The 71,898-nt window shown below is 38.6% G+C and overlaps 6 protein-coding genes and 1 long non-coding RNA gene across 9 annotated transcripts; 3 read left to right on the top strand and 4 right to left on the bottom strand.

Moving 5' to 3' along the window:
• The first annotated feature begins 29,759 nt into the window (after positions 1 to 29,759).
• On the top strand, positions 29,760 to 30,569 carry LOC132612466 (uncharacterized). Its single transcript, XM_060326652.1, has 2 exons — positions 29,760 to 30,127; positions 30,224 to 30,569. The coding sequence occupies exons 1-2, from the start codon at positions 29,760 to 29,762 to the stop codon at positions 30,567 to 30,569; spliced, it is 714 nt and encodes a 237-aa protein (XP_060182635.1).
• A 1,517-nt stretch (positions 30,570 to 32,086) lies between these two features.
• Positions 32,087 to 33,940, bottom strand: LOC132612450 (putative expansin-B2). Its single transcript, XM_060326651.1, has 3 exons — positions 33,632 to 33,940; positions 32,551 to 32,570; positions 32,087 to 32,411 (listed from the first exon to the last, which is right to left on the bottom strand). Exons 1-3 carry the CDS (start codon positions 33,938 to 33,940, stop codon positions 32,087 to 32,089), a joined length of 654 nt encoding a protein of 217 aa, XP_060182634.1.
• Positions 33,941 to 34,599: 659 nt separating this feature from the next.
• LOC132612434 (uncharacterized) lies at positions 34,600 to 35,805 on the bottom strand. Its single transcript, XM_060326649.1, has 2 exons — positions 35,656 to 35,805; positions 34,600 to 35,607 (listed from the first exon to the last, which is right to left on the bottom strand). The coding sequence occupies exons 1-2, from the start codon at positions 35,803 to 35,805 to the stop codon at positions 34,600 to 34,602; spliced, it is 1,158 nt and encodes a 385-aa protein (XP_060182632.1).
• An 87-nt stretch (positions 35,806 to 35,892) lies between these two features.
• Positions 35,893 to 37,438, bottom strand: LOC132612418 (uncharacterized). The gene is made up of 3 exons (XM_060326648.1): positions 36,908 to 37,438; positions 36,639 to 36,857; positions 35,893 to 36,483 (listed from the first exon to the last, which is right to left on the bottom strand). Exons 1-3 carry the CDS (start codon positions 37,436 to 37,438, stop codon positions 35,893 to 35,895), a joined length of 1,341 nt encoding a protein of 446 aa, XP_060182631.1.
• Positions 37,439 to 37,725: 287 nt separating this feature from the next.
• LOC132636047 (uncharacterized) lies at positions 37,726 to 40,650 on the top strand. The gene is made up of 2 exons (XR_009580926.1): positions 37,726 to 39,310; positions 40,236 to 40,650. It is a non-coding gene; the product is annotated as an uncharacterized LOC132636047 (long non-coding RNA).
• Positions 40,651 to 40,871: 221 nt separating this feature from the next.
• LOC132636031 (uncharacterized) lies at positions 40,872 to 45,823 on the top strand. Of its 3 annotated transcripts, XM_060352702.1 has the most exons (3): positions 40,872 to 42,467; positions 44,431 to 44,483; positions 45,409 to 45,823. In XM_060352702.1, the coding sequence occupies exons 1-2, from the start codon at positions 41,024 to 41,026 to the stop codon at positions 44,433 to 44,435; spliced, it is 1,449 nt and encodes a 482-aa protein (XP_060208685.1). In that variant the 5' UTR covers positions 40,872 to 41,023; the 3' UTR covers positions 44,436 to 44,483; positions 45,409 to 45,823. The 3 variants fall into 3 exon arrangements, with proteins under 3 accessions (XP_060208685.1, XP_060208670.1, XP_060208677.1); XM_060352687.1 differs by lacking the exon at positions 44,431 to 44,483; XM_060352694.1 differs by having other exon boundaries at positions 44,431 to 45,823.
• Positions 45,824 to 60,865: 15,042 nt separating this feature from the next.
• Positions 60,866 to 66,557, bottom strand: LOC132612402 (uncharacterized). Its single transcript, XM_060326647.1, has 2 exons — positions 66,090 to 66,557; positions 60,866 to 60,970 (listed from the first exon to the last, which is right to left on the bottom strand). The coding sequence occupies exons 1-2, from the start codon at positions 66,555 to 66,557 to the stop codon at positions 60,866 to 60,868; spliced, it is 573 nt and encodes a 190-aa protein (XP_060182630.1).
• Positions 66,558 to 71,898: the final 5,341 nt, after the last annotated feature.

Raw genomic sequence — 71,898 nt, 5'->3', positions numbered from 1 at the left:
CCCTGTGGAAGGTGTTAGGCACCCCGGTATTAAAAATCCGTAAAATGCGGTTGACCTACGGGGTCTAATAGAATGCTTTTGTTGATATGAATTGTTTATGGGGAAAAATTGCTTCAGTTTATATTTCCACAACAAAAGATTTTAGTCATTCATGCGAAATATATCATGTTTCAAGGAACAAAAGTGGTAAAATTTTGCCCAAAATTGGGCGTTTAGGGTGTCGAACTAGAACACTTAGGCTAATACCCGAAGGCTCTTAACCTAAGTAGGACTCTACGTAAGTCCACCCAAAAATAGTTTAAAAAATATTTTTTAAGTATAGAAAATAGTGTTAGGCATAGTATTGTACTCCGTCTATTAATCGTGTTTTTTATATTATATATATATTTTAGTCCTTTAGCCCAGTATCAGTTCAAGGTCATTTTGAGTCCATTTGTCCCAATTGTCCATAGGTACGGTCCAAATTTGTCTCAATGTCCATAAATTTCCAAGTCCTTTTTGGCCCAAAATTTATATTTTTAAGTTTAAGAAATGTCCATTTTTACCCACAAGTTCGTTTCTATCTCAAAAAAAAAAAACAGCTTTTTACCCGCCAATTACTATCAAAAATAGTTTTTGTTACTTGGAGACGTTTTTAGAAACTCTAAATTTGTGACAATCAGTAAAGGGTCCCAATAAGCATATAATAACAAATAACAATGTAAAGTGGAGAGTTGGGCCTACCAAGCCCAAAAGATAAAATAAAATAATTCAATTGACTCATTCCACTCCAAGTTATGCTCCAATGCATGTGCTCGTCCATGGTTGAGGTTGATTCGATCTACATGAAAAGTTTGTGGGCCTCGTTGAGGCCCACCAACGTTTTTGGGTAGACAAAAATGCAAACGGGTATGCAAGACAGTAGTACATGCCCACAAATTAAACTAAACACAAAATTAAAAGGCCATAATAATTATTTACAATGCAAAAAATGAATTACAACTCTATTTGGGCCAAACCCGTATGAATACAATTCAAAACTGTCACAAATATCGCAAAGGAAGTCCCAAAATAGTGATCACAGCTCAAGAATGAAAATCGCAAGTAACAGGCCCAAGCAACAGGCCCAACCTCATTTTTTTCCCTCAAATTTTACTGTCAAAGTGTGATATACATGATACACCAGTGATATACTGCTCGATTTCTTCTTAATTTTTTTTTGTAAGTGTCAAAACTATGATATACATGATATACTATCAGTATACCATTGAAGAGCAAAACCCTTTAAAGGGTATACCTTCCATATACACTTGATATGCGCTACATATTCCATTAACATTAACTCTAAACCACCACATTCAGGTCACTTAACAAGTTCAAAACTCTTAAGAGAAATTCTACTCCTTTTAAAAGCTAAGTACTTAACTTTCAAAGATAACAAACAAGAATTCTATAACATACAACTTCAATGCCAAATCTCAACACATATAAGGCAGGAGAAGTCACAGAAAAGATTCAACTAATCCCAGAAACAAGGAAATCAAGCTGTCTTAGGCAATGCAAAGGTTTGGTAATGCAAGGCACATCAAGTGTCAAAATTCAAAAAGCAGTCATAGCATAATCAAAGTGAGCATGACACACTTTTAGGTGATAAGGCAAGCAACAATGATAATGGGGGGGAGGGGGGAGGCAAGGAAGCAAAGCAACACAGATTTACAAGGTGTAGAAGAAAAAAACAGGTTAAGACTATAATCACACACTCATGACCTTAGCTCTTAAATGTTTTGGAGGGGAATCAAGCAATTAAGAGAGACAGTGTTGAACTACCTAATCAAGAGCTTATTTCAGTTAATGGGAAGCTAAACTAATGCTAAAAACCCAATTTTTGAACCTATTTACTACTGATCAAAGGATCACAAAAGCAAATTTAAGACCCGAAGTGATTTTGCACCAATTTCAAGCTTAAGCAAGTCCAAATAATCAGTGTTACAGGGTGTAACTTTCCCATAATCCCTCAAGTCTCTATATCCTAATTTAAGTTCATTCATAGGTCATAAAGTCTCAGCTAATTAAAAATATTGTCTCTGCACACAAACAGTCTTATAGAGAACATTAAGAGGGCCTTAAGCTGCTATAGGATCAAAATAGAGTTCAGCTGAGATATAAGAGATGGTCAAGTCAGAACCAGCAAATCCACAAGAATAGGATGGAACATGAAACTAACCTTAGGAGTAAACATGAGCCAAATAAGATTAGAGCAAGTCACAAGTGATGGAAAATTCATATGGAAAGAAATTACAAGTCCCAAAGAAGGTTCATGTCACTGTCCTAGGTCATAAAACAGTATGCTCAAGAGTATTACAGTCAATAGTGTATAAAGGATAGCATATGCAAGTAGCAGGATCAAACATAAGAAAATAATGAAAGGAAGTCATGAACTATCACTATACTCAGTTTTCAGAATCCTATTGTTTAGGGTGAAATTCTAGTCTTCCTTAGCTTCAACATGGTTTGGCAAGAAAAAAGGGTATTTAGAACTTATCTAATCAAAGCAAACTTAGGAGAATATAATAATACTGACTTAAATAAATGATTGGCACACACACAAGGCCCAAATAGACTCAAGTCATTCTGATGGACCAACCAGACAAGTCATGGACTTATCCAATTCCTATTCTTAGACAAATTCCTCTATTTTTAGAGTCTTTAATCCACATTTAACCATTTCAATGTTCCTAAAGCAAGTAGACAGAATCAATTCCACCTCTCAGATATCTAGCCAAGTTTAAAAATGACAAATGCATATCAAATAAGGCAGAACAGTCATAAAGACAAGCAAGAATTCCCTTCTTATGATCTTAACATGTCACTTAAGACAAGTAAAGGAGAATCAGGGGTTGGGAAGTCTTTCCTTACAGATTTGGAAAGAAAATAATCTCAAAAGAATGAAAACAAGCTCCAGTACACATAATACCAAGCAAAGCAGAGATGTAAATGTCTCTAAGTTCAAATATGCAAAAAATAAAGGTATGAGCATCACATTCCAAAGTTTTAAAGTCATTTTCTTAACCTAAATTGTCACGACCCAACCCGCCATGACTGGCACCCAACTAAATCCTAGTGGGCGAACCAACACACAAGATATCTATTAATTCAAATCCGATTTTATATTAACCAAGCTAATCAGTTATTACTCATTCAAACATCAAATGAACAAAATAAGTCATGCCATAAAATATTGAAATAAGTGTGGAAGTTCTAACTTTTACAAAATCCCCAAAATCTGAAAGTCATCGTACATGACCCTAATCTAAAACATGTCTAAAAAATGAAATCTGACTCCATAATGTCCAGAATAAGAAAAGACATCACAAGAAGAAGATTTTTGGGCAGCCTGGCATGGGAAGAAGCTCACCCTAAATCTATTAGCAAACGTCCTCCACGCTAGACGTGAGGGCGGGTAGCAGTCTCCGTATCAAAATCTGCACTCAAAAGAATGCAGCAAGGTAGTATCAGTACAAACACTATGTACTGGTAGATATCATAGGCCGACTAAGATTAGTATCATGCATATTTCATAAAATCAAAAGAATAAACAAGCCAGTCAACAAATATGAGTATCTATAAAACACAGCAAGCCAACCAAGGATAATCACAATCAAATCACCAGGTCAAGAATCACAATCACGTAAGCCACAACGAAAATAAGTTACCATAATGACCATACTCACTGTACACACATGCTAACTGATGTCATTGCTTAGTAGTCATGACCTGCAGGGGACCCATGGTGTCCATGTACCACTCGTTCCAGAATAATCGTCGGACCCGAGCCCAAACCTCTGCTCCAGAACGAACCTTAGACGCGGGACATATCGATGTACCTCTCGTTCTAGAACTAACCTCGGACCACAAGCCCATAATCTAGGTCACATATGTGCCTTTCAGTACCTCTTACAGAACAGTGTTTCTTGCCTTCTCAATATCAATACTCAAATCATAATTTCATGTCACAATACCGTCGAGAAGATCATATTAGCTTCTCATCACAATATATTCACTGCAGAATCAACACACAGGAATAGTGGCATGAAGCCTACACAATCACATAGGAGTTTAGCCACACAATATCATGCATGAAAACTAGACATGCTTTCTCCTAAAGAATTCACAAACATACAATCAACTAACCAAAGTCTAACTCAAATAGACCGTAACCTATCTCAATATAGAGCTGGGACAACACAAGTCACTCCGCTGCAGCCTTTCCTTTCCTTAAAGCCTCAGAACGCTCAAATTCTAGAAATAGAAGGCTCAATGAGACACAATTACTCAAATCACAAGTACCAGTGCAAGAATACCCTTCCCTTTACCCCATTCCAAGGGGTGGATGATTTTCTAGGTGTTAAGAAATCTATCAGTCAAGGGCCTTAGTAATCATTAATCATCCATTTATAACAACATTCTATCAATATTCCTATTAAAAGCAGTTTTTATGGTCAAAACACAATTTTTATAGAACCCTAGGTCTCTATTCACTTAGTTTATGACTCTAAGTGTTCAATTCATGATTAAGAAAAACTAAGCCAAGCCTTTAGATGATAACTAAGGGTTAATAACCATAACCCATCAAGTTTAGAAGGTTTATTAATATTCTAGGGTTTCTATTTCAATTTCACCATTAAACACCCACGAAGGGAATAACAATCATGAAGGAGAATGAAATGATAGAATGGAATAGATGGAACTTACCACTCAAGAATTTCTTTCCCTAGCTTGGAATTTCACCCTAGGTGCTTGTTGGGAAGTGTGTTAGTGTTTTGTGAATAGAGAATATGAGACTAAGTATAAAAATCTCGGGCCACTATTTTTCGTCGACCGCTACAACAGTCATCACGCCACTGCAGCGGTCCCACTATAGCGATCAAGTGACCCCTATAGCGGGCCAAAGGGAATCCGCTTCACCGCTATAGCGGTATGTCCACCGCTATAACAGTGCCGCCATAGCGGTCCACTGCCCGCCACAGCGACCACTGAGGACATGGATGGCTGCTGGCAGAGGTCAAGCCGCCGCTATAGCGGTACCGCCGCAGTGGTACTTCCACCGCTGCAGTGGCCTATTTTGGGCAGTGAGCTCGACTCTTTGTCCAGTTTTTCCCCCTATCACCTAACATTTCATCCAAGGCCTCAAAAACACAAAACAAATATGTACATATACATAAAGACGCCCTATGAATCCACCCGTGGCCTCGGAATTCCCAATGGAGTTCTAATTTTCTACGTCACCCCCCGACGGACTCAAGGAAATCAAGTAACAACCACAAACGAGTCAAGTTATAGCTCACAAGCTTACACGATTGAGTTTCTACTGGTTCGTTCTTCCCTTGGAAAGGTTACTGTCACGCCTCGAACCATGGCCTGGGCGAAACACGGCACTCGGTGTCTGACTGCATGTGACCGAGCGAGACACATGGCTTGCTAAATCATCATGGGGCATACATGAGCAGAAATATAACGTGAAGTGCATGATGAGCTTTTATAAAACATAGTAAGTCATAATATTAAACATAAGTACTTGGTTAAGTCGTGAATGCGGACAATATCATAAATGAGCCAAACCGGCTAACCAACTCTGGAAGTCTAACATGACACTTGTCTTGTCTATGAAACCTCTAACATGTGTCTGAAAAACACGTAACCTACTTGCTGGGACAAGGCCCCCAGCATATACCTTTAGACACAAAACTAAATAAAGAAAGACAATGTCTAAACCCCGAATGAGATGAGGCTCACCAATAAGCTGGTACGCGCAGATCCTAATGAGCAGAGGCGCCGTCCTATAAATCCATACCTGCATCGTGAAATGCAGGCCCCCGGGCAATAAAAGGGGACGTCAGCACATTGAATGTACTGGTATGTAAAGCAACTGAAAGAAATAACATGAGACATGATATAATAATGATAAGTATTGAAACCTGGTCATGAACATGAATACATATATTTATACAAAACATGGTAAAAATATTATAGGAAGGGAGAGCAATAACTTATAACTGATCCATAGTCTGGTGCTTGCGTCCCGCCAACAGAACACTTAGTCCTTGCTAGGGAACATGAGATTTAATAAAATATGAAAAGATCCAGTCATTATGAGAGATCGTCCGGGACATGGTGGAGCGATCCTCATCCTACAGTGGCTACGTAGTTTCGGGCTATCTGAAGCCTCCTCGGTAATTAAAGCAACTCCCAAAAACATGAACATGCAAAATAAGTGGCATTTGCTGCCCATGGTTTTCATGAATATAACTTGCTTGTACATGGATATCATGAATTATATCTTGCTTGCACGAAATTGTAAAACATGTATAGTATTTTCTTGAAAATAGCATAATATATCATAAACTAGCATGCATGAACCCATGGAATGAGATATATCAGTTTTCATGGAGTACGGACGGATTCTCAATAATCATAAAGAAATATTAAGAACTCAATGATGGAATTATAACAATTCATACATAGTATAATCATGTACATAGACCTAGGGTTATCATGAACATGGTATAGAAACCCTAGTTTTCGTAAAGAATCATAATTTATGGATTATGAGGCATGGGGAAGAACAATGATGTTCCTACACGTAGCTAGTAACTCTACATACCTTAGTCGCTCCAAAACTTGAATTAAAGACTTGAGCTTTGAAGAAGATTTCCAAAATCTTGAATTCTTGAACCTTGAGATGGGTTTTCTTGAAAACCCTAATTTTGGAATGATAATTTCTTGTTTAGATTACAAGGATAGGTATTAGAATTGATTTGGAATAATTAGAGTAGGCTTACCTTGGTGTTCTTGATGATGGAGGAGGGTAGGAGGTCATTTTAGGGCTTGAAGGAATGAAAACTAATGATGTGAACTGATACAAACGAATATCTATTGTTCTGGAAAATTAAAATTTCCGCCCAGTTAAATACTGGCCGTATTTTGAAATATGACTCCACTGCGTTTCTTCAGTAAAATGGTCATAACTCTTTGTACAGATGTCTGTTTGACCCCCATAATATACCGTTGGAAAGGTATTTTAAAGCTCTACAACTTTCATGAAGGAAGTTTTCCCAAATTCCAAATAGGTTTTGAAATACGGGCCATATTTTGAAATATGGTTCATATTTAACCATTTGACATCCAAATGCCAAATTCTAGAATGCTCAGAAATCCTTGGTACCAATTTACGACTTGCATTATGGCCCGTATACTGAAATACGGTCACTGTTCATGGGCGTAAACTCCCATCCTACGACGGAACAGGGAAATTTCAATTCCCACATTCTTTATCTGATTTTCTAAGTCTAGGATCATGGTCAAAGCTTACGTTAAAGGTACGAGGTGTTACAATATCTCTCCCTTAGGATCATTCGTCCTCGAATGATGGGTCATGGTTAAGAATATGGCTGAGCATGGCTTGAATACATGAACGTGAAGAAAACATGACATGAAACATGAGACATGAAATGATGTGATTACATGAAAACATGGATACTTCTGGCATGAGACATGAAACATGAGTGCTGGATACATGACATGAGCGTGAAACATGAGACATAACATGACATGGGCTATGGAAAGTTACCTTGGAAGTTCTCTGCTTTCTGTTCAAACAAAAATGGGTACTTGGATTTCATATCCTTCTCGGCTTCCCATGTAGCTTCCTCAACCTTCTGGCTCCTCCACAGGATTTTCACTGAGGCTACTTCCTTAGTTCTCAACTTGCGAACCTGAATGTCAAGAATGGCTACGGGGATCTCCTCATAAGTCAAACCATTCTTAACTGTTATAGTATTAGCAGGAATAACCAACGACGGGTCTCTTTCACACTTCCTCAACATGGACACATGAAACACGGGATGTACGACAGCCAAATATTGTGGCAACTCAAGTTCATAAGCTACTAGACCAACCTTTCATAGGATTCTGTAAGGTCCAATATATCTGGGACTGATCTTTCCGTTCTTGCCAAATCTCATAACACCCTTCATGGGTGAGACTTTAAGGAACACCCAATCATCAACTGAAAATTCTAAGTCCCTTCACCTCACATCTGTGTAAGACTTCTGGCCACTCTGAGCTGTTTTCAAACGCTCCTGTATTAACTTGACTTTCTCCATAGCTTGATAAACCAAATCTGGTCCTAACAACTCTGCTTCACCAACTTCGAACCAACCAATTGGTGATCTACACCTTCGCCCATACAGAGCTTCAAACGGTGTCATCCCAATGCTAAAATGATAACTGTTATTATAAGAAAACTCAATGAGAGGTAAGTGATCGTCCCAATTACCTTTGAAATCCAAGACGCATGCTCTCAGCATGTCTTCCACAGTATGAATAGTACACTCTGCCTGGCCATCTGTCTGTGGATGAAACGCTGTGCTGAGGTTCACCTTGGTGCCCAATCCTTTCTGAAAGGATTTCCAGAAGTTCGCTGTAAAGTGAGCACCACGATCTGAAATAATGGACACTGGTGTCCCATGCAATCTGACAATTTCATTAACATACAGTTTTGCATAATCTTCTGTTGAATCTGTGGTCTTGACTGGCAAAAGGTGTACCGACTTAGTAAGCCGGTCAGCGATCACCCAAATAGAGTCATGCCTCCTAGCTGAACGAGGTAGACCTGATACAAAGTCCATATCGATCATTTCCCATTTCCATACAAGAATATCAATAGTCTGAGCTAAGCCACCAGGCCTCTGGTGTTCGGCTTTCACTTTTTGACAATTCGGACACTTAGCTACAAAATCTGCTACATTCCTCTTCATATCATTCCACCAATAAATCTCCTTAAGATCATGGTATATCTTAGTGGAACCTGGGTGAATGGAATACCTGGAGTTGTGAGCTTCTGACATGATTCGCTCTCTGAGCCCATCTACATCTGGAACACATAATCTGCCTCGATACCTCAAGGTACCATCATCTCCCCTTTGTTCAAAAGCCGTTGTTTTATATTTGTGAATCCCCTCCTTTAGCTGCAACAAGTAGGGATCCGTATATTGTTTCTCTTTAACTTCAATGACTAAAGAGGAAAGAGTTCTATTCTGAACAACCACACTACCATCCTTGGAGTCTAAAAGTCGAACTCCAAGGCTGGTCAAACGGTGAACTTCCCTGGTCATCACTCTTTTATCTGAATCCACGTGGGCTAAACTTCCCATGGAACGCCTACTAAGAGCATCAGCTACAACATTCATTTTTCCTGGATGATAGAGGATATCCACATCATAATGTTTAAGCAATTCGAGTCATCTCCTCTGCCTAAGATTTAGCTCCCTTTGCTTGAAGATATACTGCAGGCTTTTATGATCAATGAAAATATCGACATGCACTCCATACTAATAATAACGCCATATCTTAAGTGCAAAAACTACAGCTGCCAACTCTAGGTCATGAGTCGGATAATTCATTTCGTGAACCTTGAGCTGACGAGATGCATAAGCTACAACCTTGCCATACTGCATTAAGACATATCTGAGATCAACTCCCGAAGCATTACAATAAACTACAAACCCTTCGGCTAGTTTTGGAATGATAATTTCTTGTTTAGATTATAAGGATAGGTATTAGAATTGATTTGGAATAATTAGAGTAGGCTTACCTTGGTGTTCTTGATGATGGAGGAGGGTAGGAGGTCGTTCTAGGGCTTGAAGGAATGAAAAATAATGATGTGAACTGATACGGACGAATATATACTGTTCTGGAAAATTAAAATTTCCGCCCAGTTAAATACTGGCCGTATTTTGAAATACGGACTACACTGCGTCTCTTTAGTAAAATGGCCATAACTCTTTGCACAAATGTCCGTTTGACCCCTATAATATACCGTTCGAAACGTATTTCAAAGCTCTACAATGTTCATGAAGGAAGTGTTCCCAAATGCCAAATAAGTTTTGAATAAGGGCCGTATTTTGAAAATACGGTCCGCATTTAACCATTTGACATCCAAATGCCAAATTCCAAAATGCTCAGAAATCCTTGGTACCAGTTTACGACTTGAATTACGGCCCGTATACTGAAATACGGTCACTGTTCATGGGCGTAAACTCCCATCCTACGACGGAACAGGGAAATTTCAATTCCTACATTCTTTATCTAATTTTCTAAGTCTAGGATCATGGTCAAAGTTTACGTTAAAGGTATGAGGTGTTACAGTTACATTTGGTGGGCTGCTCCTACATTTCCCATAACGACCGGAAGGGTCGTTACATAAATGATCCTAGAAGATCACGTAGAAATAACACACAAGGCAGATTCAAACAAAATCTCAGGGTTATGCATAAGTAGGTCACTTTTTCAAAAGAAGAATACAGTTTTAAGCTCATTTTTAAGGCCAGTCTCTATTTGATCATCACTTAACCATTCCATGAGTGTTTATATCACTTCAAGATACCATTAGGCTAGGAATCAACTACTAATCAGTGAATACAAGAACATAGGCTTACTTTAAAACTCTAAACAGATTTTTAGATGGCAAACATATGGTAAACATCTATAAAACAAACCAAATGATCTACAATTTATTAAGGACCATCCAACAAACTAGAAAGAAAACTAAATAACCATAACAGGACTAAGGATACTCAGGAACTACAGAACAACAACCAAACAGTCTCAAAAAATGGAAAGGTATTATCCTAGCCCCTTAAGCCTAACAAATGAGACAGTAAACAAGATTTAAGGCTAACACCTAACTCATTTTAACCTAATAAACTTTAATACTCAATAGTTGGCATTCAAAATCTTTTGAACTTCATTATAGGAATATTAATACATAGAATCTTTACCAGATCAATACACAAACTACTAAGCAGCCTTTAAGCAAACATGAACTACATTAAATATACAAATAAATCAAGCTCTTTAAAGCATCAACTAGACAACTTTTATACTAGCATAAACAGCATTAATGCAAATATGACAAACTACATTCTCTACGAACAATAACTCAAAACCATTCCTTATCAAATCTAATCAAGTTAAGGCATAAAATGTACTAAAGTAGTTTCAGCAAAACTGAGGGTGTTCAAGAGATCACAGAACAAAACAAAGAAAATAGAGCATCACTAAGATGGAAGAATAATTCCCAATCCCTTGAGATCAACTAATGAGGTAATGAGTAAGCACCTAAGTTAATACTTAACTCATTCTTTACTTTTTTTTAGCCTTAATACCTTAGCAACTAACACTTAACAATTGCCAAACTGCATTACAACTGTTGCTATAACATGGTAGTCTAAAATTTCAAAGAAAACAGTGAATAACAACTAGAAACAGTATCTGTTTCTTGTTATAGCCTTATTACTTAATAATTGACTCTCAAAATCCTTTCAAGATACATTATACTATCATTGTAACATAAAAGTACAGTAACCAAACAACTCTTACATCAACATAAACAGTGCTATTTCAGGTATAGAAGCTACATTCTAAAAGAATCTCAACTTAAAACAACTCATGAACAAGATAATGCATCAAATAGACCGAAAATAGGAAAAATGCACTAGAATAGGATATTACCTTTTTATAGGGAAACCAAAAGATCAAATAGGAGAGATTGAATGACAACTTCAACACCAACACCCAAGATTCTTTAAAATCAGCCTTTACTTTTTAATTTTTATAATATATTGAAGTATGTTTTCAGATAATATATGTATAGTGTAACGACCCGTTTGGTTGTTATGGCTCTTTTGGCACTTTCACCACTTCCGAGCATTAATTGACTCACTTTTGACCCGAGGTTAACTTTTGGGCGAACGGACCTTATTCGGAGTTTCGTCAACCCCGAGAGCTCTGGATGATTTTTTAGAACTTGTATGTAAGATTGGTTTGATTCCCAATGCATTTTGGTGCATTTGGAGACTTTGGATAGGAAATGAGAAGTAGGCATAGGTGGTTGACTCAGTCAACGAGACATCCGTTAGAAATTTTGAGACCACGAGTGCGTTCGTAGCATATTTCTGTATGGGTTTAGGTAGTCAGATTGTGAGCATATGGCCTCGGGAATACCTCAAAAATCTGATTGAAGACTTCGAGAAATTTGAGAAATCGGGTGTTTGGTGCCCGCAATGGCAGCACCAGAGCCGCCCTAGCGGCACCGCTGTGGCGGTATGATGATCGCTGGGGTGGTGATGGGAAATATAGGTCGTACCGCTACGGCGATAGACTAACCTCCATAGCGGCACCGCTATAGCGGCACTCCCTCCGCCGTGGCGGTTACGGGCAATGTTATTTAATTTAATGTGTCATAAATAAGACTTAGACCCTCATTATATCATATCTCGATATTGGAGCTTAGGAAGGATGTTCTTGGAGATAGTTTGAAGAAACTCTTGGAGATAAACCTTGCCTAATCCTTTACTCTTCCTTAATCACAATCATCTTAGAATTCGCCCTTCCTTTTTACAATCCCTTAGAGTTGGAATTTGAAGAAGGGTTTTGGGAGATTTTCCCTTAGGGTCCTATATGATAAATTGATGATGTTGATGATAAAACTTGATGAATCTAAGCTTAGTAATCATATATCTTTCACTTTTAATGTTGAATTTCGGATTTGGAGAATTAGGGTTCATACCCAATTTGGGGGTTTTACTAGAAATCAGATTTGGGGATAATTCTTGAGCTAAATCAACAATTAATGATTGGGTTATAATTACCTAGTATTCAATTTGGTATTTTACCCGTGAATTTCCCGTTTCTCCTTGTGGGCCCGTTTCACCAATTTCTAGGGTTAAAATGGACCTAATTGATATCATAGCAGTATTAGTATCATTATTCATGATTTCTAATTTAGAATTCGATTATGCTTAGACTACTTTGGGTCTGAGCTTCAGCGGAAGGGCAAGGTGATAGAGTGACTTGTTGGTGTTGCGGTTCGGCAGTCCATGTAGGTTATGGTTTACCTTTGCTGAGACTTAGTATAGTGAATCACATATTTAGATTATGATGTCGGAGACAGCATGTGAACCTTCAGGTGTGAAGTTGGGATGAATATTGCCTTAGGTTGGGCCCTGATGTGTGTTGGGACTAGCCAGCCCGTTATATGTGTTGATTGTTTAATTGTGTTGGCTTGATGCCATGTGTAGGTGGTAGATAGCGAATGTCGCTTATTTTCCTGATTCGGATAGGATTGACATACTCGTTGTTGGTATTTGCACTATGATACATTATTGGCGTACCCACTGTTGGTACTTGAGTTATTGATATATGTTGGCATACCCACTATTGGTATTGTGATGTGATACATTGTTGGTGTACCCCGTTGAGGTACTTGTGATATTGATCTTGCTTGTTGATAATTGACATATGTATTGCACACATTCTCTCATACTATCATGCATGGCCGATATTCGGTGATGATCCGGTATCGTTTATTGAGCGAAACTAATATTTGATAACTCTTTTACTTGAGTGATTGTGAAAAAGACCGATGTCGGAAGATCCATTCCGGAATCATTGTTTATATGATGCTGATACTTGATAAAACTCTTTTACTTGAGTGATTGTGAGGAGGTCGATGTTCAAGATTCAATTCTGGAATCGTTGATTTATGAAACTGATATTTGACAACTCTTTTGAGTGATTGTGAGGAAGCCAATTTTCGATGGTTATATTCGGGCATTGTTATTGCATGGCTGATTTCGATGTTATCCCAGAATCGATTGTAATGCATGGGCTCCGTGAGTCCCCAGAGTGGTGCCGGTGAGACTCCCCCTATGACAAATTAGCTAGGGTCCCGTCTATCTTTTTGGAAAAGATCCGGGATAGGTAGCACTGAGACTTCGCGAGTCACACTGGTTTGTGTTGCCGAGACGTCGATATTTTCGTCCAGAGTACATGTGTACATCTCATTTGCATAGCATGGCATGGCATCACATTCATACCATTATTGCATTGCATTGCATTATGACTTGAGTGAGATGTCGTTATGACTGTATTGTGATGGATTGTGTTGTGTTGATTGTTCCAGGATTAGATATACTCAGACTTATTATATTGGGGTTAGATACTTACATAGGTTTGATGGATACTCGGTTACGATTATATTGTTCCATGCGTGATTGGTTTATTTATTTATCTGTGTTATTTTCTGAATGGTGCTAACTATGCTTAGTCGGCCTATGATCCAGTACTGTTGTTTATACTGACCTGCACTTGCTGCATTCTTTTATGAATGCAGAGTATCAAGCCGGATCTACTTCTCTACCTCGTGGCTGATCGACTCCTCAGCTTCTACTTGAGTTTTCCAGGGTGAACATGGCGTCCGCTGACCTCGAAGACTCTTTTATTGCTCATATCTTACTTTTCTTTCAAGACATGATTTGAGACATTCTATGTATTATTATTCAGACCAGAGTTATTCGGATTTGGATGCTCTTGTATGACCAGACCAGATACTAGGATGGATTCATTTACTTCCGCACTTATCTATATTATATTATATTATATTGTGAGACTTACGTCATTTAATTCTTCATGTATTTTATTAAATTTATTGATTTTTAACGTTGAGTCAAGGGTTCGGCTACCGAGGTGGGAATGATAAGTGCCCGTACGACCTAGGCTAAAATGGGTCGTGACAATTTGATATCAGAGCCCTAGGTTACCCGATCTTTAATACAAGAGCGTGTCTAGTAGAGTCTCGTGGATCGGCACGATGAGCGCCGTACTTATCTGCGGGCGGCTATGGGACATTTAGGAAACCTCATCTTCTTTCTATCAATCGTGCTACTTTATTCAAATTGGTATATGGAAAGACCAAATTGGTATCTGACTCTTATCTTTTCTCTCACAGATGGTGAGGACTCGAGCTACCACGGCCCGAGGTCAGGTGCCGGAGCTTGCAGCTACGGCTGTCACCCGAGGACGCGCTACAGTCAGAGGACGCAGCAGAGTGAGAAGCCGCGAGGCTGCCCCAGCCAGAGGTAGAGCTTCGATGGTGGGCCAGCAACGAGAGAGGTCTCCATCTCCTGAGCCCGAGTACCAGCCGGTTAGAGACCAGATTGTAGGGGATGGCGTGACCCCAGCATGGACACAACCTGAAGTTACTTCTGACCAGGTCGTGCATAACACTATGTCTAGGTTCCTACTTCATCTTGATGCCCAGCGGGCAGCCGCCGGTGTCACTACTCCGGGCGGGGGTTCACAGACTAAGGTTAGGGCACAGACCCCTGAGTAGGGACCCATATGGGTAGCACATCCCGCCGCAGTTATGGCTCCCCACATTGATGCTATACTCGCTCCTGAGGAGGATATTAGGCCCATGGATGGCGCCGTTATGACTGCTGCTGATCAGGACATGGTAGAGAGGTTCAAGAAGATAGAGTCGTCGAGGTTCTCTGGTATTTCGTCTGACGATTCCCATAAGTTTATTCTTGATATGCATGAGTTGCTGCACCATATAGGGATAGTGGAGACCCATGGCTTTGATTATGTGTCCTACCAGTTTCGTGGCGACGGGAAGACGTGGTGGAGGTATTTCGTGTCGTGCAGACCTGAGGGTTCTCCTCGATTGACTTAGACTCAGTTCTACCGGGCCTTCCTTGAGAAGTATATGCCCCGGTCTTTGAGAGAGGCTAGGAGGGAGCAGTTTCTACACCTTGAGCAGAGGGGCATGTCCTTGGAGTCTTATGTGACTCGTTTCCTCTATTTAGCCCGATACTCTACTCCGTTCATTCCTACCGAGGTTGATAGGATCAGGCACTTCGTTGGAGGACTAGTGGGCTCTCTACAGATTCATTGTCTTCAGACAGAGTCTATGGAGGTTTCCTTCCAGTTCATTATTAAGCATGCTTCGATGGTTGAGGGCGCCAAGGCTCGTGCTTTTAGTGATGGTGACAAAAGGCTACGTCAGACTGGCAGCTTTGGGGGTTCTGGTACGAGGGGCGCCGATTAGTTTTCGAGGCTACCTCAGCCCTATTTCGATCGTCCCGTGCATTCAGCATTACCGGCTTTCTCTAGTGAGCCCCCTAGACAGAGAGCTCCTGAGAGCTCGTTCTTTAGACCAGTGGACAGGACTGCTTCATCCGAGTCTTCAGTTTTCGTGTTTCGGTATTCGACTCTTCTTATCTGTTTCTCTGGTGGGGAAGTTGGGCATATTGCCACGAGATTTCCCTGACCTAGGTGAGATTATCAGCCACCGAGGACTTTGGTATCATCCGGTTGTCGAGGAGGAACACCTCAGAGAGGTGGTGCTCAGTCAGGCCGCGGTACTTCCCATGGTTCTAGAGAGGGGTCCCAGCCAGCTAGAGGTGGTACTCAAAGTTCAAGAGGGGGATCCCAGACTGGGCGTGGTGGAGCCCATTGTTACTCATTTTTTTGTAGGCTTGAGGCAGAGGCCTCAGATACTGTGATCTCAGGTACCATTTATGTCTGTCATAGAGCAGCATCTGTGTTATTTGATCCTGGATCCACTTATTCGTATGTATCTGCATTTCATGCCATTGGTTGAGATTTACCCTATGATAGCATAGATATACATGTTCATGTGTCTACTCTAGTTCGAGATTTTATGATTGTTGATCGAGTCTACCGGTCTTGTTTAGTTACTTTTACGGGGTATAACACCTGGGTAGTTTTGATGATTCTGGATATGGTGGACTTTGTTATTATATTGGGTATGTCCTGGCTTTCTCCTTATCATGCGATCTTGGACTGTCACACCAAGATAGTCACTTTAGCCATGCCAGGCATCCCTAGGCTTGAGTGGAGAGGTACTCCTAGTCCCGCTCCGAAGAAGATTATTTCCTTCCTTCGGGCGAAGAAATTAGTAAGTAAGGGGTGTTTACCATACTTGGCGCATGTTCGTGATACGACTGTTGTATCTCCATCCCTTGAGTCTATTCCTACTGTGAGTGAGTTCGTAGAGGTATTTTCGTCATATTTTCCTGGTATGCCACCCGATCATGACATTGATTTCTATATCGACGTGGACTCCGGTACTCGTCTTATTTCCATCCCACCATATCGGATGGCAACAGCCGAGTTGAGAGAACTTAAGGAACAATTGCAGGACTTATTGAACAAGGGGTTCATTAGACCGAGTGTCTCCTCTTAAGGTGCTCCAGTATTATTTGTGAAGAAGAAATATGGGACCATGAGGATATGCATTGATTACCGCCAATTGAACAAGGTCACTGTCCGAAACAATTGCCCTATGCCTCGTATTGATGATCTATTTGACCAGCTTCAGGGTGCTTCAGTGTTTTCTAAGATTGATTTGCGTTTCGGCTATCATCAGTTAATGATTAGGGCGAAGGATATTTCGAAAATAGCATTTCAGATAAGATATGGCCATTATGAGTTTCTAGTGATGTCTTTCGGGCTTACCAATGCCCCAGCTGCATTTATGACCTTGATGAATGGCATCTTTAGGCTCCTTTATTCTTTTGTGATTGTGTTTATTGATGACATCTTGGTGTACTCGAAAAGTAGAGTAGAGCATGCCATCTTTGTACCGTCCTTGATTTGTTGAAGAAACATAGTTTGTTTACTAATTTTCTAAGTGTGAGTTCTGGTTAGAGTCTGTAGCATTCTTGGGCCATGTGGTGTCCAAGAAGGGGATTATGGTTGATCCACAGAAGATTGAGGCTGTGAGGGGTTGGGCGAGGCCCACTACTGTCGTTTTGGCCAGTTATTACCGTCGCTTTGTGAAGGGTTTTGCTGCCATTGCTTCATTCTTGGCTAGATTGACTCAACAGGATATTCCCTTCCAGTGGACGGGTGATTGTGAGGAGAGCTTTCAAAAGCTCAAGCTTCTTTAGACCACAGCCTCGATCCTAGCCTTACCTGTGGAGGGCAAGGACTTCGCGGTCTATTGTAATGCTTCCCGTATGGGTTTGGGTACGGTGTTGATGCAAAAGGGTAGGGTGATAGATTATGCTTCCCGTCAGTTGAAATTTCACGAGAAGAATTACCCTACCCATGATTTGGAGTTGCTGGCCGTGGTCTTCACTTTGAAGCTTTGGAGGCATTACTTGTACGGTGTCCATTGTGAGGGTTTTACCGATCACCATAGCCTTCAGCATGTGTTTACCAAGAGACATCTTAATTCCAGGCAGTGCCAATGGATGGAGCTCCTGAAGGATTATGACATCTCTATTCTGTATCACCCTGGTAAAGCCAATGTGGTGGCTGATGCCTTGAGTCGCAAGGCAGTGAGCATGGGGAGTTTAGCTCGATTGGTTGTTTCCGAGCGTCCGTTGGCCATGCAGGTTCAGACTCTGGCCAACTGCTTCATCTGTCTCGACATCTCGACCCCGGGTAGAATTTTGGCTTCTATAGAGGCGAGATCATCGTTACTGGATCAGAACAAGGCTCATCAGTTTGAGAATTCTCAGTTGAGCAAGATCCGAGATAGGGTGTCAAGTGGTGAGGCCAAGGAGGTCGTGATTCATTCTGAGGGCATTCTGAGGATTAGAGGATGTGTATGCGCCTCGTGTTAGTGACCTGATTCAGTTGATCTTATCTGAGGCCCACAGCTCTCGCTATTCCATTCATCCAGGAGTAACTAAGATGTACTGTGACTTGAGACAACACTATTGGTGGCACTGTATGAAGAGGGATATAGTTGATTTTATGGCTAAGTGTGGGAATTGTCAACAGGTAAAGTATGAGCCCCAGCGACCCGGTGGGGTGTTTCAGAGGATGCCCCTTCCCGAGTGGAAATGGGAGAGGATTACCATGAATTTCTTCACGGGTCCTCCGAAGACTCTTGGCAAGTTTGATTATATTTGGGTGATAATGGATCGATTGACTAAGTCCGCTCACTTTGTTCCGGTTCAGGTTTCTTATACTATGGAGAAGTTAGCCAAGATATATATTCGGGATATTGTGAGATTGCATGGGATCCCTATTTCTGTTGTATCTGATCGAGGTACTATCTTCACTTCTCAATTTTGGAAAGCATTTCATGATGAGTTGGGTACCCGATTGGACTTTAGTACAGACTTCCATCCCCAGACCGATGGCCTGTCCGAGTGAACCATTCAGGTGCTCGAGGAGATGTTGAGAGCATGTGTTATTGATTTTGGTGGTCATTGGGATCAATACTTTCCCTTGGTGGAGTTTGCATACAACAACAGTTATCATTCAAATGTTGGTATGGCGTCTTTTGAGGCCTTATATGGTAGGAGGTGTAGATCTCCGATTGGTTGGTTTGATGGGTTCGAGGCTCAACCTGGGAGCACGGATCTACTGAGAGAGTCCCTTGATAGAGTGAGTTATTCAGGCCAGACTCGTGGCGGCCCAGAGCCGGCAAAAGATGTATGCAAACCGGAAGGTTCGGGATTTGAAGTTTGCTATTGGTGATCAGGTTCTATTGAAGGGTTGACCCATGAAGGGTGTTATGAGGTTTGGTAATAGGGGGAAGTTGAGCCCTAGATACATTGGCTCGTTTGAGATCGTGGATTGTATAGGTGATGTAGCTTATGAGTTAGCATTGCCGCTAGGCTTGGAGGGAGTTCACCCTGTTTTTCATGTTTCGATGCTCAAGAGATACTATGCCGATGGTACCTACATTATCCGTTGGGACTCTCTATTGCTTGATGAGAATTTGACTTATGAAAGAGGATCCTATCGCAATCTTGGATAGGCAGGTCCAAGGAGATTGCTTCTGTGAAGGTGCAATGGAAGCACCGCCCTGTGGAAGAGGCTACTTGGGAGACTGAGTCTGATATGCTGTTACATCTCGAAAATTTCGGATTTGTTGCCTTGTGAGTAGGCTAACGTAAACTTAAGGTGATTGTGAAACCCTTACGGGATTAAAGAAAGTATTAGATGGCTTAAAACGCATACTATAAGATTTTGAAGTAATATGAGTGGGTGAAATCTAATTGGTGGAAGGAAGCGAAATGTAAGTCGTGTTCGAAAAGGTTTTCGCTATAATTGAGCTAATATTTATTTAGAAATATCTTGAGGGGCCTATTGTATTGTTAATGAAGTGTTATATAAGTGCCAAGAAGGTTCCACGAGGATTGGAAGTCAAACGAGTCGACGAGAAGGAAATTCGGAAATTCCAGTTGTACGGCCATTTGTACGAACCGTATAAATTATACGGCTCGTATAATGGTTTGTAGATTGCTTCCAGAGAAGGGTGATCTCTGGTGAGATTATACGGTCCAATTATACAGACCGTATAAATTATACAGCCCGTATATCCGGGTCGGGCCAAAATTTTATTTCGTTGTATATGGCCTCTTGCTTATTTATTTCATTTCCCACCTTCTCTCCAAGTTTTGAGAGCTCCCAAAAACCCTTCTCCCAATATATTTCACTCAAACCCAAGAGATTACAAATATCAAATAGCAAGAATTGAGGTGTTCATGTGTTAGAAGGCTCCCTCGGGTTGGTAAGTTTCAAGATTTACTTGGGTATTATAGCTAGGGTTTTTGCACATGTTGATAGCTGCCCCAAAGCTTGTTCCTATGAGATAAAAAGGTTAGTTTCATGCTTATTTCATGTTATTAATAATGCTTGGTTGTAACAAAACTTGGATGAAAGGAGAAATGTAGAGGATGAGTTCTAAATGTGGATTTCATAATGTTTATGAGTAGTAAACAAATTTGAGCCATGATTTTTAGTATGATATGGATATAATCTCATTAAGGAAGATAATAACGATGATGAGGAAGTGTTGTATGAAAATTTGCAAAAGTTGGTATGAAGTTGCTAGTATGAGTTGAATATGAGAATCAATATTGAAGACCCAATGGAATGTGATTACTTGATCATGATATTGTCGATATTATTATGGATGTTTGAGAGTTGTTTTGTAATATGGTGGAAGTCGATGAAATAGGGGAGATGCTGCCCAATTTTCTTTAGATCATGAATTGTTCTAGTTTGAATCTAAGAGTATCATTAAGGCTTAACTATGGTATGACTCCTTCTAAATGTAGATTATCCAAGCTTCGACGGTGAACGTTAAGTAGTTAAGAAGACAAAGAGGTATGTAAGGCTAACCCTTCTTTCATCAAGGCATGACTCCGTTGCTATATACCTTCTCATGAGTTCCAAAAATGTCTTCTAAATGACTTCATCACTAGAATCACTAAAGCTCACGGTTCTCGATATTTTTACGATGTTATTGCCTCCTTTACAGTTGATCCTCTAGGGAAATAAGTAACGAAGACGATGATGATGATGTTGATGATACGTATGGACTAGTATGTATATGTGAATAAGTATGTATGACTATTATGTAACACCGAGCTTCTATGGTCGGGTATAGCGTCTATCGCGCACACACCACTGCAGTTGGGTACGAATGACACTGAGCCTCGGTAGGGCCAGGTATGTGTAACACTGAATCTTATCATAGTCGGGTATGTAAGGCACCGAACCTCTATGGTCGGGTATGATACTTCTAAATGTATGAATGTATGAAACGGAAGTTTCCCATTAGAAAGTGGGTAAGTAAATATGATGAACGTCGCTAGAGGCATACATGGCTCTTTCATTCCATGACTCGTCTATCTTATGTTATTTCTTATGCTTTCATTATGTTATTGATTATGCTTTATATACTCAGTACATTATTCATACTGACGTCCTTTTATTTGTGGACGCTGCATCGTGGACACTGCGTCATTCCCGCAAGTGGACAGGGAGATAGACTTGATCCATAGATTACTTGTTCAGGGACTGCATAGAGGAGCTCCATTTCATCCGGAGATGCAGCTGTTGGTATTATTCTTTTATGTACATACATATGGGCATGGCGAGGTCCTGTCCCGTCTATATGATGTTACATACTCTCTTTAGAGGCTCGTAGACAGTCGTGTATAGTTAGATGTCTTTTAGCCTTGCCGGCTTATATTTTGTATGTTATTTTTGCTAGCCTCGTCGGCTTGTGTATATGAATATGGGCATAGCTGTTGATGATGATATGAACGTGTCGTTGCCCAATGAGATTAGTATTATTGATGTACAGAAATCATGAGTAGGCCATGTGGCTCACCTAGATGTGTATATGAAAGTACGATAAGAGGTGCTCGGGTGGGTCAGCACCGGGTGCCCGTCATGGCCCTCCGGTTGGGTCATGAAATATGCGTAGCCGATATCCCCAGTTGTTCACTGATTCAGGTATTTCCCTACTTTCCATCTTTATTCGCTCGAGGATGAGCAACGGTTCAATTGGTATCTGATGTAACGACCCGTTTGGTCGTTATGGCTCTTTTGGCACTTTCGCCACTTCCGAGCATTGATTAACTCACTTTTAACCCGATGTTGACTTTTGGGCGAACATACCTTTTCTGGAGTTTCGTCAGCTCCGAGAAGTCCGGATGATTGTTTAGAACTTTTATGTATGATTGGTTCAATTCCCAATGCATTTTGGTGCATCTCGGGACTTTAGAAGGAAAATAGGAAGTAGGCACCGGTGGTTGACTCGGTCAACGATACCTCCGTTGCAAATTTTGAGACCACGAGTGCGTTCGTAGCATATTTTTGTATGGGTTTAGGTAGTCAGATTGTGAGTAGATGGTTGGATTGAAGACTTAGAGAAATTCGGGAAATCTGGTGTCTAGTGCCCGCAATAGCAGTACCAGAGCCGCCCTAGCAGCACCGCAGTGGCAGTGTGATAACCGTTGGGGCGATGATAGGGAATATATGCCATACCGCTGCGGCGGTAGCGGCACTCCCCCCACTGTGGCGGTCATGGGCAATGTTATTTCATTTAATGTGTCTTAAATAAGACTTCGACCCTCATTATATCATATCTCGATATTGTAGCTTGGGAAGGCTGTTCTTGAAGATAATTTGAAGAAACTCTTGGGGGTAAACCTTGCCCAATCCTTTACTCTTCCTTAATCACAATCATCTTAGAATTCCCCCTTCCGTTTTACAATCCCTTAGAGTTGCAATTTGAAGACGGGTTTTGGGAGATTTTCCCTTAGGGTCCTATATGATAAATTGATGATGTTGATGATAAAACTTGATGAATCTAAGCTTAGTAATCATATATCTTTCACTTTTAACATTGAATTTTAGATTTGGAGAATTAGGGTTCATACCCAATTTGGGGGTTTTACTAGAAATCAGATTTGGGGATAATTCCTGAGCTAAATCAACAATTAATGATTGGGTTATGATTACCTAGGATTCAATTTGGTATTTTACCCGTGAATTTCCCGTTTCCCCTTGTGGGCCCGTTTCACCAATTTCTAGGGTTAAATGGACCTAATTGATATCATAGCAGTATTAGTATTCATGATTTCTAATTTAGAATTCAATTATGCTTAGACTACTTTGGTTCCGAGCTTTAGAGGAAGGGAAAGGCGATAGAGTGACTTGTTGGTGTTGCGGTTCGGCAATCTAGGTAGGTTATCGTTTACCTTTGGTGAGACTTAGTATAGTGAATCACATATTTAGATTATGATGTCGGAGACAGCATGTGAACCTTCGGGTGTGAAGTTGGGATGGATATTGCCTTAGGTTGGGCCTTGATGTGTGTTGGGACTAGCCAGCCCGTTATATGTGTTGATTGTTTAATTGTGTTGGCTTGATGCCATCTGTAGTTGGTAGATAGCGAATGTCGCTTATTGTCTTGATTTGGATAGGATTGACATACTCATTGTTGGTATTTGTACTATGATACATTATTGGCGTACCCACTGTTGGTACTTTAGTTATTGATATATGTTGGCATACCCACTGTTGGTATTGTGATGTGATACATTGTTGGCGTACCCCGTTGAGGTACTTATGATATTGAGCTTGCTTTTTGATGATTGACATATGCATTGCACGCATTCTCTCATACTATCATGCATGGCCGATATCCGGTGATGATCTGATATCGTTGATTGAGCGAAACTGATATTTGATAACTCTTTTGCTTGAGTGATTGTGAAAAAGGCCGATGTCCGAAGATCCATTCCGGAATCGTTGTTTATATGAAACTGATACTTGATAAAACTCTTTTACTTGAGTGATCATGAAGAGGCCGATGTCCGAGGTTCAATTCCAGAATCGTTGATTTATGAAACTGATATTTGATAACTCGTTTGAGTTATTATGAGAAGCCCGATGTTCGATGGTTATATTCGGGCATCGTTGTTGCATGGATGATTCCGATGTTATCCCGAAATCGATTGTAGTGAATGGGCTCTGCGGGTCCCCCAGACTGGTGCTAGTGAGACTCCCTCTGTGAGCAATTAGTCAGGGTCCCGTCTGTCTGTTTGGCAAAGATCCGGGACAGGTGGCACTCAGACTTCGCGAGTCACACTGGGTTGTGCTGCCGAGGCGTCGATATTTCCGTCTGGAGTACATGTGTACATCTCATTTGCATAGCATGGCATGGCATCACATTCATACCATTATTGTATTGCATTACATTATGACTTAAGTGAGATGTCGTTATGATTGTATTGTGATGGATTGTGTTGTTGATTCTGTTGTGTTTATTGTTCCAGGATTAGATATACTCGGACTTATTATATTGGGGTTAGATACTTACATAGGTTTGATGGATACTCGGTTACCATTATATTGGTCCATGCGTGATTGGTTTACTTGTTTATCTGCGTTATTTTCTGAATTGTGCTAACTATGCTTAGTCGGCCTATGATCCAGTACTGTTGTTTATACTGACCTGCACTTGCTGCATTCTTTTATGAATGCAGAGTATCAAGCCGGATCTACTTCTCTACCTCGTGGCTGATCGACTCCTCAGCTTCTACTTGAGTTTTCCAGGGTGAACATGGCGTCCGCTGACCTCGAAGACTCTTTTATTGCTCATATCTTACTTTTCTTTCAAGACATGATTTGAGACATTCTATGTATTATTATTCAAACCAGAGTTATTCGGATTTAGATACTCTTGTATGACCAGACCAGATACTAGGATGGATTCATTTACTTCCGCACTTATCTATATTATATGATATTGTGAGACTTACGTCATTTACTTCTTCCGCTATTTTATTATATTTATTGATTGTTAACGTTGAGTTAGGGGTTCACCTACCGGGGTGGGAATGGTAGGTGCCCACATGACCTAAGCTAAAACGGGTCGTGACATATAGTATGGGTATATTGTAGTATTTCAGTTGTGTATCTATATTATACTTGATATTTCAATAGGATTCTAATAATGAGAATTTAGGACCCTTTTTTACTTCTTAGAAATTTTCGGAAAAAAGCCTCTCCTAAAAATGGAAACCAACTCTTGTATTTATAGCCCGAGAAAAAATGATGCTAGGGACAGAAAAGGAAAGATTTAGGTCCCTTAACCGAAATTTCCCCCCAATTCCCAAAAAACCTATCCTAAACAAATTCGAATTTTGTAAAGGACAAAACCAATTTTCAACACATTTGTACCAATGGTACTTTATCCAACCAAATTTTCACATAAATCACAATAATACAGCTAAGAATCTAACTAAATGTACCCGAAAAGAACAAATAAAATCAGAAAATACTCGATAGTATGCCTTGTCATCAATAAAACAAAATTACCACCCTATAACGGTACCACAGTACAAAACAAGATAAAATCCCCCCAAAATAGTACCCAACCACGAATCCACCTAGGAAATTCCCCCTTAGATCCTTCCTTGAGTGTTATGGGGCACAAGATGGCAAAGAGCTCATGGCTCTGCCCATGATAACCATAGCACGAAGGAACCTAGAGTAACTTTCTTAATTAGGATTCAATTAGGTATAGAAAACTAAATTTGTGGAAATTGAACCTGGGAATCACGAGAACTCGTGATAAGGAACAAAAACTGTCAAAAGTCCGACCAAAAATGGCCATAAATCACCGTGGGTGGACCGCCAATGGCGGAACCCTAATCGCCTGAAATCGCCTGATAAGAGGAAGGGTGGTCGGGCAAAAGGAAAAATAAAAGTGGGGGTGGAAGTAAGTATTAAAATACACATATAACTTAAGTAGAAATAGTTATTTAGGCTGATTAAAATTTAAAATTTGTAAATTTAAAATTTTAGTTTTAAAACAAGCCTAATATTGATATAGTTCCGGAGAATATTTAAAAATGTGAAAAATGCGGTCAAAAAATGAGCCGCAATTCATATGTCGTCATAATTAATAATTTTTCCAAGTTAGACGGAGCGAGATATGTATCTTCTTTTCAAATCATGTTTGTGAAAGCAAATAACTTGTAATTTCTTGTAATCATTAATTTTTACAAAATAATAACTAAATGTCAATATTTTGCAATTTTCTCGGGATTTTTGAAATTTTAATTTTGAAGGTGCATCCTTACTCCGTCTTTGACTCGGGAATTTTAAAAATTAAAATACGCGTCTTATGAGGTGAAAATTAGGTGTCAACAACTGATCATTTCAATTATAGCCACTACTAGCCTCATAATCAGCAATTTATGGAATTAACCATAATTAAATACCCAATTAATTATGACAAATACCCAATTAAGAATTGGGGGCAAAATGATTAATTCATTTAATTAATCAGATTCCTTGAACTAAATATGGTAAAATATTTGCCAATTGATTTATGATAATTCAAACAATTAAATAAATAATTATTTTAAACTATTTTCTTGATTAAATTTAGCAAATATATCATCATTGTTGAAAAAATAATTTCCAAATGATTTATAAAATTATAGAAATTATTTTACCAAATAAGGATGGTAAAATATTATCCAAATACTTTTACAGAATCATTTTGAATCCAAAAAATACATATTTCCCTCCGTTTAATATTCAAGGACTCTGGGTAATTAAAATGAATTATGGGAGCCCAAAAATTAGGTGTCAACACCATGTATCTTGGAAACGTCTTGAAAGAGCCCTCCCAATTTCCATAGACAATCTCACGTGCACGCCTACGCCGAAGATATGCCTTTCGCCTACTTATGGTTTTCCGATATACTTTCAGAACGGCTGTAATGCAGTCTTTAATTTTGAACCTGGAGAAGTTTCAATATCAGCATTTAGGAACGAGGAACCTCATATTAACATCAAAATTAAAATAAACTTGAGCGAAGGGGGTACCTTGGGCTTTAGGCAATGTCGCCAACTAGCACAGCAGCAATCATATTGATATCTAGATTAAAATGATCATCTGGGCATTCACCCATATCACAAGTGTGCTTTGGATAGTACTTTGAAATAGTCCACATCTTATCATTAGTCATTTTACCACAGAGCATCCATCGACAACCTTGATATTTTTCGCCTACAGATCAATCGCCAATATTTTCGAGTGGAATCATCAACTTTGAACTCTCTCATCTCCTTGATTGCAAAAAAACTTAACATCCCTTTGCAATGACTTTTTCGAGGTGAATATCGTGCCTTTTTCAATATGAACATCCTCTTTTACAAAATCGTTTGGCTCTTTCCACAATCTTTGACGAATATGATCATCCTCCCTAGTAAAGACAAAGGCATCAGGGCGATCTTGAAGATGATCAAGATAGGGAATCTCCTTGGAATGCCACTGAATTGTTCTTGCTTCTATCATAGGTTCTTGCTGCTGAAATTGGCTTTGCGGCATCGACTCTTGTTGGTCAAATTGGCTTTGCGACTCTTGCTGTTGAACTGGGTGCTGCAAATTCAGTTCTTCCTGGTGTGACGAACTTTGCATCATCGCTTCTAACTGTTGTACTTGACTTTGAGGATTAATATCATCCTCATCCTCACTTTCACTCGCCGAAAAAGGGACTTCATCCTCTGATTCCTCCACATTAGGTATTTCGTCACTATCACTCGATGATGATTCTATATAATTCAGATAATCAATACCATCCAGTAAACGTCTTTTCCTACAGAAACAAGTAAAATATATTAACTACCAAACATCAAAATATATTAATTATTTAATATAAAAATGATGGACCTACTGATAAGAATTAACATTGCATGGGTTTGAGGAATGATCCATATTTGTTGCCATGAGCTCATTTTGTGTAAAAAATTCCCTACACAAGAAAGTAGAGTATTTTAACTACTAAACATTAAATATAATACTATTGATGTTCAAAAAGTAGACCTACCGATAGTAATCAACAACACCTAAACTTGAGGAAGTAGCATCGTTTTGAATAGTTTGATAGACTGAGGATGGTTCATCCTGATTCATCCATCCTAACTGAGAGGACTGCCCGATATTATTAATATTAGGTGTATAACCTCTAAAAATTACAATCAACATTACTATTACCATACAAATAATAAACATATGCTACTACATATAATAATAAAAATAAAAATAATGAATATTTACCACTGTCATCAAATTGTTGGCTTAAAGCTTCTAGAGACATTTGACCCCTCAAAATGTCTCCATAAGAACTCATGTCAGGATAAGTGTTAACATGAGTAGGCCGGACATCAACGACTTCAGGATGAACTTCCCGGCGAATTCTAGACGGGGCTTCCCAACGAGTTCTATTTGGGTCTTCCCGAGGAACTCTAGCCGAGACTTCTCGACGATTTATGGGGACCTTCTCGACATACATCTCAAGGACATTCAAAGTGATAAATTCCCTATAATTATCGGGAGCCTTCAAATTATCAATCAAATAGACATCGTCTACGATATTCCACATGTCACAACTAATTAATCCTTGAGGTGAAAAATATATTGGATATCTCCCTATTACAGTTAAAATAAAATTCTCACCTACTAACTCTAAGTCTACTATACAAGGCTTCGACTAGTCTTGAAAATTTTGGATCAAGTGAAAATCTCACATGGTATTTTTGGGGAATATTATAACGCAAACTATTAGACTCATAAATAAACTCTGCGTCCCAAAACAAAGAAACCCTGACCGTTGGAACATCCTCCATTTTTTACTAATTTACAAGTTGGATGAATTTTTGAGTTTTCCTTTTGTCCAATATCCACTTTATATAAGGTTTGAATGAGTTTAAAGGTACCATATAACGCAACAAATTATTGCGCCATGCAACTTTACGTCAAATCAAGTACGGATGGACAGTAGAATCTACTGAAAAATCAGTGCAATTATTGACTTGTTTAATGCAGAAAATTCCTGCGTTATACAAGGCCCTATAACGCAAGTAATTTCCTGCCCTAAAGGACTTAACTAAGTCATTACAGTTAAGTTATTTAACGCAGTAATTTACTGTGCTAAGGGTACTTTGGTACCACTTTTTTCTTGGGATATTTTGGTTCATTTCTTTTTTTTTTTTGGGTCATTTAGGTTGTGTACTCTGGCTCCCCTTCATTGGGCTTTCTCTCTATTTCCTCCGGTTACTCTCTTGATTTTTTGACATCTAACACTTACTAAATCACAAGGCAACGGGAGGGAATGGAGAGAAGGCTCACTGGAGCCAGATCCATTTCAGATCGGAGGGAGCTGGCAGTACTTAACACTTTGTGACATCAATAATCTTTCTTATTGATTTGGCTAATATACTAAGGGGTTGTTTGGTTCTCGACTAAATTATTTCGAGATTATACTTTTTGGACTAACTTATTTCACTTGAGAGTTGGTATAAAATAATAAAAAACTTGATAAAATAAAGTGGATATTTTAGAATTAAGTTGGAGATCAAATTTATACTTTGTTTGGTTGAAGGTATAAATTTACTTTCAATCAAACAGAATATAACTTTAATTTAATAATGAGAAGATCACGTCAAGGGTGAACTGCTGGTCAGCTACTCTGTTATCATACTCAGGCAGACTCCAGTTGATCAACTCTGTCTTATTTGGCATGCAAATAAATTGGGCACAGATCTTTGTATTGCCCAAAATGGTGATAAAAATGATTGAAGTTGTCTGTAGGTCCGTTCTATGGGCTGGAAATCGTGTGATCTCAAAAAAGGCCTTAGTTTCATGGGAGAGAGTCTGTCAACCAAAAGCAGCAGGAGGATTAAATGTTATGAACTCGAGGCTGTGGAATGAGGTAGCTATTTTGAAGCAACTCTGGGCTATATCACTGAAAAAAGACTCTCTCTGGATCAGGTGGGTCCACTATTACTATATTAAACAGAGATATTTGGAGAATATGGACATACCCAAGACTGTAGCTTGGGTAGTTAGGAAAATCATTGCCAGCAAAGACTATCTGATGACTCTGAACTCTATCCAAGGCACACTACAACAAAGACTATCTAGCATGGAGAAGAATGGGTGTTTCCAGATCAAGAAGGCTTATATCAATATGATGCCCATATATCCAAGGGCACCAAGGAAGAGTATCAGTGTGCAAGCTTAAATTCATCCCAGATACAAGTTCAACTTGTGGTTAGCTATACAGAAAAGGCTAGCTACAATTGACAGACTACAGAAGTTTGGCATTGATGCTCCTGAAGACTCTGTCTTCTGTAGTAGTTTTGATCACTTGTTATTCACCTACTCATACACCAGCAACATTTGGGCTAGACTGCTGAAATGGTTGGGGCATACTAGAGTAATTAGTAACTGGCAGGAAGAAATAGAATGGATAAGCAGAATGGCTAGAAGGAAAACATGGAGGGGCCTCTATTACATATTGTACTTTTTCCATGATGCTTTACTGCATTTGGCATCTGAGAAATTCCATGAGATTCCAAGGTGCAAGACTGGAAACTGAGAAGATATACAGAGAGATTGTTTTGCACATCCATATCAGAGGAAGGAAACTAGCTACCTGACAAGCTGCTTTACTTACTTTGAATTGTTTTCCTTAGCTAAGTTTTCTGTTTTGATGTGATCTGTATGTATTAGGGATGACTTTAGGACCTACATATTCTTGTATAGGTTTCCTAGATTAGATTGAAGTTATATTTTGGAGGCAGTTTGGTCTGCAACTGTCTGGATATATAATGATCACTTTTTGATTAATAGAAATGTATGTTCAATACAAAAAAAAAAAATATAAATTTAATGTCAAACTTAATCCTAAGGTATCCCACCTTATTTCATAAACCAAAAGGCCCCTAACAATTGCTTACGGTATCCAGGAGTGAATTTGTTTCATCTTTTTTACATGAGATGCATTAACTTTTATTACTCCCTCCGAACCATATGCATGGTGTTTTTAGCTTATACACACACCTCTTAAGAAATTCACCCACTCATAAAAAGGCGGAAATTATTTTCATTAGATTACCTTTAATTAAAATTTGCGTTTTTCTAAATTGACATAATGTATATTGGAATTTGCAGTATTAGATGACTAAAACGAGCAGTTAACCAAACATTCTAAGCATATGTACCTTGAAAAAATAGTACTCCCTCAATTCCAATATCAATGAATTTCTAGCACTTCTTTTTTGTGATTCAAAATAAATGAATTTTCAAAGTTCAAAGATTTATTAATTTTTTTTTCTATCAAAATTACCCATATCTTTAATGACTAGCTCTAGTTTTAAGAAAAATTTGCAAAGAAGCAAAGATGTAATAATGACAAATTACCTTTTAACTAATATCTTTAATTAATTTGTCTTAAGAGGTATACCACACCACAAAAATTCATTATTTCAAAATGCAGGGAGTACATATGAAGTACAATTAAATATGTTTATTGGCCGTGTAAAACTCACTTATCTAAATAAGGGAAAATATTTTTTAAAAAAATTAATAAAATCAATATATTTTTAGTTATGTAAAAAACAATTTATCTAAATAAGGGAAAAGAGCATTTTTGAACCAATAAAGTAACAATAGAGGCATTTTCGACACAATAAAGTAACTATAGGAGCATTTTTTAACCAAACTATCAACCGGGGCATCTTTGTTCAATTTTGCATAGTTTAAGGACATTTTGTAAAAAACCATTTATCTAAGTAAGGGAAAAGAGCATTTTTGAACCAATAAAGTAACAATAGGGGCATTTTTGACACAATAAAGTAACTATAGGAGCATTTTTTAACCAAACTATCAACCGGGGCATCTTTGTTCAATTTCACATAGTTTAAGGACATTTTTTACCCTTTTCCGAAGCTAAAAACACCATGTAATATGAAACGCATGAAGTATACACTACCCATACATATAGGTCGTCTATCTCACATATGTTATATAGCATCGTTACATACAACTTCATGTTGAAATTACTTGTCCAATGACTTTGAATCTTTTTACTCATAAATAAAATATAATATTTTATCAAAAGTTGACAAGTGAACGATAGGATTTGCCAGGTGCCCAATCCACTGGAATCACATCATCTGCAACAAGTGTCTTCTTGGAATCCAAAGTAGTCAGCCTAATTGAAAATGGAGGTTTTATTTGTGGAGGCAATTCAATTTTCCAGTTTGCACCCCATGATTGTTTCATTTGTAGCCACTGATCTGAGCTAGTGGCTCGAAGTTCTACAGAATTAAGGTCTCCTTCTCCATTTTGAAACTCAATCACACAGCTAAAATAGCTAGGATTAGAGCCTTGGTCGATCTGGAATGTCACTGTTGTTTGTGGATAATTGCAGGGGACTCTGTAAATGATTTATCACAAAAAATCATCATTTTAAAACAAAAAGTATGTAGAATGGCATAGTATACGTTAGGTTTATATGAAGGGAGATTTGGTTTTGTAGTACATTACGAATGTTATTTTGGTTTTACACAAGAGACCTTTGCAAGGTCATTTTTCTCTAATTCAAATTGTAAGTGAGCATAACAAATCATTTAGTTATAAAAATACAAAATTTCTATGTAACCAAAATAGGGTGATGAATTTCATGTGTTGTCACCCAAATTTTAATAACAACATATCCAGTATAGTCTCATAAGTGGGGTCTAGAGAAGGTGGATACACAAAGAACTTAGCACTAACTTTGTGGTGTAGAGAGGTTGTTTCTGATGTCACCCAACTTTCAAGTGTTTGCAATTTAAGTCACTAACCTTGTAATGAAAAAATAAACCAACTTTGTGTACAGTTATATGTGGGGTTAATTTCACAGATGGCATGCCTAGTGATACTAATTTCTACTTAATAAACAAGAAATTAGACAAGATTTTACATGTGCTCTCTTTTTATTTCTTCCCTTTTAACACTCTTGTATCGATGAAAGGGTCATCATACCCTTATGTTTTTATCTTATCATATATATATGGTTTTATTCACTTTACAACCTGCATAGTATAGCTCTAGAAGAAACAATTTTTTTTTTTTGGCAATAAAATGTGAATTACTATCATACCAGAAAAATCAATTTTACACCTAAACAGCACTCATATCCCTTACAATTGCTTGGAATTAGTAAGCCTCAGAATCTAAGTACATAATGAATCTATGGGATGACAAAACTTCCTACCTTTCTTTGATGTCCTATATATATATTTAATCTATCTGTAACTCCTCTTTGTATCCGTTGTACTAAGAATTTCCCCAGTACATTTTGTCCTTTGAAGATTTTTTGGTTCCTTGCAGTCCAGATGTGGTATATGGTGGCTCCATACGCAGCTGCAACGACCTCCTTTTTTAACTTACTCCACCTCTTCTTCTTTATGTGCTGCAAAGTCTCATGCGCCTAAGTTTGTTGTATTTTCATCCCCAACCAGTTCTGTACTTCCATCCATACACTCTTTGTCCATTCACAGTTGTAGAACACATGTGCTGCATCCTTTATTGAATTCCCATCACACATCTCACACTCTATTGTATCACAGTGTAATCCCATCCCATGAATCCGTCCTTAGTTAGCAATTTTACCTGTGTTGCTAACCATAGTATGAATCTATGTTTAGGCAGTGCTAGTTTAGTCCATATGAGATTAGCTGTTGGCTCTTTTGCTCCATCTCCTATTAGTTCCTCGTAGCCTCCCACTACTGAGTATTTCCCTGATGAATTTAAGCAGTAGTGGTCATCTGAATACCAAGATATCATTCTATGCTTCATTTTATGCAGTGTCCTCCAGTACCAACTGCTGTCATTTGGTGGTACATATGTCCAGAAATCCTCATCATTGTGCATATAAATCCCATGAACCCACATTACCCATAGCAGATCAGATTTTTCCATTATCCACCAAATAAGATTCCCCACAGATGCTATATTCCACACCTTACACCCCTTAATATTCAGTCCTCCAAGATTCTTTGGTTTGCATATTTTCTCCCATGCTACTAGATTTATCTTCAGAATTTCCCCATAAGAACTCTCTGCATAGTTTATCAATTTCCCTTACTACACTTTGGGGCAGTATGAACACTGCCCCCCCCCCCCCCCCCCCCCCCCAAAAAAAAAAAAAAAATTATGCACAGAGAAGAGGACAGAGTCTGCCAGCATAAGACAAATGTCTATGTGTTGCAGCTCTTATTCTTTCAGTTATCTTCATACACAACTGGTGACACTCAAGTTTGTTCCAATTCTTCGATGATAATGGTAATCCCAAGTATCTAATGGGAAATGATCCTAACGTAAAACCTATAAGACTTAGTAGCTTCTCTTTCGTTTCTTCTTCCACGCCTGCTATGAATATGTTGGACTTGTCTGTGTTTGCAATCAGGCCTGTTGTTGTTGAAAAGTGTTGTAATGCTTCCATAACTCTTTGCACTGAGGTTTCATTGGCTTTGCAAAAGATCATCAGGTCATCTGCAAAAGCCAAATGTATTAGTTTCTGCCCTTTGCACATAGGATGGAATCTGAAGTTTGGTAGGTTACCCATTTTATTCAGCACTCTAGACAGGTACTCCATGACTAGGACAAAGAGCAAGGGGGAAATGGGGGTCCCCTTGCCTAAGTCCCCTCTTCCCCTCAAAGTACCCATAACTGGTCCCATTAACCTTGATAGAGAACTTAGTGGTTGTCACACACATCATTATTAGCTTCACAAATTTACCAGGGAACTCAAACCCATGCAGCATCTCCTCCAGGAACTCCCATTTGACCATATCATATGCCTTTCTTAAGTCAATTTTCATGAGGCATCTAGGAGTTTTTTTCCTATTGTAATGCCTCATGAGATCATGACATATCAGTACATTGTGAACTAAAGATCTACCACTATAAAAAGGAGCTTGAGTGTCATTCACAAGAGTAGACAACACCAATTTCAATATTTTGCATAACATTTTTAATATGCATTTATAGATCACATTGCAACATGCAATGGGTCTAAAATGACCAGCAATCTCTGGGTTTTTCACCTTTGGTATCAATGCTATGCTAGTAGCATTCAGCTGTTGCAACAACTTCCCTGTGCGTAAGGTTTCTAAAATGGCATATGTGAACTCCTTGCAAATTATAGGCCAAGTATCTCTAAAGAACCCACTCCCAAAACCATCGGGACCTGGACTCTTATTTATATTAATCCCAAACAGTGCCAGCTTCACCTCTTCCCAGGTGTAAGGCTTCAATAATCCAACCTGTTGATCAGTTATCAGTATATGACCATACCTTAAGAAGCCTAAGTATACCTTCTGTTTTGTTCCACCTGTTTCACCCAACATTTGTTTGTAGAATCTAACAAATATATCAACAATGACCACAGGATCATGTTGCATTTGTTGATTTTTATCCTTCAACTGGTAAATAGATTCCTTCAATTTCTTTTGCTTCAGTACTGTATAGAAATACCTAGTATTATCATCCCCAAGTTTCACCCATGTTGCTTTGCTTCTTTGTATTAACATTATCTCAGCCAAGTAACTAGACCTTGTAAATTTCCTGCCTAGTTCTTTCTCTGTCTATTGAAGGTCACAATCCATTAGAGTCAGTTGCAGCTTTGTTTGCACCTCTAGCAAATTTATTCTATCCACTTTTACTTCATTCAGTATATTACTAAAAGTTGCTGAATGTAATTTCCTTAATTCACCCTTCAAAAGTTTCATTTTCCTTACTATCTGGTACATTTTACACCCTGCAATCTGCTTTTGCCACCCCATTTCAACTATCCTCTTAAACTCATTATGAGAGCTCCAAGCATTACAGTACTTGAAAGCCTTCTTTTGTTTAGTATATGCTTGCACTGATTACACATAGACAGGACTATGGTCACTGATACCTTCTGGGAGGAACTGCACTTTACAACTCTCCATTTTGTCCATCCATTCACCATTTACCAAAACCCGGTCAAGTTTTGAGAATGCCCTACTTGCATCCCCTTTATCATGCCAAGTATAGTTGCAGCCAGTTCTTGGAAGTTCAGTAAAACCACAATGGTCCAAGCAATGTTGAAAATCCACTACCTCAGATAATGTAACAACATTCCCACCTATTCTGTCCTCACTATGCAGGACAGAGTTAAAATATCCAAGTATCATCCAAGCCATGGTGTTATTATCATGCACTTGGCATATGTACTCCCATAATTCTTTCATTTGCTCTCTGGTATTATATGAATAAAAAAATGTAACCAAGTACTGCACTTGCAAAGGAATGTACAACACCTGGCAAGTAATTGCTTGTGCATTCTCACTACATTGTGTCACTTTATAAGTATCACCTTTCCACACCATCCATATTCTCCCATTATAATGAGAAGAATGGTTTGCACAGTACTCCCATCCCCCAAACATCTTCTCAGCCATCCACTTTATTCTATTTACTTTTATTTTTGTTTCCTAAAGTCCAATCAAATCCACATTCAGATCCTCACAAAGGAGTTTTACCTCCTTCTGTTTTGAGAGGCCATTAAGACCTCTCACATTCCAACTTGGAGCATTAACCATCCCCTCTAGGGACAGTTTTACTACTACTCCCTCCAGGTATTTTCCACCTGCTGCTGATGCTTATCATTAGTACTTGTCTGCAATGGTTTAAAGGTGTTAGACATCCTAACACTTTCCTTTCTAGCTGCACTAGAAATGGTTGCACCCTTATATTTTTTAGCCCTGTTCTGGTGGTGGTGTTTTGTGTTCTGAGCTTGGCCCCCAGTATTCCCGTCAACACCAGTTACCTTAGAACCATTTCTCTTTGCAGGTGCAGCTTTCTTATGCTCCTCAGTGTTTAGAACATTTGGTGCAGGTGTTGTTAGTCTTGTTCTACAATCATTTGAACAGTTTCCACTTCTTCATCCTTCTTCTCTGGTGCTTGTGCAAGTGCAACATGTTCTGTCTTTTTGTTCTTCCTACAACTGTCACTCTCATGCCCATATTTGTGGCAATGAGCACAAATTGAAGGTCTCCAATCATATATGACTCTTTGTGTTACCACATTCCCTTTTTCATTCCTAAACAGGACTTTATCAGGAAACTCTTCTCCTACTTTAACTTCGACTAACAATCTTGCAAAGTTGAGTCCCAACTTCCTCTCAGTCTGCTTGCCTACCATTAATGGCTTCCCAATCAGGCTTCCTATTTTGCTTAATCCTCTAGGGCTCCAGTATTTGAAGTCCAATCCTGGGAGTTTTATCCAGATTGGAACTGAGTGCAATTCTTCTCTAATGAATTCCATGTTTGGTAACCATGCTTTGACAATAAATGGTTTGTTGTTAAAGTGGTAAACACCAGCTTGAACAACTTTATTTTTCCCCTCTTCACTATCAAATCTTACCAACATAATTCCATTCTTCATCATTACTACTTTGTTTATGCCAATCTTCCCCCAAATTCTCTGGATATACCCATTCAATACTACAAAAGGGGGGTGGGAACCTAGCACATAGCAAACCACTGCATTTTTCCAATACTCGATTTCTGAACTTATATCATCCACTTCTATATCCCCAATTAGTTGGTCTCCAATTGTTACATCCTATATTTTCATACATTGGGACGTTTTAAACTAAAAGTGACAAGTTAAAGACAAGACTATCTTAAGATACGAAGTAGAAATTTTAACTTCCGGTTTCGTTTCGGATCACAATTTGTCTACAATTTTCGTTTGGCATGGAAGTGTTAATGGAAAATTGGGATTAAACTAATCACACTTGGATTAATAAGTGGGATTGGGAAGACAAAACAAAAAAAAAAAACAGCCCACTTTTAGGCCATGCTTGGCCGTGCATTTCAATGCCTTGGTCAAGGAATCTTGACCCAAAATTAGTGTGATCCACATGTCCAAGGCATGGAGGGGACAAAGAGACAAAAAAAATCTGTCCACTCCACACTTTCACAACTCATTACAACATTCCAAAGTGTAGAACACTTAGAGAGAGAAAGAGAGACTCACGGCTAGAGCTAGCCGAAAATGGTGAAGAAAAATTGATCCAAAAATTTCAGTTTCTCAAGCAATTTAACTCCATTGAAGGTATATTAACGTGTAGCATCCATTGATATAGCAAGAACAAGTGTTAAAAAAAAAATCCAAGAAGTGAAAGTGAAGGCTAGCCGATTGAAGTGTAGTTTCAAGGTAAGAGTTGATAATTTTTTTCATGTGTTGTATGACGATTTGAATGTATAGTTCATGCATGTTGTTGTTGGATTGTTGTTGTAGTTGAAGTAAAGAGTTAGCCGTGAGTGAGGTGAAGTCATGATTGATTTCATTTTGCATGTATTGTTGATGAATTGAATATGTATCAACATAGGCAAATGAACAAAGATTTGTAGAAGTTTGGTTGTGATGTTGTATGTTGGATATGGGACTGTTTTTTTTTTTTTTTTTTTTTTTCTTGAAATGAAAATGAGCCGTGAGTTGAAGGTTCTAATGAAGTCATGCTTTATCTTCTTGAACATGTATTGGAAATGGATTGAATGTATTGTAGTTGGATAAACGGATGAAAATCACGAAATTGTGGGAAGGGTGTTGTAGCCGTGTAAAAAGGGACTGTTTTAGGGGAGATTTAGGGACTGTTTTGTGTCACATTTGGATTGTTGTTGTTATGGACATTGTGGTGCATTGTATGCATGTTGAATATGTGAATTGAGGTGTTAAAGAAATGAATTATGATGAAGTGTATAGGCAGTCCAAAACTGTGGACAGTTTTGATGTTAGAAGTGAATTTGTGTGTGTTGAATGTTGATTCTTGTTGCAAACGTTTAGTGAAAGTAAAGTGCATTGATTCAAGCTGAAACTGAAATGATGGTGGGCTGTTATAAGAATGGAAATGATGCTAAAACAGTTCCCAAAATCATGAAAGTAATGTCATTAAACGTGTTGTTGTTGTTGCAAGTTAAAACTGGAAAATTGCTAAGTGAGAATGGAAATGCTATGTGTGTTGTTTAGCCATGTGTATGAAACAGTTTTGAATGGTGTATGGACTGCCCAAGTTCCCTAAGTCATGTTTAAACAAGTCTTGATTAATATATGAAAGAACGATTAGCAATGTTAGCTTGTAACGCTAGTTGGTTTGAATGCGAACGAAACGTCGTTTAATTGTTAGAAAGGAATTGTGAGTGTCACAATACGTATTGAATGCCCTTGTAGACTAATTGTAGTTCTTCACATCTTGATATAGGATAAGTGTTTTTGGGCAGCAAGTACAAGTTAGAATACAACTAAACGCAAAAGGTATGTAAAGCCTATTCCTTCTTCTTTTGGCATGTCCTAGACGTAAGTGTGAAACGATATGAACCTTGGGGTAGATTCTATTCTCTAGTTTCATGTACGACTTATGATTCTATATTTCATTAAGGTTATTGTCATGTGCCTACAATATGATTGACTAATGAATAATGCATGAAAGTTCCTATACTTAAAGAATTGCACAACTAGAGACATACTTGACTTTCACAAGCTATACCATGTTGAAGCGATATACGTACATGAAATCTGAAACGTTTCTTGTAATAGTTTGTATGAGACTTAAGATGAACTGAATATGAATATTATTTTTACACTTTAGAGCTGGTTAGTTGCTTATCCACTGAGTCTCAAAAAGATGAATTGCATATATGTGGTTGCTATTTATTCTGCTCGTGCTTACCGCTATATCCTTCACTGAGTCCCGGGCCAGGACACGTTCTCGTGCGCATATTTACTATATTAATCACCGAGTCCCTCACTAAAGGGCCGGGACACGTTATATATCTATGTATATGATGATATGATGACATGATGATATGGAGATGGTGGCCAGGAGGGCATATTCCCTATTACCGAGTCCCTTATTAAAGGGCCGGGACACGTCTATGTTTATGTTTATGATGCTATGATTTTAATTACCGAGTCCCTCATTAAAGGGCCGGGACACGTTATATATGTTATATACAGAATGATTTTGCAACTTTGATTACAAAACTCTATAACGATATTGATATGAGAATGATACAGATGAAATATGTCCAAAGGCAAGTTTTATGAATTTCTGATTGCTGCATTGGGTCCTACATACTTTGTCTCCTTATGAGTCTATTACTACATTTCATGCTTTACATGCTCAGTACATATTCCGTACTGACCCCCTTTCTTCGGGGGGCTGCGTTCATGCCCGCAGGTACAGACGCTCGTTTCGGAGATCCGCCAGCTTAGGACACTATTTCGGCTATTTTGGACTGCTCCTTTGTTCCGGAGCTAGCTTGTGGTATAACTCCCTTATGTTGTATTCGTAGGTGTTTATTTGGGTATGGCGGGGCCCTGTCCCGCCACATAATACGGTCATTACTCTTAGAGGTCTGTGGACATCGGTGTGGGTCTGCTTGTAGTTGTTGATGCGTTTTATGTCTATGACTTATGTTTGGGGCGTACCCATTCGTAATGGCAGCCTTGTCGGCTCGCACATGTATATGTTGTTCTGTTGGCCCTGTGTGGCCTTTGTTGGAATTTGCTGTGTACAGGGTTATTTTGGATAGTCCGAAAAACAAAGGAAACTCTGCCGAAATTTTCTTTGAAAATCTTATAAATTTGAAACACCGCCTTGTCGGCTTCTGTTATATACCTGGATGTGTTTGATATAATCTAAGGCAGCGTTTGATATTTGTGTCAGTATAAGTCATCTGTTTGCCGCCCGGATTTGTGATTGTGTTCGGGTGCCCAATTCGGGCACTTGTCACGGCCCACGGGGTTGGGTCGTGACAGAAGTGGTATCAGAGCGGTCTTTCCTCGGAGTGTCTACAGACTGTGTCTAGTAGAGTCTTGTTTATCGGTGTGTTGTGCACCACATCTATAAACAGGAAGCTACAGGACATTTAGGGCGTTTCCTTTCTTGAAATCTTAGATCGTGCGATAGAGCTGTGCTATTAGGATGACTCTGTTCTGATCAGTTGTTGTGTTTTTCTTTCAGTGATGCCTCCGAAAAAGGCAACGGCTGCCCAGAAGAAAAAGGGCGTGGTAGGAGAGACCAGTCGGGCTCAGAAGGGTACTCGGACCCTTGCTCAGATGATGCGTGATATTGCGTCCCGGCCAGCAGACTCTGCTATGTCTTCATCATCAGAGGAGTCTGGAGCAGCATCACCATTAGCTCCAGAGGCTCCAGCTCCCGCGCCTCCAGCTCCTGAGCCAGGGGCGGAGGATAGGACATTGAGGGAGGCCGTACAGTTGTTGACTACTTTGGTAGCGGGACAGGTTCGCAGACGCGGGCAGAGAGATGATGATGATGATGACAGGCGTGATAGCCTGAGGGTTCGTGACTTTTTGACATGCCGTCCCCCAGAGTTTTACGGATCTAAGCCCGAGGAGGACCCCCACGACTTCATTCGGGGAGTGCGGCGCTCATTGGATTTGGTCAGGGCTTCAGAGACCGAGTCCGTTGAGTTAGCCTCACACAGATTACGAGATGTTGCTGCCAATTGGTATGAGTCTTGGGAGCTGTCCAGAGGTGAGGGGGCTTCCCCAGCTACTTGGGATGAGTTTGTGACTGCTTTTCTCCGCCACTTTCTGCCCCCGGAGTTACGGCGGGCACGGGTTGATAAATTTTTACAGTTGCGGCAGAACGGCCGGAGTGTTCGCGAGTATAACCTGGAGTTTGATTCTTTGGCTCGATATGCCCCTGCTATAGTAGCGGATATGGCTGACCGTATGCACCGGTATGTGATAGGATTGGACCGCTACTTGATTGACGGTTGCATGGCGATGGCGTCACAGACAGATATGGATATCGCCCGGTTACAGGCCCATGCCCAGGGTATGGAGGACCGATACAGGGCTGATTATGCTGGTAGGGATCAATCGGGCAGAGATCATGATAGGAGACCGCCCAAGCGGGCCAGGTCAGCTGGGTATTCTGGTGAGTTTCGGGGCGGGCAGCCCCAACAGCAGCATAATAGCTACCCTTCTCAGCCGGCACGGAGTGAACCTCCACGATTCACTGGTAGGAGGTTTGATAGCACAGGGTATTCAGAAGCTGGTCAAAGCTCCATGACTTCAGGTTTCCAGATGCACAAGGATTCAGGCCAGACGAGGCCATCTATACCACAGTGCCCTCGATGTGGCAGGCGCCATCTGGGGGAATGCCGCCGCATTACTGGTGCTTGTTTCTCTTGCGGCCGTCAAGGCCATACCATGAGGGAGTGTCGATTTGGGGGTGGTGCAGATGGTGCAGCTCAGCCTACGGGGTCAGTTGCTGGTTCTTCTTCTTCAGTTGCCATGCGTCCTATGGGACAAGGTATTCCGACACCAGCAGGCCGTGGCAGAGGCCGTGGAGGGGCTTCTAGTTCTGGCGGTCCTTCAAACCGCTTATATGCTTTAGCTAGCAGACAGGATCAGGAAGCGTCGCCGAATGTTGTTACAGGTATATTATCGATTTCCTCCCAAGATGTATATGCATTGATAGATCCAGGCTCCACACTGTCATATATTTTTCCCTTTGTTGTTAAAAAAAAAAAGAATAGGGATAAATTATGTCGAGTTTATAGTAAAAAGGAGTAGTAGTATGAATAAGATGAGAATACAGAGGAAAATGAATTGTGACGGATGCAAATGTATTGGTAAGACAGGCTGTGAGGTTGTGAAGGATAAGATTGACTAGGAAGGGTGAAAGGTTAAGTATGCTTAGGCAACACTAATGTAACATTCGAGGACGAATGTTCTAAAGGGGGAAAGAATGTTACATCCTATATTTTCATACATTGGGACGTTTTAAACTAAAAGTGACAAGTTAAAGACAAGACTATCTTAAGATACGAAGTAGAAATTTTAACTTCCGGTTTCGTTTCGGATCACAATTTGTCTACAATTTTCGTTTGGCATGGAAGTGTTAATGGAAAATTGGGATTAAACTAATCACACTTGGATTAATAAGTGGGATTGGGAAGACAAAACAAAAAAAAAAACAGCCCACTTTTAGGCCATGCTTGGCCGTGCATTTCAATGCCTTGGTCAAGGAATCTTGACCCAAAATTAGTGTGATCCACATGTCCAAGGCATGGAGGGGACAAAGAGACAAAAAAAATCTGTCCACTCCACACTTTCACAACTCATTACAACATTCCAAAGTGTAGAACACTTAGAGAGAGAAAGAGAGACTCACGGCTAGAGCTAGCCGAAAATGGTGAAGAAAAATTGATCCAAAAATTTCAGTTTCTCAAGCAATTTAACTCCATTGAAGGTATATTAACGTGTAGCATCCATTGATATAGCAAGAACAAGTGTTAAAAAAAAAATCCAAGAAGTGAAAGTGAAGGCTAGCCGATTGAAGTGTAGTTTCAAGGTAAGAGTTGATAATTTTTTTCATGTGTTGTATGACGATTTGAATGTATAGTTCATGCATGTTGTTGTTGGATTGTTGTTGTAGTTGAAGTAAAGAGTTAGCCGTGAGTGAGGTGAAGTCATGATTGATTTCATTTTGCATGTATTGTTGATGAATTGAATATGTATCAACATAGGCAAATGAACAAAGATTTGTAGAAGTTTGGTTGTGATGTTGTATGTTGGATATGGGACTGTTTTTTTTTTTTTTTTTTTTTTTCTTGAAATGAAAATGAGCCGTGAGTTGAAGGTTCTAATGAAGTCATGCTTTATCTTCTTGAACATGTATTGGAAATGGATTGAATGTATTGTAGTTGGATAAACGGATGAAAATCACGAAATTGTGGGAAGGGTGTTGTAGCCGTGTAAAAAGGGACTGTTTTAGGGGAGATTTAGGGACTGTTTTGTGTCACATTTGGATTGTTGTTGTTATGGACATTGTGGTGCATTGTATGCATGTTGAATATGTGAATTGAGGTGTTAAAGAAATGAATTATGATGAAGTGTATAGGCAGTCCAAAACTGTGGACAGTTTTGATGTTAGAAGTGAATTTGTGTGTGTTGAATGTTGATTCTTGTTGCAAACGTTTAGTGAAAGTAAAGTGCATTGATTCAAGCTGAAACTGAAATGATGGTGGGCTGTTATAAGAATGGAAATGATGCTAAAACAGTTCCCAAAATCATGAAAGTAATGTCATTAAACGTGTTGTTGTTGTTGCAAGTTAAAACTGGAAAATTGCTAAGTGAGAATGGAAATGCTATGTGTGTTGTTTAGCCATGTGTATGAAACAGTTTTGAATGGTGTATGGACTGCCCAAGTTCCCTAAGTCATGTTTAAACAAGTCTTGATTAATATATGAAAGAACGATTAGCAATGTTAGCTTGTAACGCTAGTTGGTTTGAATGCGAACGAAACGTCGTTTAATTGTTAGAAAGGAATTGTGAGTGTCACAATACGTATTGAATGCCCTTGTAGACTAATTGTAGTTCTTCACATCTTGATATAGGATAAGTGTTTTTGGGCAGCAAGTACAAGTTAGAATACAACTAAACGCAAAAGGTATGTAAAGCCTATTCCTTCTTCTTTTGGCATGTCCTAGACGTAAGTGTGAAACGATATGAACCTTGGGGTAGATTCTATTCTCTAGTTTCATGTACGACTTATGATTCTATATTTCATTAAGGTTATTGTCATGTGCCTACAATATGATTGACTAATGAATAATGCATGAAAGTTCCTATACTTAAAGAATTGCACAACTAGAGACATACTTGACTTTCACAAGCTATACCATGTTGAAGCGATATACGTACATGAAATCTGAAACGTTTCTTGTAATAGTTTGTATGAGACTTAAGATGAACTGAATATGAATATTATTTTTACACTTTAGAGCTGGTTAGTTGCTTATCCACTGAGTCTCAAAAAGATGAATTGCATATATGTGGTTGCTATTTATTCTGCTCGTGCTTACCGCTATATCCTTCACTGAGTCCCGGGCCAGGACACGTTCTCGTGCGCATATTTACTATATTAATCACCGAGTCCCTCACTAAAGGGCCGGGACACGTTATATATCTATGTATATGATGATATGATGACATGATGATATGGAGATGGTGGCCAGGAGGGCATATTCCCTATTACCGAGTCCCTTATTAAAGGGCCGGGACACGTCTATGTTTATGTTTATGATGCTATGATTTTAATTACCGAGTCCCTCATTAAAGGGCCGGGACACGTTATATATGTTATATACAGAATGATTTTGCAACTTTGATTACAAAACTCTATAACGATATTGATATGAGAATGATACAGATGAAATATGTCCAAAGGCAAGTTTTATGAATTTCTGATTGCTGCATTGGGTCCTACATACTTTGTCTCCTTATGAGTCTATTACTACATTTCATGCTTTACATGCTCAGTACATATTCCGTACTGACCCCCTTTCTTCGGGGGGCTGCGTTCATGCCCGCAGGTACAGACGCTCGTTTCGGAGATCCGCCAGCTTAGGACACTATTTCGGCTATTTTGGACTGCTCCTTTGTTCCGGAGCTAGCTTGTGGTATAACTCCCTTATGTTGTATTCGTAGGTGTTTATTTGGGTATGGCGGGGCCCTGTCCCGCCACATAATACGGTCATTACTCTTAGAGGTCTGTGGACATCGGTGTGGGTCTGCTTGTAGTTGTTGATGCGTTTTATGTCTATGACTTATGTTTGGGGCGTACCCATTCGTAATGGCAGCCTTGTCGGCTCGCACATGTATATGTTGTTCTGTTGGCCCTGTGTGGCCTTTGTTGGAATTTGCTGTGTACAGGGTTATTTTGGATAGTCCGAAAAACAAAGGAAACTCTGCCGAAATTTTCTTTGAAAATCTTATAAATTTGAAACACCGCCTTGTCGGCTTCTGTTATATACCTGGATGTGTTTGATATAATCTAAGGCAGCGTTTGATATTTGTGTCAGTATAAGTCATCTGTTTGCCGCCCGGATTTGTGATTGTGTTCGGGTGCCCAATTCGGGCACTTGTCACGGCCCACGGGGTTGGGTCGTGACACCAATACTATCAAGGTCGACATACTCTAATTTAAATCCAGCATTCGACAATTTCGAAATATCAAAGCTATCCCATATGGTTTTAGTATCAGTTTGCTTACCCTTATTCTTCTCGTGTTCCTCAACTTCAACTGCCTAGGATGTACGTTGTTGACTTGCCGACTTTTGTGTAACTACTTCCCATTCTCCTATCCTCTCCTTTGTCGGTGTTTTTGGTTTCACTGGCAATTGGACACTTCGATCTAGTGATTTAGACCCGCTTTGCCATGGTTTCTTTGTCCCAGTTGCCATCGAGTTCATTTCTCTAACTTGCGCATTGCTTGTTTTCACCTTAGTTGATGGACCATCCACGATTTCAGTGACTACTCATGTTCTATAGTTTGCCGTTGCCGGTCCCGTCCCTCGTACGGGTGTTTCCACCTAGTTTGTTGGCTAAGATCTCTTCCCCATAGAGAGGCGCACGTTTAGCTAACATGCACCAAGAAACAAAAATTGTTTATGTAAATTGTAGTGTACTTATAATTGTTTGAATATGAATAGAGGCTGTTTTGAAATTTAATTATAGGACCTCATGCTTATTATATTGTATATCTAGTTAATTAACACAATAAGTTGTCTCAGTGTGATTTACAAGTCACGAGATTGAGCAGTGAAAGCAACTACTAATGCTCTTGTATTAGGGCAGACTGTCTACATCACACCTCTTGAGGTGAGGCCTTTCCCCTGACGTAAATAACAAAAATTTGAACGCCCTTTACCGCCGGAGCAAAGGACTGACTTACCTAAGGGTGTTCAATTTATATGATATTTTTCGTTTCTCGAAAATTAAACTATTTGAACTTTGACTAAAATTTTAAAATATATTTTTCATCACATTTACATGAGAAGAATTGCAACTTCTAGTATATTTTGTATAATTTTTTAATATATAATTTGTAATTTTAAAATACGGAAAAGGGCCAAAATTACTCCTGAACTTTGGAAAATAGTTCATCCATACCCTTCGTTATACTTTAGGGACAATTATACCCTTACCGTTATACTATGGGGTCAATTATACTTATGTCTAACAGCTGCCACGGGGCATCATCCCAGCCCTTCAAAATTATTTTCCCCTCAAATAATTTTTTACCCACTAAAAGAACCCAACCCGACCCAAATTGTTTTTTTCCAGCCAAACTGATACGGACCCAACCCAATACCCCTTGGCTGGAAAAAAAAAAAATCGGATCAGGTTGGGTTATTTTAGTGGGTAAAAAATTATTTGAGGGAAAAATAATTTTGAAGGGCTGTGATGATGCCACATGGCAGCTGTTAGATATAAGGGTATAATTGATCCCATAGTATAACGGTAAGAGTATAATTGGCCCTAAAGTATAACGAAGGGTATGAATGAACTATTCCCAAAGCTCAGGGGTAATTTTGGCCCTTTTTCGTTTAAAATATTGTGATTATCTAATCCAATTTAGCTTCAAATTAATTATACGGAGGGAGTAACATATTAAGTTTAAAATGCACTTGGTAGTTGGTAGTATAAAATATCTTTCCTACTTATTACTAGGGGTGTACATGGACCGGGTTGGTTCAGATTTTTTAAACACCAAACCAAATCAATTGCGTCGGGTTTTTAAATTTATACACCAAACCAAACCAATAAGATTCGGGTTTTTCAACCTCGGGTTGTCTCGGGTTATTCGGTTTTCTCGGGTTATTCGGATTTTTTTTTTCCGGAATATTCTTGATACAAAATATATAACTTTTACTTCAAATATTTCTTTAGTCCTAGTAAGATACAACTATGTAATTAAGGTGTTTCATAAGAAAATAACACAAAATGTGAGAAGAGTGATGACGTTGTATTAAAATATTCAACAAAAGATAATAAAATCGGTTAAAATAAATATTGCTAATTAATAAACCATAAAGAAAATGACCATAATCTAAAAATACTAAATCATACTAAAATAAGTACGACTAATAAGTATTATTTACATGACAAGAAAAAAAAACTTAAGTTATGTATTTTCACTCTCTAAACCAATTATGCAAAACTAAAGAATAGATATCCAACATTGTTGTCAGTCCTAGTGGTAAATTGAATTTTTTGTTAGTATTAGTGTTGACTTGGTTTTGGTTTAGACTTTATATGCGTTACTAACGTCCATAGGATATAAAACTTATTCGCATTCAAAATTCTAAGTTCAAGCTTTAATAATATGATAATAGATTAAAAACTACGAAAAAATTTAAGATATATTTATAAATTACATTACAAATAAATATTTTAAAAATTGAATAAATGTAATGTCGGGTTGGTTTGATTCGGTTTGACTTTTTTTAGCTAAAACCAAACCAAACCAATTATGGTTGGGTTTTTTTTTTCAACACCAAACCAAGTCAAACCAAACCACTAGTCGGGTTTTTTTCTCGGTTTGACTCGGTTTATCGGTTTGGTGCGGTTTGTCGGTTTACTTTGTACACCCCTACTTATTACTATAGCTTAAAATCGTTCATGTAACACCCATGAGTTGCTTACTACGTGGAGAACTTGGTCTTTAATTAAACTCTTTCGTGCAACAAAAAATGTGAATACCAGTATCATCAATAGAGAATATATATACCTGGTAGCAAGCTCCACAACCTTTTCCTCCTTTAAAAATATTGCCATTTCCGGCTGATACCATTGCAGAAAATGGAGGGTTCCTTACGTCGTTGCCATATCCACAGGCTCCACCATCTACATAACGATTAGGTATACGTAATTGTGAGTTTAACTTTTATAAACTGAAATTGCAAAAGGAATTACTTTCATATCATTTGAAAGATAATTATAAATCATTGTTCATAAGAAATGGAATTAATTAGTAACCTTAAAAATAAGCAGGTTATTTACTAATAAAGGGTCTAAATATACTGATAGTGTAAAAACTCTTTAAATAATTAGTATATATAAAGTAAATTTTATACATTTTACTAATAATGTTTTCTGGTATTGTTGGTCAGATTGAGGCTCGGATGCAGGATTAATAATATAATATTAAAAATTAGTGACCAATTAGCAAGGGCCAAACCAAAATTAGAAGGAGAACTCAAGCAAATTTGAAAATATGCAAGATTAATTGATTACGGAGAGTCAAACTAAGGTGCTACATTTGACTATTTTTTGTTTTGTTTGTTTGTTTTTTTTTTGTTTTTTTTTGTTTTGTTTTGTTGTTGTTGTTTTTTTTTTTTTTTTGGCTGCTTTGAGGTGAGAATACAATTCTCATAATTTAAAGACTATGTCCTACTCGATCTCAATCCCCTTTCCTCCGTATTCAAGTCCATCTTTTGTAGAAGATCTATCTCGAACTACAAGTTGGGATTATATGAATGCTTATTTTGTTTAATAAGCATTCATAGTAACCTATAGGAAATGCTAGGTAAACCTATTATAACAAATTAAATTATGCTGATGATGTAAAAATTCTTTATATAGTCGATATATGTAACTTAAATACATAATATGCACATTATATGGATAAATTATTTGCGTGTCTTCATGCATGGTTGTGCACATTACCACTACCAGCTCCGGCGGGATCACCATACCAAGTCGCCACGGCCGGTAAGAAGGGATCTGTTTCAGCCATGACAGAGAATGTAAATATAGAACAAGATAAAATCGATAATGTGAAAATAATAAGAATGGTAAATAGAGTAGGGTTGGACATTGTGTTTTCTGCTAAGAATAAAGCAATGTGGTTATTTACTTGATTTTGCACAAAACAAGAAATTATAGGTGATTTATATGTAACAGAACCCCTATAATGTTTACCCCATATAGCACCAGCATAACCTCATCGAAATTGATTTACGGTTTGTGAAAATTTTATTGTAGAATCATTCCATTTCCTTGAACATGTGATGTATCTTAGTATAAGATTAATGAATCAGTCTTCCTATTGAATTCATGAACTGTTCACAATGAAAAGTTTTATGGTGGGTGAGGCACAAATATGACTTGACATGTGAGCAGATTATTTTTTAAAAAAAGTAGTGTGTGGGCCCCATTTCTATTACCCATCCTTCTCCTTGGTGCTGCTTGTTTCTCCTTCACCTCTCTCCTGAAACCAGGGCACCCTTTGCTTTTAACAAGTGTTTTGTGGGTACCCTTGTCAGCACTCTCTCTCTTAGCGTCATTTCCTCAAATTCTCCAATCCTCTTCTGTATTTTGTCTCCACTTCTCTTTTCATAGTCTTGCTTTTCTTTTATCAAAATCAAATAGACGTAAATGGATAATATTAATCCAGATTTTTTTCTGTGTTTCCTAAAAATTTCTGAAAGACAGATAAATTTTTATAAATAGTTATATAATTATAACTTTTTTGATGGATTATCTATCACCTATCGAAAGGTTAAAAAATTAGGTCAAGTCGGTCCTCTGTTAATTGGATCCGTACTTGTTAGATTAAAAATAAAATAAAAAGTTAAAATGTAGAGTGAAAATTTATCACTAATTGGAAGGTTGGGTTTCGAGCAATTGTGACTTTCTTGTAGTAAGGTGAATTTTTTTGTGATTTTCTTGTTTGGAAAATATAGTTATGTGACTTTAATTTGGTGAAGACTATCTTAGTTACTATTTGGACAGTCAAAGATATTTTCTCTGACGATAATTTTTTCAAATACTTTCTAATATTTTCGATAATTTTTTTAAATACTTTCTAAATATTTTGAATTGTTAACTATTGTGACTTATAATATTTTTTATGTAGTTTCTAAATATGTAATTTTTATTTCAAAAAAATTAAAGATTTTACGTCTTAATTTACAACGATTATTAGTTAGTTTGACCTCATAATTCGAATCAAGACAATCTTTTAGAGACGGAGGGAGTAGTTTTATTGTCACATTGGTGTCTACCGGTGAATATCGTAAATATAAATTTTGTGTGAGTTTCTTATTCAAAATTTATCTTTTTGAGGTCCTTTGCGGTTTGATTTAATTGTTTGAAATGTGAAATGAAAACTTTCACATATTTAAATTTTTGTTCTGGAGTACAAGGATTTCTTTTTCCTTGTTGTTTTGGTTGAGGAGTACATGGATTAATGGCAAAAGAAAGAGCCAACCATATGAATTTGTGAAAGGACAGAAGAGTATATGAATAAAGAAAGGTAGATGAATAAATAATAATGATATCGATCCATTTGTTTGATAGGACTATAAGAAAGAGCGTGAAAATTTAAGAAAAGATAGAAATAATTGATACTTCATCCGGATCAAAAAAAGTGTTCACTTAGCTTTTTTTTCTTGGGTCAAAAAAAGTGTTCACTTATTAAATCAAGAAATAATTTACCTTATCTTTCCAGATTTACCCCTATTAAGTGTTATGTGATTAAATCCCAATGTCTATTTAATTAGGAGTAATTTAGTCAATTTACATTTTTTTTCTTGAAGTGAGTAATTTTTTAAGGGGTGTGTAAATAACTAAGTGCATTCTTTTTTTGATCCAGAAGGAGTATAAAATAGCGAAGAGGCGTTGCACAAAAGAAAGGAAAAAACCAAATAGTGAACTGCAAATAGAGAAGAATGGAATATGAGTCTTTGATTGCTTGAAAAGTGGGATCTACATCAGTCCATTTGTCAATCAAGCAAATGCCTCACACAAGTATGACTTGGCATTCCTCACACATAGTAAAATTTTTCGTTCACAATGGTCTTCATGCATGAATGAGAAATTGCACATGCAAGGTTGTGGCAGTAAATTCATAAATTAAAGCTCTTTAAGGTAATTTGAAGGGCCACTCCTTGACTTTGGAGTAGAAAAAAAGATATAGCATGTGAATAAGTTTGGTCAAACCAAACCCTTCATATGTGTTGAATTATATTTAATCTTAACTTGTCAATGGATAATATCTAATTAAGTTACATCAAGTGTAGTTCTTCAATTATGTGAGTTTTGATAAAACGATAAGTTACTTGTGATGTAATAAGTAGGAGTGAAGAAGTAAGTGTATTATGTGTTTTTTGTGTGGTTTTGTGTCGTAGTACAATTGATTGTTTACTATGGATTCGTAATTAGTTTAGGATTTGTGCGTATGCGATTCTAGTTCTAATCAAACAAGGACTATTGATTTAGTTAACGCCTTGAAACAATAGTTTGATTTTTATTAGAATTAACCAATGGAAAACCGTGTATTCGTCTTCTTAAGTTGAAGGTGGTAGTTTCTCTCAAAAGAAAAAATCATTTGAAGGTTGTCTCCTTGTTGGTTTTGGACTACTTATGCTATAAGTGTGACCTACCTATGATGTTTTTATTGAGGCTGACGACAGACTTCCATTGATTCTTCGTAGCAAAGTTAAGAGCAATATGTGAGCAGTCACCATTGAATGTTTTTGAGGAGGTGTTCGGGTATATATAATTAACCATGCATTAAGATTTAGTCATGGTTAAAAGTCTAAGTGGGAGATTGTTGGGATATATATTATTATAATCATGTGTTTGGATATAATATTTATTATAGAACAATTATTTATTCAATTTTTAATAAAGAGTTAAATAGATCATGTACTAGTATGTGTGTCCTTTACTTATATAGTAGATGATTTAGTGTATAGAGTTTAGCTTATACACGGAAGATTAAATAATCGGTTCTTATCAGTATAAAGTTTATGTTCACAAACTAAGATGGAAATTGGACAAAGCTATCGGTATGATTGTAGCACAAGATTAAATATAATTATCTTCATTATGGGAATGGCATAGTTCCGACTTCTTGTGCTAGTACATTTTGTATGTATTGAACAGACCAAGTAGAGATAAGTGTTTTTGTAGTGAATATATAAAACAACCTCTCTAGCTCATTAAATGTCCTTATACTCTTAATCTTGATATGATTATTATGATCAATGTGATTTGTTCATAATTTTGATTTATTAAAAGGCACGACTCATTTGTGGGTCTATGTATTCCTGGTAAATTGGATAATGGCAAAATACATTTGTGAAATAATAATTAGTTGATAGAATCTATGTCTCGACTTTGAGATTAATGATGCCTCTTTATGAATGCTTATAAGTCTCGTGTGCAAACCCTGCAGGTGGATTTTGTATCCATCACATGATATAAGTTAAGCGGAAATATATAGGATTCAATTAGTCAATGAATTAAATTATCAGTAATTTAATTTAATTGAGTGGTATTTGTAATCTTAATATGAGGAGTTAAATAAGTTTTAATGTATGATTTCGAAATTGAATTGAGGAGTGCAATTACGAATTTTTTTAGTGTAATAATTCATAATTTATTATGGTAGGATTAATTCAGATATTTCGAATTAATTCCATAATAGGAAGCCTCGTTAATTAAATTATGTGGTCCCTGCTATGCCTGAATAATAGAATTAAATGGAATCCAATTTCTTGGTGGAAAAGAAAGACCTAGCAGGTTTAGGAAAAGGGTTTAAACCTGTCACGACCCAACCGGAGGGTCATGACGGGCATCCGGAGCTAACCTACCGAGCACCACAAAACATACATACATCTCATATCCATACCTGAGTGGGCCATTGTATTAGCTAATAAATCTCATAATCTGTAGGGGCACAAGCCCGAAAGAGCTATATATATATATATATATATATATATATATATATATACACGTCATCAAACTGGGCTCATGTACACAAGCCGACAAGGCTGTCAAATGATATGAGTAATTATGAACTGAGGAGGTCAAAAGTCATCTAACTGTGCACATCTGTCTACAAGCCTTTACATGAAATACATAACATATTAAGGATGGGACAGGACCCTGCCATATCCATTTGTACACAAGGAACCATACCAACTGATCTGCAGTTTCGAAACAAGTGGAGTGCTCCTGTATAACGCTGAGAAAGCATCCTATAAGTCTGAATTATCTCCCTGTCTACCTGCGGGCATGAACGCAACGTCCACAACAAAAGGACGTCAGTACGAGTAATGTACTGAGTATGTAAGGCATGAATAACCACATAATCAAGAAATAAGGAAACATGAAATCAAGAGATAACTTGTATATCGAACTGCCTGTTAAGGCGGAAACCATGTATGCTAACTTTTACTTTTAAAAACATCATAACATATATAAACTGCTTATCATCATTAGCCCGCGTCCAGGGTAATCATCTCACGCTGCCCACTAGTGGTGACTGCCCGCCCAACTAGGCCCGGTGTAACTTTCATCATCCATATGCCGCCCACCGAAGTGGTGTCTGCCCGGCCAACTAGGCTCGGTGTAGTCATACATAAACATAAGCATGCATGAGAGCCCAATCAAAAGCTACAACTCTATCGAAGTGACGTAAGGTAACCTCTGATTATGCTATGAAACAATCATCATCGCTATATCCAATTATCATGAGGTGAAATTATCAATAATGAATAGAATTGATAATCGTGTGACAAGTTCAATAATATCATGAAAACATTGAGAACTTTAAGCTTTGGCCTTTCTAGAATGAAAATCATCATCATAATCATCACCACTATCTTGTCTCACTTTGAGGGAACAACAACATAAGATGAGGCCAACTATTATGAATGTAATCAAGGATTATATGGTAAGCTCAATCATGTCATGAGAACATTTAGAACTTAGGCCTTGGTACCACTAAACATGGAGTCATCATAAAGTCTTGAGAATTAAGGACTTCTAGCATTTCTAGGAGTAAGGGCAACATGGATAGCATATATGGAATCATAATATAGGAATCATGCCTTTTGAAAGAAAGGGTTGGCCTTAGATAGACTTTTTACTCCTTAGGAAGGATGATAAAGGTCTGTGCAAAGACTGTAAGGTCATTCCGAGCGACAACCTTACAACCCGACATAAGCTCTTGGTGATGGATTTAGGGATCAAGATGACAAGGAAGAAGAGGGTCATGGATGACCGACCTAGGATCAGATGGGGGAGTTTGACCATGACTAGTGCCCTAGAGATGAGAGAGAAATTGAAAGCTATGGAGGCCTGGGATAGCAGTGGGGATGCGATCAGTATGTGGGATAGGGCAGCTAGTTGCATTAGGGTAGTAGCTAGGGAAGTGCTGAGGGTCTCGACAAATAATCGTGGTGGGCATCGAAGGGAGTGGTGGTGGAATGGAGAAGTTCAAGGGAAGGTGGAAGCAAAGAAAGTTGCGTATGCGAAATTGATAGAAAGCAAGGATGAGGTGGAGAAGTGGACGAACAAGGAACTTTATAAGATAGCGAGGAAGGAGGCGAAGTTGGTGGTTTCGACGGTAAAAACGGCAGGTTTTGAATGCCTTTATGCTGAACTAGAGGAGAAAGGCGGGAACAAGAAATTGTTCAGGCTAGACAAGGCGAGGGAGAGAAGGGCACGTGATGTGGATCAAGTGAAGTTCATCAAGGACGAGCATGGAAAAGTATTGGTAGAGGAGACTCTCATTAGACGGAGATGACAGTCATACTTCCGCAAACTCTTGAATGAAGAAGGGGACAAAGACATAGTGTTGGGAGATTTAAAACTTCCAGTGAGGCGTTGCGATTTTGGGTATTGTAGGAGTATTAACGTTAAGGAGGTTAAGGGTATTGTTCGTAGAATGCGCAAGGGAAGAGCGACCGGACCTGACGAGATTCCTGGGGAATTTTGGAAGAGCGCGGGCTCGGCAGGTTTGGAGTGGCTGACTAGGTTGTTTGATGTCATCTTTAAGACAACAATGATGCCCGAATAATGGAAGTCGAGTGTAATGATCCCTCTATATAAGAACAAGGGAGATATCCAGAGTTGCAACAACTATAGAGGTATCAAGCTGCTAAGTTATACTATGAAAGTGTGGGAAAGGGTGGTGGAGATGAGGATGAGAAGAGGCGTGTCTATTTCAGAGAACCAGTTCGGATTTATGCCGGGACGCTCAACTACAGAAGCCATCCATCTTGTAAGGAGACTGGTGGAGCAGTATAGGGAGAGGAAGAGGAATTTACACATGGTATTCATCGACCTAGAAAAGGCATATGACAAAGTTCCAAGGGAGATCTTATGGAGATGCTTGGAGGCTAAAGGTGTACCTTAGCGTACATTAGGGTGATCAAGGACATGTATGAAGGAGCCAAAACTAGGGTAAGGACAGTAGGATGAGACTCAGAGCACTTCCTAGTTGTGATAGGGTTGCATCAAGGATCAACTCTTAGTCCGTTTTTATTTTCCCTAGTGATGGATGGATTGACGCAGAAAATTCAAGGTGAGGTGCCATGGTGTATGCTTTTCGCAGATGACATAGTTCTGATCGATGAGACTCGTAGCGGAGTTAATGCTAAGCTGGAGGGTTGGAGATAGACTCTGGAGTCTAAAGGGTTCAAGCTAAGTAGGACCAAGACAGAGTACTTGGAGTGCAAGTTCAGTGAAGCACCCTCAGGAGGCTGGCGTGGAAGTGAGGCTTGGTACCCAGGCCATCCAGAAGAAAAGTAGTTTCAGGTATCTTGGTTCTATTATACAAGGCAGCGGGGAGATTGATGAAGATGTCACACATCGTATTGGAGCAGGGTGGATGAAATGGAGGCTCGCTTCTAGAGTGCTATGTGACAAGAATGTGCCACCACAACTTAAGGGAAAGTTCTACAAAGTGGTGGTTAGACCGACTATGTTGTATAGGGCGGAGTGTTGGCCAGTTAAGATCTCTCACGTTTAAAAAATGAAAGTTGCTGAGATGAGAATGTTGAGATGGATGTGTGGGCACACCAGGAGTGACAGGATTAGGAATGAGGCTATCCGGGACAAGGTGAGAGTGGCCTCGGTGGAAGAAAAGATGCGGGAAGCGAGACTGAGATGGTTTGGGCATGTGAAGAGGAGAGACACAGATGCCCCAGTGCGAAGGTGTGAGTGGTTAGCCAGGGATGGTTTCAGAAGAGGTAGGGGTAGGCCGAAGAAGTATTGGGGAGAGGTGATTAGAAATGACATGGCGCAGTTAAAGCTTACCGAGGACATGACCTTAGATAGGAGGGTTTGGAGGACCCAGATTAGGGTAGAAGGATAGTAGATAGCCTCGTTTATCCTTCCATATTAGTAGTCGCACTATAATTTCTTGTGCTTTGATTTCTGCTACTATCTGTTATTTCCTGTTACTTTGATTATCTTATTTAATCTGTGTCACTTTCGTCATTTTAATTTCCATATCGCTTTGAATTTCTTGGCCTTATCTGATCACTTTTTATGCTTTCTATTGAGCCGAGGGTCTTTCGAAAACAGCTGTCCTACCTTGGTAGGAGTAAGGTCTGTGTACACTTTCCCTCCCCAGACCCCACGTTGTGGGATTTCACTGGGTTGTTGTTGTTGTTGGTTGTCCTTACATACCTTATCGTCTCCTTAACTACTCAACGCTCATCCTTCCAAGCTTGTAAATCTACATTCAAGATGATTCGCGCTAATGGTAAGTCATTGAAAAGCTTATGTGGTCAAACTAAATTAATAAATGAGCTAATGAAAATTGGGCAGCATTTCCCCTTATATCTTCTATTTCCTCCAACTCAAAAACAACTCCCAAAATCACAATACCAACAATTCCACAATCAAAAGATTATATTCAAATTATACTCAATTCCATCCCAAAACTTCTTTCCGTAAACAATTCATAATAACAAATTCAATACAACCCCTTGTACTATTGTATACAACACTTTCTTGACATCATTATTACCTCTCATAACAAGATTATACTCATAATATGCTAACAATTATAGCTCAAGTTAATTTACACTCAAAATATCATCAAATTCATAGTTGAACTTTTTCCCATAACTCTTTCCACTTTTAAAACTCGCTAAACCTTCACATCAACTTAACACACGAGATGAGATGAAGAACATACCTTGTATTTGAAGAATTTCAACTCACACAACTTGCTCCAATACCTAATCCCCACAACTCCAAGTGAAAGCAAGAACATCCAGCTTTCATAAATTAAACTAGGTTTTCAAGGTTTGATCTTCTCTTGATTTGATTTGGAATGATTTGGAGGGTGTATGGATGTTAAGGGAAGCTTAGAGAGACATTAAGGACTTGTTTTTGGGTGAAAAATCAGGCCCAAGTCGTGGAAGCATCTATTTATAGACTTGGGGAAACAATTCTACCGACTCAAATTTCTGGAAATTTCGGGCAAAGTACGGGTTACTGTTCATCACGTACTGCAAAGTACGTGATACTGTTCATCCCGTACTTTGGAGGCAAAAATTTTAACTTTCTGGAAATTTTGGCAAAATACGCCCTAAAAGTGTGGGATGTACATTATTGTACGGGTCGTACTTTCCGTCGTACTTCACAGAAATGCGATTTGTCAGTTGCATTGGAAAGAAGACGCGCTGAACTTCAATTTACATAGGCTATGGATTCCGTAACTCCTAGTATTCTAGGAGATATGGCCCTGTCAAGTTGGGCCAAAATTTCTTTCCAAAATTCTGCCAAGTTTTTCCAAATTTACAATGAACCTAATTTCTTCGATTCGCTTGATCCCGAAAACTATAAGTATTTATCTAACACTTATTAAAAGTCTTCCTTAACCTTATAGGGGTACCAAAGCCTCTCTGAACTCACGTTAGTTTACTTACGACAACACGATAATTCACGAGGTGTAACATCCTTCCCCCTTTAGAAACATTCGTCCTCGAATGTTAACCTCTTTGGGATTCTACAAAAATTTTGCCGGAGTTTCCCCTATAACTGTACCACTACCATCCTGTCACAACAACCCAAAATATACAATGCCCCACAGGGCTATATCAACAATAACATCCATGGCCCTACACGACTAAGAAATTATAAAAAAGAAAGCATTACACACCTGAAGACAATGATGTCTGTTATACCCCATTTTAAACAGGTCAAAGTAGAGTACAACATATTGGTGATTCCTATTTTGTTTATTTTAAGGAGTCGCCACCTAATTAATTTTAAAGGTGAATTAGGACACCTAATTATTAACTCAGGTAAAGTTAAACTAAACCTCCGTTAACGGTCTACTTAATTAGTATGATTCTAGGTAAGGGTTCTTGGTTATCCTAAAGGGAACGGGTTAGGCATCCTTCAGAATCCGTCAACTACGGTTACCGACCAAAACTTAGGTTAATATCGAAAATATAATAAATGATATTTTATAAGTGATTTTAAGAAAAATGTCTCATAAAATGCATATACGTAATTAAAATAGAGAGACCTTGCAAATAAACAATATAGTGCGTTTCTAAACATGCATAAGGAAATAATTATCTTCAAAAGGCCAAAAATCATTTTTTTTTATAAATCATACATCTTAATACCATTTTTATTTTAATAAAAATAATTCGAACACAACTTGCGTGAATTTTAAATAAGGAATTGCATAATAGCTTTTAAAAGAAGATTTAGCAAACTTGAGCTTTGGATAAAATTATGTTATGTGAATATGGCGATGCAAGCAAAAATCTAAATTTATTTTATAAATATGATGCAAAAGGACGTAAGCTCTCTTTCTCCTTTTTATTAACTATATTCGGCTAAAAAAATATGCATAATTGGATAAATCTTAAAAAATTGTTTATAAATTATACTTGAGTTCATATTTGCGAATTAGTGACGTTTTAAAATTTCTAAGATAGTGAGAAGAAACATGATTCCCTTAACTCAAAATATGTATTCACGCTATTGAAAATCAATGGTTCTAGTAAAAATGAATGTTATAGATACTATAATAAAAATTGAAACATATGGAATTAACTGTTGGTTTCTCCTTTAAATTAACTACCCATTATACTAAAACTAACCCCACTAATTCCGCTAAGGTTGGTCTAAGTTAAGAAAACGAAACAAAGTAAAGTGTTAGTCGTACAATACAAATCAAATGCATAAAATAGAGTAGAGGAGAAAATATAATTAAATGGGCTCAGCCCATTTTTTAGGGCTGCTGCGATCTGTCTGCTATTGGGCTTCGGCCCAGAATTCTTTTTTACACGACTGATAGTGATGACTCGAGAGGGAAATCTTGTTGGGCTTTAGCCCAACACCGAATGCGGAAGAAGATGAGTCCCTCGGACTCGTACGCGAGGGTCATGCATAAAAATGAAAGAAAAGGATTAGTACTTAATCAATAAATAAGGCTAAACATATATAATGTAAATTCAAAACAAACCAGTGGATTATGTATATACTGTGTGTATTTAAGTATACCTCATGTATATACATTCATAAGGATGCGTAGAAGGTTAATATCAGAAAGCTTTTGCCCCCGTCTTCCTGATGTTGCCCAAGTTCCAAGGGATTTCATGAATCCCAGGCATGGCTAACACCGGGGAGGGTTCAAGCTTAATCCATAATGACCCACTAGCTTCCCTATCAATGTGCTAACCACAACTTACTTGTAATATACACTCATATACATACTCAACAATGATATACTTATAATGTAAGAGCATATAAAAAAAAATTAACAGATGCAGGAAACATAACATGTTTACAGGACTGAAATTTTATTTCCGAATCAATTAATACAAATTAAGCAAACTAACTAATGATTATACATCTGAGGGCATTCCTGAAATGAGGAGACTAAACGCTGCCTAGTCATGAGGAATTTAAACAGGGAAAACAATGACACTAAGCATTCATACCAGACACGCTGAGCTAAATTAATAGAGAAAAAAAAGACTTGAATATAACAACCAGCCATGAATAAACCAACATGGGACAGTAGGATCAGGCACTACAGTAAGCTGAGTAAAAACGAAGCAAAGAGACGACCATTACAATTAAATATAATGATGCCAACCAAACCTATATTTTAGACTTAAGAAACTATTTAGTAATACCCTATCTGTGATGACATAGAATACTCCAGCAGCATGCAGATTTCAACTTGTTTGATATACTTGATGACATATTCTAAAATATATAAAAGGAACTCCCCAAAAGAAGGATGCAACATTCAGCAACAAACAACCAGATGAGCACACTGGGTTCACGGTTAACATGGCATATATCAGATGCCTGGAAACAGAAGAATACACCAAGAGAAAAAGGGGAGAGGTGCAACATGATGCAAGTAAAACAGTTACAGTCATAAGTATTAGGCAGATCCAGTTGAATATGAGTAATCAAGTATGAAACAAGTTCTCTAATCTTTTTTCTAACACAGATGCATACATACTAAATGAATTACTCTTGTATAGTCACAAGAAGAACTGAGTGATATCATGCTAGGCTCTGAATGGACAAACTAGTGATACATACATGTATACATGATTTGATGCAAGCAGAGTGGACATGAATCATGTGCATATGCTACCTTCATGAGACACACTCAATTCTATTAAATGACATTCTTAGCTAAACACATGATACATAATTTCATTCAAATGAAAGGTGCACAATATAGTCAAGCAAGGTGTAAACCTTTAAACATGCATTACTAATCATTCAAGCATACAAATCACCTTTAAACAATCATAGACATATATTTAGTCCATACAGAAACCTCCTAAACTAGTTTAGGCTTAACCAACCATAGATGAAACTAAAGTTTGTAAACAGATTGCCTAAAATATGTAACTAATCCTTTACAGAAGAGAAACTTACGACAAGACAATCCTAGTTCAGATTGAAGACAACATGTACACAGCTAGGTAGTTACTGATTAGCAGACCCAACATTCACACTAAACAAACATGGTTAATTAAAGCTAAACATGATTAGTAAGTTACTGAAATGTAGACTGATCACCTATATTAACTAAACATGAGTGAAGATCAAACAACAAGACAATCAGCCACAGGGGAACTGAAAAACTGAAATTAAACTAAGTTAAGACATAAACATATAGACATTGTTAACTACTAAGTGAAAAAAAAAAAAAAAACTAAACCAAACTAAGGCATGGACATATAAATATTATTAATCACTAACCGAAACTAAACTAACTAAAAAAAATAGGAAACATGTATAACACGACTAAGCTATTAAACTGAAACTGGCCAACTGAAACAACAAACATATTGAACACATAAACACTTATTAAACTGCTGAGGATTGGAATTAAACTAACTAAAGAAGATTTTTTACCTTTTTCGAGTGCAGCGAACTGGGTTTTAAGTCTCTAATCTACACTCGAATTCTACAATCTCCGAGTTTGCACGCACCCGAATTCGAAACAGTAACAAAAGAAAACTACTAAAAAAACTAATATTTCCTAGGGGGATTTTGGGCGGCTGAAACTTATCCCTTCAATGGATTAAGAAAATGATTATTTATAGGGGAATTTCTAGGGTTTGCTGGGGTTCTAAAAAAATTGGGCGGGATATCTAAGTCAACTCTCCGTTCAAATACAAAAACGTTAGAATGCTTTTCTATCATCGATCAGAAACGAACGAGACAAAGAGACAAAAATCCAATAAAATTTGGTACCCGAAAATGAAAAGCAGTTGATAAAGAAAAAGATTTGGGTCACGAATAGACAAAACTCATTAAGGGTTTTTCAGACGAAGAGCAGAGAAGAGGGGGAAGAAAACAAACTTACCCTCTTTGGACGATTGTATCTGGATGGGGGAAGGACGAGCCATTAATTTCCTTCCCCAAAATAGCCATGCATGGCCTGTGACCATGAAAGGGGCGCTGTGGATTTGCTGTTTTCGTCGCCGAAGAGTGAGAGAGAGGGTGAGAAGAGAGTAAGCGGCGCTGATGAGAGAAAAAGGGAAACCCTAGTGGTTTCACATTTTGAAATGAACGGGTCGGGCCAATAGGTTAAAAGGGTTAATGGACTGAGTCTTTTAACGGGTAGTGGGCTGGGTAGGTTTTAAACAAATGGTGGGCCGGTCTGGTTGTTGAATACTTTGGGATAATTAGATGGGCTGAATGGTAATGGGCTGGTCCGAAAAATGTTTATAAATTGATTGGGGCGGATGGGCTAAAAAATATATTTCCTTCTTGTGCTATTTTGGGCTTCTAAATTTGCATGAAAGACCTCCTTCAATTAATTATATATTAGCGTGTGTTAAAATATTACTTACTATAAATATATTTATCGCTACTCAAATAAAATTTATACGATGTCGTAATAGCTGTGCGATAATATTTTTTAAAGTTCAACAGTAAATAAACGCTATTATTTAATTGCGCGAAAATAAATGCGATGCGTGTGCATAGGATGGTAGAAAATGCTGAAATAATGCGAATTATAATAATAAAAATAACAACAACAATAATAATAATAATAATAATAATAATAATAATAATAATAATAATAATAATGATAATAGTGGTAGTAATAACGGTAATAAATAAAAATAATAACAGCTAGTGACTACAATAGGATAATGAAACGCCGGTATTAATAAAAACTAATAATTGTAGTAAAGCATAAATAATTACTTCTTAAGTTGCCAAAAATATTAGAAGCGTAAATAAATATTTTGGAGGAAGGCGGGACAAAATTGGGTGTCAACAACTTGTCCCTCTTTGACCGGTAATGATGAAAGAATTTTCGGGCAAAGACGTTGAATCAATAGCCTATTTTGTCCCGGCTAAAGGATTTTGGAGGACTAAGGGTAAAGAAAATTTGAGAGGATTATGGCCGAACTCCGGTCTCCGAGTTGCCTACATATCTCGGGTTGCACGAGAATCAGGCCGTTTGTAGTTCTAGTATAACTACGACACCTATGAATAACGAATCCTGACTGGTGCGGATTTTTGAAAAATATTGTCCCAGTGTCGAATTATGATGACACTGGGTATTATGATCGAACTCGAGAATTCTGAAATATGAATGTGTTGGTATGCAAGCAGAATATTTGGGGTTGGAGACGAGTGTTCGAGGTAGATCCTTGACCCTTGCCGGGAAGTTTGATTATCCTTCCCAACAAATTGCCCCAGTTCGCTGCCGAAGAAATAGTTCCACGTTGCGCTAAAGCTCCTGCGAAACTTAAACTAGATACAATAGTCAGTAAAATTAAATATCGAAAGTAAAGCAATGTAAAATAAACCTATGAAAAAGCTGCAATGATTTAATAAAATGATAGCCTTAGTTGAGGCTAATGCGAATGAGGTTCTAGGCCGATGATTCATGAGAATGATGCCTTTGGCAATGACTAATGAAAATGAGGCCTTAAACCGGATATGAATATGGGCTATTTAAGCCGAATGATTTATGAGAAATGAGGCTTTCTAAGCCGGCATAATGAGGTTTTCTTCTGAAACCCAATGATTGATGAAAATGAGGTTTTTAAACCAACATGATTCATGGTGCAGAGCATTTGTGCGGTGAATTTAAAGCATTTGTGCGGTGCATGTGCGTTTGCAAGCATTTCTGCGAAGCTAATGAAAGCATTTGTGCGATGCGTGTGCGGTGCAAAGCCTTTTGAAGGCAGCCATGCAATGTATGTGCAGTGCATTTGAAAGCTGTATTGCAATAAGCGTGCATTTGAAAACATTTATGCAGAGCATTTAAAGGCAGTGGTGCAATGCATTTATGGTGCATTTGAAAGCATTCATGCAGAGCATTTGAAAGCGGCAGTGCTATGTGTGTGCAGTGCATTCATGTGCGGTGCGTTCGAAAGTATTTATGCAATGCGTTTGCAGGGCATTTGAAAGTAATAACTCAATGCATGTGCGGTGCGTTTGAGAGCATTTATGCAGTGCGTTTGCAGGGCATTTGAAAGTAATAATGCAATACATGTGCAGTGCGTTTGAGAGCATTTATGCAGTGCGTTTGTAGGGCATTTGAAAGTAATAATGCAATACATGTGCAGTGCGTTTGACAGCATTTATGCAGGGCATTTGAAAGCAATAGTGTGTGTGCAGTGCATTTGAAAGCCTTTATGCGAAGCATTTGAATGCAATAGAAAATATTTGTGCGTCGATATATTTGAAAAATCATTTGTGAGACTTAAGCATCAATTTATCGCAAATTTCGAGAATTATTGACACTTGAGAGGCATAATTGTTATGAGAAAGCTCAAACCACTCGACGCGCAATCCTTGCCAGGCTGTAAACATTATATATTTTACCTTCTGCAATTTGGAAATCTGCATTCAAAGAAAATTTGTAAGTTTGGAGGGGGGGGGGGGGGGGGGTTTGATTCGCGTTGACTTTAAAGATCTGGCTCTTGACACTTCATGCTTCCAACTTTGTCGGACTTGTAACCTCCGCCTATTTCTAAGTCTTGGCCAATTAACAAAACTATTTGAAAAAATATTATTTGAAAAAGAAATATGCATAAATTATGGTAAATATGTATATAGTGATTAATAATTTATGTTGAACTTGGAACTGTGACACATTGTGAAACAAAGCGAACGTCTTTTCTCAGAAGTCTTTCCTTTGTCTGATGACTCTGTTGACCACAACTTTCCATGTCCCCTTGCAACGATGCACTTAAAATTTGTCCCAGTTTCCGGCATAGGAGGATATTTAACTTTTAACATGACGAGAACGAGCCTTATATAGGCTGCCTACGTATCCCACTAAGGGAATCAGGTCAAGCGTAGTTCAAATTACAAGCAAAATAAAATTGAGGTTTTCTAATAATGTGACCGAGGCCCATGTAGGCAGCCTATGTATCCCGCTGCGGGAATCAGATCAGGCGTAGTTCATGTTACAAACAAATGAAATTTTGGAAATTTCTATCTTAAAAGACCAAACCCGATATAGGTTTCTTACGCATCCCGCCGAGGGAACATAGCTTCATTACATAGAAAGGACATTACAAGATATTACATATAAAATAAATGAAAGCTCCTAGACGTAGTATCTCTTGACGGCATCTACGTTGATAGATTTCGGCCACACTTCGCCATCCATTTCTGCTAAAATTAATGCTCCTCCAGTCAGTACTCGATGAACCATGTAAGGCCCTTGCCAATTAGGCACAAATTTTCCCTTAGCTTCATTTTGGCATGGGAATATGCGCTTCAATACCAATTTCCCCGGTTTGAACTGTCTCGGTCTTACCTTCTTGTTGAAAGTTTTGGCCATTCTGTTCTGATAGAGTTGCCCATGACAAACCACATTCATCCTCTTTTCATCAATGAACATCAATTGTTCATATCGATTTTGTATCCACTTAGCATCACTCAACTCAGCTTCTTGGATAATTCTCAAAGATGGTATCTCTACCTCTGCGGGTAACAGGACCTCTGTCCCATAGAACAAAAGATAAGGCGTTTCCCTAGTTGAAGTCTTTACAGTGGTGCGATAACCGAGAAGGGCCAATGGCAATTTTTCGTGCCAATGTCTGTAATTGTTAATCATCTTCCGCAATATTCTATTGATGTTTTTGTTGGCTGCTTCAAGTGCTCCATTCATCTGAGGTTTGTATGGGGTGGAATTGCGGTGGGTAATCTTAAATGTTTCGCAAATCTCATGCATCAGAACACTATTAAGATTAGCTCCATTATCTGTTATAATTGATTCAGGGATTCCGAATCGACAGATAATGTTATTGCGAACAAAGTCTACTGCCACCTTCTTCGTCACTGACTTGTACGAAGATGCTTCTACCCATTTCGTGAAGTAGTTGATGGCTACCAAAATGAACCTATGTGTATTTGACGCGGCAGGCTCGATAGGACCAATGACATCCATGCCCCAAGCTGCGAATGGCCACGAAGAACTTGTCACATTTAATTCATTTGGCGGGACTCGAATCAAATCACCATGAATCTGACATCGATGACACTTTTGCACAAAACGAATGCAATCTGATTCCATAGTCATCCAGAAATAGCCTGCTCGTAGAATTTTTTTAGCCAGAGTAAAACCATTCATGTGAGGCCCACATGTACTGCCATGCACTTCTTCAATCAACTTGGCTGCTTCTTTGGCATCAACACACCTTAATAGTCCTAAATCTGGAGTCTTTCTATAAAGGATTTCTCCATTTAGGAAAAAGTGGTTTGCTAATCTTTGAAGTGTTTTCTTCTGAACATTGGTTATGCCTTTTGGGTAGTCTCCTACCTTGAGATACTTCTTAATGTCATAATACCAAGGTTCTCCATCAGGCTCTTTATCTACATAGAAACAGTAAGCCCGCTGATCATGCACATTCACCTTGATAGGATCTATGTAATTCTTGTCCGGGTGCTGAATCATAGAGGACAAGGTTGCCAAAGCATCAGCGAACTCATTTTGAGCCCTTGGGACATGTTTGAATTCCACCTTGATAAATCTTTTACACAAATCTTGCACGTAATGCAGGTACAGAAGTATCTTCACATTCTTGGTGGTCCATTCGCCTTGTACTTGATGAACCAATAAGTCAGAATCGCCTATAACCAATAATTCTTGTATGTTCATATCAACGTCCATTCTGAGTCCAATAATACAAGCCTCATATTCTGCCATATTGTTGGTGCACGAAAACCTGAGCTTTGCTGAAATTGGATAATGCTGGCCTGACTCCGAAATTAAGACCGCTCCAACGCCGACTCCTTTGGAGTTTGCAACCCCATCAAAGAACATTATCCACCCTGAGTATTCCTCTGAGATATCTTCTCCGACAAACAATACCTCCTCATCCGGGAAATAAGTCCTAAGAGGCACGTATTCTTCATCTACGGGACTTTCAGCAAGATGATCGGCTATTGCCTGCCCTTTTACAGCCTTTTGGGTAACATATACAATATCAAACTCACTTAGCAAAATTTGCCATTTGGCTAACTTCCCAGTAGGCATAGGCTTCTGAAAGATATACTTGAGTGGATCCATCTTTGAAATGAGATATGTAGTATATGTGGACAGGTAATGTCTCAACTTTTCTGCAACCCAAGTCAAGGCACAACAGGTGCGTTCCAACAAAGTATATCGGGCCTCGTAAGGCGTGAACTTCTTGCTCAAGTAGTATAGTGCTTGCTCCTTCTTTCTCGTTTCATCGTGTTGCCCCAACACACATCCAAATGCATTCGTTGATACGGACAAATACAATAACAAAGGTCTTCCTGCTTCTGGAGGCACTAAAACAAGCGGATTAGACAAATACTCTTTGATTCTCTCAAAGGCTCGCTGGCAATCTTCCGTCCATTTGGTATCAGCATCCTTCCTCAATAACTTGATTATTGGCTCACATATCACTATCGATTGTGCTATGAACCGACTAATGTAGTTGGGGCGACTGAGGAAACTCATCACGTCCTCTCGACTCTTTAGGGCAGGCAAGTCTTGAATGGCCTTTATCTTCGAAGGATCCAATTCTATACCTCTCCTGCTCACAATAAAACCCAACAGCTTCCCAGTAGGAACACCAAATGCACACTTTGCGGGATTTAACTTCAAATTGTATCGTCTCAACCTGTCAAAGAATTTCTTCAAATCCATCAAGTGATCTGAACTCTTTCCGGACTTGATGATGATATCGTCCACATAGACTTCAATCTCCCTGTGGATCATATCATGAAAAATGGTAGTCATGGCTCTCATATAGGTGGCACCTGCGTCCTTGAGCCCAAAAGGCATCACTCGATAATAGTATACTCCCCAAGGTGTGATGAATGCCGTTTTCTCAACATCTTCTTTATCCATTAGAATTTGGTGATATCCTGCTTAGCAATCAACGAATGACTGCAACTCATGCTTTGCACAGTTATCAATAAGTATGTGAATATTTGGGAGGGGAAAGTCATCTTTCGGACTAGCCTTGTTGAGATCCCGATAATCCACGCACACCCTGACTTTGCTATCTTTCTTTGGTACAGGCACGATATTGGCTAGCCAAGTAGGGTACCTTGCAGCTCGAATGACCTTTGCATCAAATTGTTTGGAGACTTCTTCCTTGATTTTTAAACTCAAATCCGGTTTAATGTTTCTCTTCTTTTGTTTCACCGGAGGACAAAACGGATCAATGGGCAACTTATGTGAAACAATGTCTTTGCTTAGACCCGGCATATCATCATAAGACCATGCGAACACGTCTATATATTGTCTCAAAAGGTTGAACAATTCTTCCCTTTCTGACGAAGTTAAATGGACGTTGATTCTTGTTTCCCTCACGGTTTCTGAATCCCCCAAATTTACGATTTCTGTTTCATCCAAATTTGGTTTTTCCTTATTCTCAAAATTTTCAAAATCTTTAGTTAACTCTTCAGGTTGCATGTCCTCTTCATATTCTTCAGAGTCTGATTCGGCATTTACTATGGGCTCGCTTGTTTCATTACGTGTCACATTCACAGTGTCAGCAGATTTACTAGTTTGATTGCTGAAAAATAAAAGAGAAATTAATTAAATAAAGACAGAATAAGAAATAGAAAAACATGGTTTGGATTTGGCATTTAAGCTTTGAAAAGTTTGGAGGCAAAACACAACAAAAGCATAAACACGATTCAGGCCTCAATTTTGAATTGTGTTATTTCATCAAATACAAATTGTCTACCAAGACTCTCGGAGAACCGGGGGCGGGGTACAAGTCCAATTGTTCAAAACATCTCCAGGCTCAGCATCCCAAATGGTTGGAGTTTCAGGGCATTCATCCAAAATCACGTTGCATTCACCTTCCTCCTCAGCAATGAATAAATTCTTGAGTCCTTCCACGAGGTTGTCTTCAGCTGCTTCCTCCAATGCTTGGGTGACGGATGCCTTGAAAAATGACTGATTCAGGAGAGGAACAGGCTTTGGCAAGGGAATATCACTTCTTCTTTTGAGACTAGCCAGTGAAATTTCTTCAAGAGTGGGCTCTTATCCAAGACCGAAAGTATCCTTCTGCCCGGGTAACTGAATCGGTTCCACTATTCCATCCATGTTCACCCTGAGACCCTGACCAGGCTTGAAACCATTCTTCAACATTTCCCATGCCACCATCATAAGCACACGTGACAATTTTACCCTTTCAGCTTGAGTAGCACACAAGGTTTCTTTGACATGGAAGACAGATCCATCCAGCCTTTCTACACTTTCGATAACCGGAATTGAGCTTTCGGGATAGATCGAATTGCTGCCTTCTCCACGGATCACAATTTCTTGATGATTCCAGACAAATTTCAAACTTTGATGCAGGGTAGAGGGGACTGCACCAGCCATGTGAATCCATGGCCTTCCTATCAGCAGATTGTAGCTAGCGGATATATCCATTACTTGGAACACTACCGTAAACTCCACGGGTCCGATTTCCAAGGTTAAGTCAATATCTCCCACGACACCTCTTTGAGCTCCATCAAAACCTTTGACTCTCACCTAACTGTCGCAAAGCTTCCCGATATCAATTCCTAAGGCTCGGAGAGTAGTGACAGGACATATGTTCACAGCTGAACCCCCATCAATCAATACCTTATAAATAAACTTGTCCCTGCATTTGACTGTAATTTTCAATGCCTTGTTGTGCCCCAAACCTTCAGGTGGCAATTCATCATTATGAAAAGAAACTTTATGGGCTTCAAGGACTTCTCCAACCATGGCTGAAAATTTCTCGCTGGAAGTCTCAGCCGGAACATAAGCTTTATTCAGTACCTTTGCTAAAGTGTTCCTATGAGCTTCAAAACTCATCAACAATGCCAATAAAGAAATTTGGGCTGGTGTTTTCTTTAGTTGTTCTACGACAAAATATTCTTTAGTTGGCATTTTTCTCCAGAATTCTCCAACATCGCCTAGATCTAGTCAATCTAGCAGCAACAGTTTCTACAATTAATTTTCCCTTTGTTTTGTTCCTTTCATCAGACTGATAATTCCAAGGGACTGTTTTGGTATTGAAAGAAGGTGCCAGAGCAACTAAGGCCGTGATCCTAGGATTTGGAGTGAGCACTTCCACTTCAATTGGGGCCCTCATTTGGACCGTGATTACTAGAGCAACCAAGGCTGATGATTCAACCTTTTCCTCTTTTTTAACCGGCACGATAGTCCCTTCCAAATCACAGTCCTCATCAATGGTAATCATGTTCACATTTGCATCACCATGATTGGGTAGCGGATTGTTGTTTATATTTGGGGGAGCTCCTTTGAGCTGGATGACTACTTCTTTGATTAATGCTTCGATTTTGTCTTTGAGAGTAAGGCAATTTTCAGTATCATGTCCGGCAACTCCTGAGTGATACGCAAAACGTTTAGTCCCATCATACCATCCAGGATGAGGATTAGGAACTCTTCCTTGAATTGGTTGGAGTATTCCTACAGTTCTCAATCTTTCATACAATTGGGCTAAGGGTTCGGCTAATGGTGTGTAGGTTTTGGTTGGCTTTCTTTCAAAGTTTGGGCGAGGTCTAGGTGCGTTTTGTGGACGGTTTGGTAATTGGTATTGGGGTTGAGGTGAGTAGGTTGGCTGGTATTGTGATGGGCTTTGATGGGAAGGTGCTCGAGGTGGGTAATATGCTGGCTGGGTATGGTAAACAGGATGGGGAATGGGTGGAGGTTGGTAATAAGGATGAGGGGCTTGGGTGTATTGGCTATAATATGAAGGCTAGGATGAAGGGTATTGGTAGGTTAACATCTGGTTTGGTCTTCGTTCCTGGATGGTCATGACCGCGGACACTCCGTCCCTCTTCTTCTTAGCTGAATCTGATTAAATTGCCTTACTTGTTGCTTGCAAGGCCGCAAGATTTGTGACTCTTCCTGTCTTGATTCCTTCTTCTATGAAATCTCCCATTCTAATGACTTCAGAAAACTTTTGTCCGATGACACTTATCAGTCTTTCATAGTATGTGGCATCTTTTAAAGACTGTACAAAGAGCGTTGTCATCTCACTCTCCGCCATTGGGGGCTGGACTTTTGCGGCTTCCGCTCTCCAGCGCATAACATACTCTCTGAAAGTTTCTGTCGACTTCCTTTCTAAATTCATCAAATAGAATCGGTCTGGGACAGTCTCAGTGTTGAACCTGAACCTATCCACGAACTCTTGTGCCATCTCTCCCCAACTATGACATTTCTGCGGGTCTTGGCATGTGTACCAATCAAGTGCTTCTCCCGTCAAACTCCTTATAAACAGCTTCATCCTGATAGCTTGATCCTT

This window comes from Lycium barbarum, chromosome 1 (genome assembly GCF_019175385.1).
Source record: "Lycium barbarum isolate Lr01 chromosome 1, ASM1917538v2, whole genome shotgun sequence".
In the NCBI taxonomy this organism is placed as follows: Eukaryota; Viridiplantae; Streptophyta; class Magnoliopsida; order Solanales; family Solanaceae; genus Lycium; species Lycium barbarum.
Note: the sequence above shows the minus strand (reverse complement) of the source record. Positions and strands in the feature narration are given on the sequence as shown.

Excerpts from the sequence above, each read along its gene's own strand:
- LOC132636031 (XM_060352687.1), top strand. The coding sequence starts at position 41,024 with ATGCCTCCGAAAAAGGCAACGGCTGCCCAGAAGAAAAAGGGCGTGGTA. Across the intron at positions 42,468-45,408 it reads GTCGCCGAATGTTGTTACAG|GTACAGACGCTCGTTTCGGA; the intron begins GTATATTATCGA and ends TCATGCCCGCAG.
- LOC132612466 (XM_060326652.1), top strand. The coding sequence starts at position 29,760 with ATGATTGAAGTTGTCTGTAGGTCCGTTCTATGGGCTGGAAATCGTGTG. Across the intron at positions 30,128-30,223 it reads TCTAGCATGGAGAAGAATGG|ATACAAGTTCAACTTGTGGT; the intron begins GTGTTTCCAGAT and ends AATTCATCCCAG.
- LOC132612434 (XM_060326649.1), bottom strand. The coding sequence starts at position 35,805 with ATGGGGTGGCAAAAGCAGATTGCAGGGTGTAAAATGTACCAGATAGTA. Across the intron at positions 35,608-35,655 it reads ATAGAATAAATTTGCTAGAG|ACAGAGAAAGAACTAGGCAG; the intron begins GTGCAAACAAAG and ends GACCTTCAATAG.
- LOC132612450 (XM_060326651.1), bottom strand. The coding sequence starts at position 33,940 with ATGGAAAAATCTGATCTGCTATGGGTAATGTGGGTTCATGGGATTTAT. Across the intron at positions 32,571-33,631 it reads TACTATGGTTAGCAACACAG|AGAAAAATGACCTTGCAAAG; the intron begins GTAAAATTGCTA and ends AATTTGAATTAG. Across the intron at positions 32,412-32,550 it reads AGAAAAATGACCTTGCAAAG|AGTCCCCTGCAATTATCCAC; the intron begins GTCTCTTGTGTA and ends AATCATTTACAG.
- LOC132612402 (XM_060326647.1), bottom strand. The coding sequence starts at position 66,557 with ATGGATGTCATTGGTCCTATCGAGCCTGCCGCGTCAAATACACATAGG. Across the intron at positions 60,971-66,089 it reads AGGTCCTGTTACCCGCAGAG|GCATCTGATATATGCCATGT; the intron begins GTAGAGATACCA and ends TTCTGTTTCCAG.
- LOC132612418 (XM_060326648.1), bottom strand. The coding sequence starts at position 37,438 with ATGATGAAGAATGGAATTATGTTGGTAAGATTTGATAGTGAAGAGGGG. Across the intron at positions 36,858-36,907 it reads TGGAAACTGTTCAAATGATT|CATAAGAAAGCTGCACCTGC; the intron begins GTAGAACAAGAC and ends AACACTGAGGAG. Across the intron at positions 36,484-36,638 it reads ATGATAAGCATCAGCAGCAG|GAAACAAAAATAAAAGTAAA; the intron begins GTGGAAAATACC and ends ATTGGACTTTAG.